A 72,089-nucleotide genomic window follows, 5' to 3' on the forward strand; every position below is an offset into this window, starting at 1 on the left:
AATCTGCCCTGCACATCTTTGGGTTGTGGGGGTTAGACCCTCGCAGAAACAGGGAGAATGTGCAAACTCCACATGGTGGTGGTAAGTTAATGGTGGTTCGGGCAGAGAAAATGGGGCAGGATGAAGGAAAGTAGTCAGGTTCTCATGCCCTTCCTCATCCCTGTCATTATCGTCACCTTCCTCTACTGTATCTGCAGGAAAAGAGGGTAGAAGATGAGTATGGCTGAGCATGATCTCTTCAGGATTGAGTAGACAGAAAAATAGAGATTGAAGATCTGTGTGATGTTTCACTGGGCTGCCACGGCACGTATGTAAATGTTCAGTTACCAACTGGGAACCCATGGCAAGAGCTAGGTGAGTACCCATTATCTCCATACATATGTCACAAAGGGGAGAACAGAACATAGAACATAGAACAGTACAGCACAGAACAGGCCCTTCGGCCCTCAATGTTGTGCCGAGCATTGTCCGAAACCAAGATCAAGCTATCCCACTCCCTGTCATTCTGATGTGCTCCATGTACCTATCCAATAACCGCTTGAAAGTTCCTAAAGTGTCCCAATCCACTATCACAGCAGGCAGTCCATTCCACACCCTAACCACTTTCTGAGTAAAGAACTTACCACGGACACCCCTCTTATATCTCCCACCCTGAACCTTATAGTTATGCCCCCTTGTAACAGCGACATCCACCCGAGGAAATAGTCTCTGAGCGTCCACTCCATCTATCCCCCTCATCATCTTATAAACCTCTATGAAGTCGCCTCTCATCCTCCGCTCCAAAGAGAAAAGCCCTAGCTCCCTCAACCTTTCCTCATAAGACCTATCCTGCAAACCAGGCAGCATCCTGGTAAATCTCCTTTGCACCCTTTCCAATGCTTCCACATCCTTCCTATAGTGAGGTGACCAGAACTGCACACAATACTCCAAATGTGGTCTCACCAGGGTCATGTACAGTTGCAGCATAACCCCGTGGCTCATAAACTCAAGCCCCCTGTTAATAAACACTAATACACTATAGGCCTTCTTCACAGCTCTATCCACTTGAGCGGTAACCTTCAGAGATCTATGGACATGAATCCCATGATCTCTCTGTTTCTCCACATTCCTCAGAACCCTGCCGTTGACCCTGTAATCCGCATTCAATTTTTTCTACCAAAATGAATCACCTCGCACTTATCAGGGTTAAACTCTATCTGCCATTTTTTGGCCCAGCTCTGCATCCTATCAATGTCTCTTTGCAGCCTACAACAGCCCTCCACCTCATCTACTACTCCACCAATCTTGGTGTCAGCAGCAAATTTACTGACCCATCCTTCAGCCCCCTCCTCCAAGTCATTGATAAAAATCACAAATGGCAGAGGACCCAGCACTGATCTCTGTGGTACACCATTGGTAACTGATCTCCAGTCAGAAAATTTTCCATCCACCACCACCCTCTGTCTTCTATGTGATAGCCAGTTACTTATCCAATTGGCCAAATTTCCCTGTATCCCACACCTCCTTACTTTCTTCATGAGCCGACCATGGGGAATCTTATCGAATGCCTTACTAAAATCCATGTATACAACATCAACTGCTTTACCTTCGTCTACACACTTAGTTATCTCCTCAAAGAATTCAATCAAATTTGTGAGGCAAGTCTTACCCTTCACGAATCGGTGTTGACTATCCCAGATTAAGCTGCATCTTTCCAAATGGTCATAAATCCTATCCTTCAGGACCTTTCCCATTAACTTACCGACCACCAAAGTAAGACTAACCGGCCTATAATTACCAGGGTCGTTCCTATTCCCTTTCTTGAACAGAGAAACAACATTCGCCACTCTCCAGTCCTCTGGCACTATCCCTGTGGACAGTGAGGACCCAAAGATCAAAGCCAAAGGCTCTGCATTCTCATCCCTTGCCTCCCAAAGAATTATTGGATATATCCCAGCTGGCCCAGGGGACTTGTCGACCCTAAGGCTTTTCAAAATTGCAAATACATCTTTCCTCAGAACATCTACCTCCTCGAGCCTACCCACCTGTGTCACACTCTCATCCTCAAAAACATGGCCCCTCTCCTTGATGAACACTGAAGAAAAGTATTCATTCAAAACCTCTCCTATCTCTTCTGGCTCCATGCACAAGTTCCCACTACTGTCCTTGACCGGCCCTAACCTCACCCTGGTCATTCTTTTATTTCTCACATAAGAGTAAAAAGCCTTGGGGCTTTCCTTGATCTGACCCGTCAAGGACTTCTCATGCCCCCTCTTAGCTCTCCTAAGCCCTTTCTTTTCAGCTCATTCCTTGCTACCTTGTAACCATCAAGCAACCCAACTGAACCTTGTTTTCTCATCCTTACATACGCTTCCTTTTTCCTCTTGACAAGACATTCAACCTCTTTTGTGAACAATGGTTCCCTCACACGGCCATTTCCTCCCTGCCTGACAGAGACATACCTATCAAGGACACGCAGTATTTGTTCCTTGAACCAGCTCCACTTTTCATTTGTGCCTTTCCCTGACAGTTTCTGTTCCCATCTTATACTCTCTAATTCCTGCCTAATCACATCATAATTACCCCTCACCCAATTATAAACCTTGCCCTGCCGTATGGCCCTATCCCTCTCCATTGAAATAGTGAAAGACACCGAATTGTGGTCACTATCCCCAAAGTGCTCTCCCACAAACAAATCTAACACTTGGCCCGGTTCATTACCCAGTACCAAATCCAATGTGGCTCCCCCTCTTATCGACCTATCCACATATTGTGACAGGAAACCCTCCTGCACACACTGTATAAAAACTGCCCCATCCGAACTGTTCGACCTATAGAGGTTCCAACATTTGGAAAATTAAAGTCACCCATGACAACTACCCTGAGACCTCCACATATCCATAATCCGTTTTGCAATTTCTTCCTCCACATCCCTATTACTATTTGGGGGCCTATAGATAATTCCTAACAACGTGACTACTCCTTTCCTATTTCTAACTTCGGCCCATATTACCTCAGTAGGCAGATCCCCTCCGAACTGTTTTTCTGGAGACGTTAAACTATTCTTGATTAACAATGCTACTCCTCCACATCTTTTACCACCTTCCCTACTCTTACTGAAACATCTATACCCCGGAACTTCCAACAATGATTCCTGTCCCTGTTCTAACCATATCTCCGTAATGGCCACAACATCTTAGTCCCAAGTACCAATCGACGCTCCAAGTTCACCTACCTTATTCCGGATGCTCCTTGCATTGAAGTAGACACACTTCAACCCACCTTTCTGTCTGCCGGTACACTCTGCAACCTTGATACCCTCTTCAGTACCTCAATACTCTCAACACTGGCTTCTGGACTACAGCTCATTTTCCCATCCCCTGACAAATTAGTTTAAACCCTCCCGAAGAGCCGTCGCAAATTTTCCTCCCAGGATATTGGTGCCCCTCTGGTTCAGGTGCAAACCATCCTGTCTGTACAGGTCCCACCTTCCCCAGAATGTGCTCCAATTATCTATGTAACTGAAACCCTCCCTCCTACACCATCCCTGCAGCCAGGTGTTTATCTGCACTCTTTCCCTGTTGCTCACCTCGCTAGCACGTGGCACCGGCAACAAACCAGAGGTAACAACATGGTTTGTCCTGGCTCTCAGCTTCCACCCTCGCTTCCTAAATTCCTGTTTTAAATCCCCGTCCCTTCCCTTACCTATGTCGTTGGTACTGATGTGTACCACGACTTGTGACTGTTGCCCCTCCCACTTAAGGATTCTGAAAACACGGTCCGAGACGTCACGGACCCTGGCACCCGGCAGGCAACATACCATCTGTGAGTCTCTTTTGGTGCCACAGAACCGTCTATCTGTCCCTCTAACTATCGAGTCCCCAATAACTATTGCTCTCCTGCTCTCCCTCCTTCCCTTCTGAGCCACAGGGAAGGACTCAGTGCTGGAGATCCATTCACCATGGCTTACCCCTGGCAGGTCGTCCCCCTCAACAGTAGCCAAAACTGTATACTTGTTACTGAGGGGAATGACCACAGAGGATCCCTGCACTGACTGCTTCCTCCCAGCCCCTCTCACCATCACCCATCTATCTTGATTCTTCGGAGTAACTACATCCCTGAAGCTACTATCTATAACCACCTCTGCCTCCCTAATGATCCGAAGTTCATCCAGCTCCAGCTCCAGTTCCCTGACGCGGTTTCTGAGGAGCTGGAGATGGGTGTACTTCCCATAGGTGAAATCAGCAGGGATACTGATGGCGTCCCTCACCTCAAAAATTCTGCAGGAGGGACATTGCACTGCCTTACCCGCCATCCCCTCTAGATAAAAAAAGGAAAAGAAAGAATGAGATTACCTGTTATTCACTCTACCCCTTAGGTGAGAGGAGGTGGAAGGGTGGGGGATACTACAAGTATAGTGTCTAGGGTTTAGGAATCACCCAACTTAAATACAGGTAAAAATAAAACACTTGACCAGCAACTACAGCGCCTCGCACGAGAACAGCAATTAGCTGTTAAGGGCCCATGCAAGCAATTTAAATCTTTACTACTTACCCAGAAGTCACTCTGTCCTCACTCCGACCAGATTCAGCTGGAAACACCCAACAGAAAGTTTTTTAACAAATTTACTCCGCTTCTCAGCAAGCACTCACTCAGCAACCACTGCGCCCCGCATGATAACACCTCAGGGAAAATAAAAACTACTTACCAGTCACCAGCTAATCGCTTGCCTGCAGGCTGTGATGTCACGGGTCAACTTCTTTCTACTTCACTTCCGGTGGCGGCGATGACGTAGGAAGCCGTGCATTTGGGAGCTCCCGTTTTAAACGGACTTTTCGGCTCTTTTTAGAGCCCAAAACGGAAATTTTTCGATGTCTCCTGGTGGGAGAAGGTGTGCTGATCGACTTTCCCCGCAGTCCATGACTCGAACTCGGAGTGGAAAGGGGGAAAAAACGGCAGCAGCTCCCCAGAAAAAACGGGGGTAGGAATCCAAGATGGCGGCCGGCGGAGCTCCAGAGGAGTGGAAGCAGTGGGCCCTGGAGCAACAAGCTGCTCTCCTGCGCTGTTTTGCAGACTTCAAGGCTGAGGTACTGAGCTCTCTGCAGGAAACGAACAGAAGGCTCTCGGAGATTCAGACGACCCAGGGTGCTGCCATCAAGGAGTTGCAGACGCAGGCCACTGAACGAGAGGAGGAGGCCAGGATCCTCGTGAGTAAGGTGGAGGGACACGAGGCCCTCCACAAGAAGTGGCAGGAACGCTTCGAGGAGCTTGATCACCGCATGAGGCGGAAAAATCTGCGGATCTTCGGCCTTGCGGAGGGGCTGGAGGGGTCAGACCTGACAACCTACATGGCTACGATGCTGAACTCGCTAGTGGGGGCCGGGTCTTTCCATCTGCCCTTGGAGCTGGAGGGAGCACACAGAGTACTGGCCAGGAGGCCTAAGGAGAATGAACCCCCGCGTGCGGTGCTGGTGAGGTTCCACCAGTTCAGTGATCGGGAGTGTGTGCTGCGCTGGGCCAAGAAGGTGAAGAGCAGCAATTGGGAGAATGGGGTAGTACGGATCTACCAGGATTGGAGTGCGGAGGTGGCTAAGCGGCGGTCCGGATTTAATCGGACGAAAGAGGTGCTTTTAAGGAAAGAGATCAAGTTCGGAATGTTGCAGCCCGCACGCCTATGGGTAACTTATTCGGACCGGCATTATTATTTTGATTCCCCGGAGGAGGCGTGGGCCTTCGTGCGGACGGAGAAACTGGACTTGAACTAGGGGTTGGGGGTTGCGGGGTCGGTTGTAATACTTTATTGCTGGATTCTGCTGTTGCTGTGTTCTCTTTTTTCTGTACTTTTGCAATTTTGATATGGTTATTTATGGGGGTGTTGTTCTGTTATGTTTTTTTTGCTGTGGGGCATTGTTTGAGTTTTGTATCTTGCGGAGAGGGTTGGGGGGGTTTGTTGTATTCTATGTCGGGTTGGGGGTATGGAGTGGGGCTGGTATTTGGGAGCTGCGTCAGAAGGGTGTGGTGGGGCAGTGCGAAAGCACGGGCTTTCCTCTGGTTTCCCGCGCTGTGGGGCTGGGGGGTGGAGACGATGACGGGGAAGGCGGGGCCTTAACTGGTTCTTCCCCACGCTGGAGCGGTGTTTGGAGGAGGGATAGATTGGGGGATGATCCCACTTTGGGAGGGGTCGGGTTATTGGCGGGAGTTTCCGGGGTCAGCAGAAGTTAGCTGACCCACGGAAGTACAATGGAGGACGGTTCGCGGCTAGGAGGGTTCCTAGCCTGGGGGGGGGTAGGGAGGGGGGGGGTAGGGGAATACCGGGTTGCTGCTGGTAGGGTCAGGAAGGAGCTGGTGGGGGCTGGGGGGACAGAGGTGAGGTGTTGTCGCTATGGGGACGGGGTCGAGCAGGGGGTGCTGGCCTGGGGCGGGCAGTCGACGGGCTATGGCTAGTCGACGGGGTAGGGGGGCGGGACGCCCTCTGATTCGGTTGGTCACCTGGAATGCGAGAGGATTGAATGGGCCGGTGAAGTAGTCGAGGGTACTTGCTCATCTGAAGGGGCTAAAGGCAGATGTGGCAATGCTTCAGGAGACCCACCTGAGGTGGCGGACCAGGTCCGTCTGAGGAAGGTATGGGTTTGCAGGTTTTCCACTCTGGGTTGGATGTGAAGAACCGGGGAGTGGCGATTCTGGTGGGGAAAAATGTGTCGTTTGAGGCATCGGAGGTGGTGGCGGATAAGGGGGGTAGGTATGTTATGGTTAGGCCGAGGGCACGCGAGTACTCTTTCTTCTCCCACGTACATAGGGTATACTCTCGGATAGACTTCTTCATGGTGAGTAGGGGGCTGATTCGAGAGTGGAGGAGGCTGAGTATTCGGCCATTGCAATCTCCGACCACGCTCCGCATTGGATAGAGTTGGAGATGGGGGAGATGCGGGACCAGCTCCCGTTGTGGCGGTTGGATGTGGGGTTGTTGGCGGAGGAGGAGGTGTGTAGGAGGGTCCGGGCAAGTATTGAGGGATACCTCGAGGTGAATGATACGGGGAAGGTTCAGGTGGGGGTGGTCTGGGAAGCCCTGAAGGCAGTGATCCGTGGGGAGCTGATATCCATCCGGAAACACAGGGAGAGGAGCAAGAGGAGTGAGAGGGATAGACTGGTGGGAAAGATGCTGGAGGTAGACAGGAGGTACGCAGAGGCACCAGAGGAGGGACTGTTGGGGGAGAGGCACAGCCTACAGGCTAAATTTGATTTGCTGACCACAAGAAAGGCGGAGGCACAGTGGAGGAAGGCACAAGGGGCAATGTACGAACATGGTGAAAAGGCGAGTAGGATGCTGGCTCAACAGCTCCGCAAGCGGGATGTGGCTAAGGAAATTGCTGGAGTGAGAGACAAGAGTGGGAATGTGGTGCGGAAGGGGGTAGAGGTGAATGAGGTCTTCAAGGACTTTTACGGGGAACTGTACCGGTCGGAGCCAACGGGGGAGAGGAGGGGAATGGAAAGGTTCCTCGATGGGCTTTCTTTCCCGAAGGTGCAGGAGGAGCAGGTGGAGGGGTTGGGTGCGCCGATTGAGCTGGAGGAGCTAGTTAAGGGGATCGGGCAGATGCAGTCAGGGAAGGCACCGGGGCCGGATGGGTTCCCGGTGGAATTTTATAAAAGGTTTGTGGACCTAGTGGGCCCCTTGCTGGTGCGGACACTTAATAAAGCGTGGGAGGGGGGGACTTTGCCCCCGACGATGTCGCGGGCGCTGATCTCATTAATTTTAAAGAGGGACAAGGACCCCCAGCAGTGTGGTTCATACAGGCCCATATCTCTCCTCAACGTAGATGCCAAGATGCTGGCAAAAATCCTGGCCACCAGGATAGAGGACTGTGTGCCAGGGGTTGTGCACGAGGACCAGACAGGTTTTGTGAAGGGAAGGCAGGTGAACACGAATGTGCGAAGATTGTTGAATGTCATCATGACGCCGGTGATTGAGGGGGAGGCAGAGGTAGTGGTGGCGCTGTATGCGGAGAAGACCTTCGATAGAGTGGAGTGGGGGCACTTATGGGAGGTGTTGGGGAGGTTTGGATTTGGTGAAGGGTTCATTAGATGGGTAAGGCTGCTATATGAGACCCCGATGGCGTGCGTAGCCACGAATAGGAGGAGGTCGGAGTACTTCCGGCTTTACCGAGGGACCAGGCAGGGTTGCCCCTTGTCCCCCTTGTTGTTTGCACTGGCAATCGAGCCGCTGGCGATGGCGTTGAGGGATTCAGAGAGGTGGAGAGGTTTGGTGCGAGGTGGGGAGGAACATAGGGTGTCGTTGTATGCCGATGACCTGTTACTGTATGTGGCGGACCCGGTGGGAGGGATGCCTGGGGTGATGGAGCTGCTTGCTGAGTTTGGGACCTTTTCAGGTTATAAACTAAATTTAGGCAAGAGTGAGGTGTTTGTGGTGCACCCTGGAGACCAGGAGGAAGGAATTGGTAGGCTCCCACTTAGGCGGGCAGGGGAGAGCTTTAGGTACCTGGGGGTGCAGGTGGCCAGGGACTGGGGGACTCTTCACAAACATAATTTCACCAGACTTGTAGATCAGATGGAGGAGGAGTTCAAGAGGTGGGACATGCTGCCATTGTCGTTGGCGGGGAGGGTGCAGTCCCTCAAAATGACGGTGCTTCTGAGGTTCTTGTTCCTCTTTCAGTGCCTGCCCATCTTTATCCCCAGGGCCTTCTTTAGGAGAGTGACTAGCAGTATTTTGAGCTTTGTGTGGGCACATGGGATTCCGAGAGTGAAGAGGGTGTTCCTGGAGCGAGGGTGGGATAGAGGCGGGCTGGCGCTGCCCAACCTTCTGGGGTACTATTGGGCAGCCAATGTGTCAATGGTGCGTAAATGGGTGATGGAGGGGGAGGGGCGGCGTGGAAAAGAATGGAGATGGTGTCATGTAGAGGTACGAGCCTGGGTGCCATGGTAACGGTGCCGTTGCCGCTCTCCCCTAAGAGGTTTACCACGAGCCCGGTGGTGGAGGCGACCCTAAGAATCTGGGGACAGTGGAGATGGCATAGTGGGGAAACAGGGGGCTCGATGGAGGCTCCATTGGGTGGCAACCATCGGTTCATCCAATTTAAGGTGCTGCACCGGGCCCACATGTCCGGGACTAGGATGAGTAGGTTCTTTGGGGGTGAGGACAGGTGCACCAGATGTTCGGGGAGTCCAGCGAACCACGCCCATATGTTCTGGGCATGCCCAGCACTGGAAGAATTCTGGAAGGGGGTGGCGGGTACGGTGTCGAGGGTGATTGGATCCAGGGTCAAACCATGGTGGGGACTCGCGATTTTTGGAGTTGCGGTAGAGCCGGGAGTGCAGGAGGCGAAAGAAGCCGGTGTCCCGGCCTTTGCGTCCCTAGTATCCCGACGAAGGATCTTGCTACAGTGGAAGGATGCGAGGCCCCCAAGTGTGGAGACCTGGATCAGGGGCATGGCGGGATTTATAAAATTGGAAAGGGTCAAATTTGCCCTGAGAGGATCAATACAAGGGTTCTATAAAGGATGGCAGCCTTTTCTGGACTTCCTGGCTCAAAGATAGGTATCTTGGTCAATAGCAGCAGCAACCCGGGGGGGGGGGGGGGGGGGGGGGGAGGGGTGTAAGGGGGGGTGTTCCTTATTTTAGTTTCTATTATGTAACTTAATATTGTGTTAATTTGCGTTGTTGTTAAAATACTGTGTTGTTCATGGAGGTGGGGCGAATGTTTATGATTGCTAATATTATTGTTATTTTTGGTATTTTATTATGGTTCGTTGTTGTTGTATAAATTCAAAATTTTTCAATAAAAATTATTTTTAAAAAAAACAAACTTCTTTCTACTTCTACCTGCTCTCGAGTCTCCCTTTTGATCTTTACTCGGCTGGGATCCTTACAGTGATTGTTTTTTTTTGGTTGGAGGAAGAGGTAGGGAGGGAAAGACTGAAGAAGTGTTTGGGGTTTAACTGTCACTTGACAACAGCTCCTCCACAAACCACCTTCTAGATCCAGTGACCGTAATGCCCTGATGCAAATTTTGCCCGCAACAGCCAATCAGCAGCTCTGCTCTGCTGCCCTCTGCTGCATGCGTGCCTTCACTTGAACACAAAGGGTGTCTTGTTCAGCTACGCGTTCTGGATACAGTGACCACAATGCACTGATGCAAATTTTCTCCGCAACTGCCAATCAGCAGCTCCGCTCTGCTGCCCTCTGCTGGATGCTTGTATTCAGTTGAACATGGAGGGTGTCTTGCTCAGGTACACATTCTGGATACAGTGACCGCAATGCAGTGATGCACATTTTCCCCGCAACAGCCAATCAGCAGCTCCGCTCTGCTGTCCTCTGCTGGATGTTAGGCTTTAAAGATAATGATCTGGATTCTGGTTTAGCTCACTCGGCTAAATCGTTGGCTTTTAAAGCAGACCAAGCAGGCCAGCAGCACGGTTCAATTCCCGTAACAGCCTCCCCGGACAGGAGCCGGAATGTGGCGACTAGGGGCTTTTCACAGTAACTTCATTGAAGTCTACTCGTGACAATAAGCGATTTTCATTTCATTTCATTTCATTTTTCATTTCATTTCATTTCATTTCATTCTCCGTTCGGGAGACTATGGGTGACTATGGACTTATTCGCCGTTTCAGTGGCTAACTGGCGGTTGAAACGGAGAATACGCGGGTGCTTTATGATGCAAAGATCGGTGGCTAACCCACACCGATTCCGAGACCGGTGAGGGGCGAGCAGCAGTGCCGGGTGAAACGCCTGGCTCCCACGGCAAAAACATGCAGCGGTCGCGTCGTACAACATGGCGCCGGCGGTGCACGTACCCGACCTACCATCCGCGACCCCACAGGCCACCCCTGGGCACCCCCTGGCGGCCCCACATCAGTCCCCATTGCCCTTGCGGAAGCTCCCCCAGCCAGCGGCATGGATCCCAGTTGAAAGTGGCGACATTGAACACCGTCTGCAGCCGCCACGCAGCTGACATGTGGTCAGCTGCGTGGTCAGGAACTCGGCCTGTTGGGGGTGGAGCATCGCGGGAGGGCCTGCCGATGACATGCCAATGGCATGTGGCATGCGATGCAATGACACCTTTTCGGAGGGCGCGGTAATTTGCAAACTGGTGTCAACCCAGCCTGATTTGGGCGTCGGAATGGATTCTCCGTCCGATCGCCGATTACGAGATCAGTGTCAGGCAATGGAGAATCCAGCCCTATGTTCTCTTGTTGGAGCTGAGTTGCACCAGTTTTACCAGTAAACTGGGATGCGATTCAGAGTTCCATGCCATGCAAATTCAGGCATGGCGTGGAATACGAGGGATTTCCAGGGAATCTTGTTATCAGGCCACCATCTTGAGTAGGCGGCCCAGTAGCAAGATTCTGCGGGTGACCAACCCCCGCCCCCCCCACCACTGCAAATCAGCCTCGACCCACCCCCCACCCCCACTGCAAATAGGTCCCGACGCGCCCCCCCCCCTCCCCCCCCCACACACACACACAGCAGCCCCCACCCCTGGATTGCCTGGGTGCTCCCCCTATGCCTTAGTGGTGACCTGACCCCTCCCAGGGATCCCTGTAATTTTGTTTGCCCTTTTCTAAATTAGTGAACAGTGATTAAATTAGCCACATGGCACTCTGGGACTTCCTAAGGACATGGAAAGGCCTGCATAAAGACAAATTCAGTTTACTTTTGCATGTGGCGATTAACCACTCGGGTGAAATATTGGTTAACTTGCATGGGAATGTCCATAAGCTCCAATCACCATCTTCAAGAGAGGAGGTACAGGAAGTGTACATTGGATTACCTAATATTACAATTAATATATGCAGTATTGGTCTCCTTATTTAAGGAAGGGTGTAAGTACATTAGAAACCCAGTGTAGAGAATCCCTGGAATGAGTGGGTTGTCTTATGAAGAAAGGTTGCACAGGCTAAACCTGTATTCACCAGGCTTTAGAAGAGTAAGAAGTGTCTTGATTGGAACCTTTAATGATCCTGAGGAGTATTGATAGGGTTAATAAGGAGAGGATGTTTTCTTTTGTGGGAGAATCTAGAACCAGCGTCACTGTTTAAAAATAAGGAGCATGATTATTGGGCCTCGTTCCGCTTTCGCTCGAGCGAAACAAGGCCGATGCATAGCGGGAAATGCAGTAAATGAGAACCGTGCCAGGTGCCAAACAGTTTGCGATGTACCTGGCCCGCTCCCATAGGCTCTGTAGGGATCTCGCTGTAGCACAGCGACCAACCAATCATCACCACTTAAGTCCTGTTTCTATGCAAATAACGGGAGCCCCCCATATCCAACAGCCTCCCGTCAATCAGCGGCCTCCCCAGGAAGTGGTCACGTGGCACTGATTAGTACTCCTTTTGAAAAACGTGAACCTGGCAGAAGGGCATCTGCGGGGAGCCAAGGAACTGAGTAGCCATCTTTGCTCACAGGCAGAGGTGGGCCGCGAAGGGAGGTTGGGGGTAGGCACTGGAGGGGAAACTGGGGGGGGGGGGGGGGGGGGGCAACCGCACGCGGCACCACCATGCCAAGCTCTGAATCTTGTGTACCCGTGAATCGTGAGGCCAGCACGGTAGCACACTGGTTAGCACTGTTGCTTCACAGCGCCAGGGTCCCAGGTTGGATTCCCGGCTTGGATCACTGTCTGGGCGGAGTCTGCACGTTCTCCCTGTGTCTGCGTTGGTTTCCTCCGGGTACTCCAATTTCCTCCCACAAGTTCCTAAAGATGTGCTGTTAGGTAATTTGGACATTCTGAATTTTCCCTCAGTGTACCCAAACAAGTGCCAGAATGTTGCGACTAGAGGCTTTTCACAGTAACCTAATTTAAGTGTTAATTTAAGCCTACTTGTGACAATAAAGGTTATTATTATATTATTATACCCGTTCCGGGATAACCTTTGTCCCTGCCCACCTGCCCCTCTGACCACCCATAACCCCCCACTGCTCCTGAGTCCTCTTGGCCATGCAGCTGAAGGCTAAGGCAATTGGCAATTGTGGTTAAGTGAGGACTTCACACAACTCAAGTAGATTCCCGTGGATAGGCGGGCCATGTAGCATGTGGGAGCCATTACCTCGAATCTCAATCACACATTGATGCCTGGACATGGTGTCTGACCACTGCTGGAGGCAACACCACACACGCAGCAGCTAACATTCAAACACCCAGGCAATGGGACATATACATGGCCGGAGGATGGGTGAGTGCCACGGGGAGAGGGTGGTTGCCTGGAGAGTTGGGCCAAAAGTTCGGAGGTCGGACTACATTGCAGAAGAAAGTGACTTGTTGTGCGCAAGTGTGTTTATTGTGTGTAATAATACCCCACTCTTCTGATGTTGCCACCCCCCACCTTCCCTCACCCCTTACGTACCCCTACCACACTGTCAGCCCCTCCCCTGGTGCCCTCAGTTATCCTCTATGTCTAGGTGTGTCAGAGGTGGAGGCAGCCAGATGAAAACCTCGTCCCGTGGTCTTTGATGCACCTGGCTGGCGTCCTCTGGGGGATCTAGGGCTGGAGGGCCCTGGCCAACCTGTCGGCAACACATGCAGAACTGTGCCACCCTGGCCCATGTGCTGGCTGTGAGACGTGGCCTCAACAGAAGGGTGGAACTCAGGGGAGATGGTGGCCACTGTTGCCAATCCGTGGGATGGGTCCAAGTTGGCACCCGGCGCCGCCTCCTCCCTCTTGGTGCCCATATGGCCATGGGGTTCACCTTGTGACGGAGGGGCATCTGGTTCAAGCCTCGGCTGCTTCTGCATCATCTGGCTCTGCCAGCCCTGGCGGCTCCCCATGGCCTGCACCATGGCGTTGACATCCTCAGCGATGCCCCTCAGTGACTGGGACATGCTCTGCAGCGCCTCAGCAATGGCCACCTGTGACTGGGACAAGCTCCGCAGCACCTCGGCCATTCCCAACTGAGAGAGGGACATGTCTCACAGAACCTCATCAAGGTCGGCCTGGTACTGGGTGACATCCCCCAGCGAGTGGGACATTCTGCCGAGTCCCTCAGCCATGGTCATCACTGACTGCGCAACACCTTGAACACCTTCACTCATGGTGTTGACGTTGTGCACCAGGCTCTCCACTGCAGTGTTGGCCGGTGTTGCGCATTGCCGGCAACATCTCCTGCGCCCGTAGCCTGTGGGACTGCTCTAAGTGGCCACGGACCTGCTGGAGTGCCACTGACATTTCCCGGCTGCACCCTAATGTCTGCATCAGCTCTGGGATGACCTCTTCCACTGGCTCAGCATCAGGCTGGGGCCCAACTGGGTCCTGGGATCCAGCTGACCTCCGACTGCTGTCTCGCCTGGTGGTTCCTGCCTCCACCTGATGTACATCAGGAACTGTGAGGTGCTCACCAGATTGTGCATAAAGCCTGATCACCAAAACGTCCCACTGAGGTGGGCGTATCTATGCTGGTCGAGGGTGGAGATGACAGCTGTGCTGCAATTATTATGGTGGCATCCTCGGCGTTCTTCTCTGAGGTGTTCTTCTGGGAGGCTGGAATGGGGCCACCTGGAATGGGCCATCGCCGTCGGCTGGAGGACCTGCGGGAGAATGGACATGTAGTCGGAGGGACAGATAGGTCAGTCAGTAAGGCAATAACAACTCACGTTTGACAGGTCCTCCAGGTGGAGCCCGGTGGTTCCTCATCTCTGTGGCCTCTGCTAGCCTCCGTGTTGGTGACCACTGGGATGTGTGAAGGAAGGGTTGGGGGGTGTTGAATGGGGAGGGGGGGGTGGAGGGAGTACTGGGGGTCGCAAGGAGAGTTGGGATGGAGGCTAGCGTGGGGGCGGCAAGGTCTTGGGGCAGATGGGGGGGGGAGTTGGGGGGCTTTGGTGTCTGCTCACTCGTGCTGCTCGGTGTACATCGTTGAACTTTTACTGGCCCTGGAGGCCAGTCCTCGTGGTTACATTCCCGGCGCTCACAGCTGCCGCCACCTCATCACAGACAATACCGACTGCCCTTTTGCTGACCCTCCGGGACCCTTGGGGGAACAGGACTTCCCTCCTGGCCTCCACTGCGTCTAGTAGCCTCCCAAGATACCGAACATTGGGGCCAGTATCGTGGTCGCCATTGTTGCGAGCTGGCTGGGGTTGGCTGAGCAACTGCTAATCGACCTTGTGAGGGGGATGTCGGCGAGCTCGATGCCGGTGAATCGGCTGGCGAGTCTTCATTTGCGGCAAGAAGACCGTGGGCCCTCGCTACATGGACCAATTAGCATTGAATAGCGTTACCGGTCTCTCCAGGCAGAGCGCCGGGAAGCTCACGGCAGTTCCCGCTCGCTGACACATTTAGATATATTTCTGGAGAATCACGCTCAAGGGGTCGTCCAGTTAAGACAGAGACAAGGAGAACATTTTCTCTCAGAAGGTGGTGTGCTTTTGGAACTCTCTTCCTCAAAAGGTAGTGAAAGCAGTCTTCAAATATTTAAAATTCAGAGATAGGTAGATTCTTGTTAAACAAGGGAATGAAAAGTTATCGGGGAAAGTGGGAGGTTACAATCAGATCAGCCAATACCCCTTTAAGGAATTCAATTTAAAGATACTACTCCTGGCAGAAAGTGAGCAACAAAGGTTTCTCCTGTGGAACATATGAGGGAAAGGACTACCCCCACAACCCCTTTTCTGCCAACAGATTATAATGCTCAACAAGTCCAACCTCAGTTGTTTTTTGTTTTGTATTGAGCTCGTGACTTATTCATTTAAACATCCAAACGCACTCCAAACTGACTTTCTGTGAAATGCATCAATTCTGAGAAAAAAACCTGAGGTGATTTTATTGAGATCTTTTCGTCATATAGTAGAGCTAACTAGCTAAATAGGATAGAAACAAGTCAACATTCCATTGTTGAGCTAAAAGGCTTCTCACTCGGATCCATCTGCTTTTCAAACTGATTTATGCGATCTCTCAGAATGAGCTCACATGATCAGCTGTTTATTTGTTCTAATTTTATTTATTATTGTCATTTATTGTAATTACTCTTTTAATCGTGCTATCTTTTGCTGTTGGAAAGGAGAATTGAAAGAATATTTACACCAAAGGAGAGTATTTATATCTTGACATTTTGTACCCACGCAAGACAGTGAATTATTTTTTTGGAAGTTGATTAATAGCAACATACCGTTATGGAGGGTTATTGTCGGTGACTCCAGTATTCAAAAATTATTGGTCTCCACGATGGTGCTCACAGTTGTCACATCAGCAAATGAATAAAAAACTGCTGCCTTACACTGCACCATATGGTGCCATTCCCATATTTGTCCAGGCTAAAAGTTACCATGGAGACAGGGAGTAGAGAATTGGTTCTTATTTTTTTTTGCAAGTTTATTATGTCTCCTGGAAATGGAATTCGCTCTCTGGCAATGAATTCCAATCTGTAGTGTTTCATGTGGCTGCTGCCTTCAGGAAAAGCCAACTGCCCAATGAGAAGAATAATTCAATGTGAACTACTCTCTCATTCAACTCTTTCTCTGTTTTGGTCAGTTTCTCTCTCAGTGGTCATTTATTTGTCTCTTCCAGTTGGCAGTTAGGAAGGCAAATGCAATGTTAGCATTCATGTCAAGAGGGCTAGAATACAAGTCCAGGATGTACTTTTAAGGCTGTATAAAGCTCTGGTCAGGCCCCATTTGGAGTATTGTGAGCAGTTTTGGGCCCCGTATCTCAGGAAGGATATTTGGCTTTGGAAAGGGCCCAGAGGAGGTATACAAGAATAACCCCTGGAATGAAGATCTTATTGGAGTTTAGAAGGATGAGGGGGGATCTTATTGAAACTTACAGGATACTGCGAGGCCTGGAAAGAGTGGACATGGAGAGGATGTTTCCACTTGTAGGAAAATCTAGAACCAGAGGGAACAATCTCAGACTATAGGGACGATCCGTTAAAACAGAGTTGAGGAGTAATTTCTTCAACCAGAGAGTGGTGAATCTGGGGAACTCATTACCGCAGAAGGCTGTGGTGGCCAAATCACTGAGTGTCTTTAAGACAGAGACAGATAGGTTCTTGATTAATAAGGGGATCAGGGGTTATGGGGAAAAGGCAGGAGAATCAGGATAAGAAAAATAACAGCCATGATTGAATGGCGGAGCAGACTCGATGTGCCAAGTGGCCTAATTCTGCTCCTATATCTTATGGTCTTATGACCAAAAGAGAGTTCGACCCAAAGTTCTGACCTTGAGATTGTGAAGGAAGTATAGTGATGTTCTGTTAAAATTTGTGAGACAATTGTCTTGGATGTATGTAGTGAACAATGTAACAAACAGGTGTTAGGCAAGATGTTTTGTGAATGAGTTGTTTCAACAGCTTCACAATCATGCCTTGCACTCATTTAAAGCTTGAAGGAGGGGTTATGGGCAAAATCAAAAGTAATCTTGTGAAATAATATTGTTTCAACTTCCATAGAATCAGCAATTAATAATTTATAAATGTTCCTGCAGTTGGCATACCCGTTTAAACACATTATAAATGGTTCCCTGTTGTCTCTTTAAGTGTACTCAATGCATCAGCAGTTGATGAATCGCCAACCCTAAAGAGATTTACACAGTGGCTAAGAGACTCCCAAGATCAATTCTCATCAGCGATGATTTAACTGCTTATAGCCTGCGTGACAGGATTTGACTTGGGTGCCTCTGGGTTAGGAAGGGGATATGCCAACATCAGTTTTGGCGGTGACGCCACACACAGTCAAACAGCTATTAAAATGGGCTGCTAAGATTCGCACATAACTAATGGACAGAGTGCATTTGGCATCCATGGAACTGTATCTTAATGAGGAGTGGTACTCTTGGGAGAGTAAAAGGGGTTGGATAGAGAAAGGAAACAGGAAAAAAGCACATTGGTGAGGATTTTCTGTGTTAGCTAGCTGTACAAATTTACATTATTGTATCCCACAGCAAAGAGAAAATCCTCAGTTTAGAACTAAAATAGCCAAATCGGTTACCTCGCTTTTTTTGCAAGTGCATTTTCACATACACCTTCTTCCTTTTTTGCTAATAGTGGAAAGCTTCCCAGGCTGATTATTGACACATTGAACCACATCAGGAACGTTCCTTCCATTGTCAGTAAGTCCTGGCATAGGGCTTGAACCCAGATTTTCTGGGCCAGAGGGAGGGATGCTACAAGACCTCCTGGATAACTCACCATGTAAAGTTAATTCAAATCGAAAGTAACAAATGTATGTATTCCTCCTGAAAACAGTCACAATTGAGATCCAAAATCACAATGCACAATATTAGTAACAAACAGGACGGCATTCCTCAGTCTGCTCTTTTGGCAGATGTGGCGATGATAGCTGTTGCAGAAAGCAGGTTCTTGTGAAAAAGTAGAGAATAAATTTCACACAACCTTCAGATTGTTCCATCCATCCATCCTTGCATAGTATGGAGACAAGCATGAATATTCTTGTAAAATAGCAGCAGTGGATATATAAAGACCAGACCCAATAATATCACAATGTAGATACAGAGGCCATTTCCATTTGGCCCGTCTTAGTCTATCACCCAAAAGAAAGTCTTACTCACTCCAACTCCCCTAATCTATTAACAATAGTGTCTTAGAAGTGAAAATTGTCATGATATGCAGACACACACATAATGATATACAGACCAGCGGCTAATGAACACAGAGAACAGGACATGACCAATAAGCAGGCAGGACACTCAGGGGTGGGATCTGACTATAAAAGACATGAGGCACTCACACTCCGTCTCTTTCCACTGATTAACTTCTAGAGAGTCAGTCAAGGGTGTTGTTACAATCTCACACCTCCACCACGTGGCTAAGAGCTAGTCTGGTTCAGTCAGACAGAGAAACCATAAGTAAGTTAGCAGAGTCAAACTCACAGGGAACTGCTATTAGTTCAATAAACTAACTTCAAGGTCTGGAATTTCTTTCTGATCTAAGCTGCATTCAGCTGCAGCAGTGTTAGACCAGTGTACCTAACACGACATGATACCAGGAGACAACTAATTTAAGGTGGCTTACCTCAGTCCGTTCCGTGACGACCAGCAAATGTATCCCGGCACCATGGAGAAGATTCAGGCTCCTCAACAGCTGCGGACGTCCGGCAATCTCAGTGCCAACTGGCGGAGATTCAAGCAAAAGTTTCTGCCGTACATCGAAGCCTCAGACCTCGAGGGTGCATCTGATGCCAGGAAGATCACGCTTCTCCTCTCAACAGTGGGTGATCAAGCCATCAAACTCTTCAACTCGTTTAACTTCACCGAAGACCAGCACAAGACAAAGTTTCAGACCATCCTGGACAAGTTCGATAGTCACTGTGAAGTGGACACCAATGAAGTCTTCGAGCGTTACATATTCAATCAACGTCTTCAAGATAAAGATGAATCTTTCAATGCCTTCTTAACTAGCCTCCGCCTGCTAGCGCTGTCCTGCAACTTTGGTGATATTGCCGACTCCATGATCAGAGACCAAATCATGTTTGGAGTTCACTCTGATCCTCTGAGAGAGCAGCCCTTAAAAATCAAGCATATGACCCTGCCATTCGCGATGGAAACATGTACAGTGCATGAGCTTGCAAAAAATCGATATTCCCAATGAAAATCGGCTGAAAATGAGAAACTTGTCTCCCACGAGGCAGTGAGTGTGCAGGCCATCTCCCATATGTAGCGCCTCAGCATTGAAGATAGCGGCCATCCTGCATGTTTTTCCCGGAGCCCCACGCATGCACGATGCAAACAGGATAACGAAGCGGCCGACATCCACACTGTGCAGGTGCAGATGTCTGCCGATCGCACTGCGCATGTGCGATGACATACACCATGTCATGATGCCGGCGTCATGACGTGCCCGAACTGTGGCAACGCCCACTTAAAGGGGAACTGCCCTGCAAGAGGCAGGCGATGTTTAAACTGCAGGAAGTCTGGACACTCTGCAGCCTTGTGCAGGTCTGCACCACCAGTCAGAGGCCAGCGCTCACTATTCCGACAACGGCGTGTCCAGAATGTGCAACGATTACAGGATTCTGATCCTGGCAGTACAACGGCTCCAGAGGACGAGTGCATGGAGTGTGCCTACCGAGTGGGCATCATTACCACATATGAACATGCCACACCTAACTCATCTCGCATTCAGTCCATCCTCGCTGTGGATTCTGCAGACGAATGGTGTGCGGTGATGCAGGTCAACCGCTGTTCCATCCAGTTCAAGCTGGACGCAGTTGCTTCTTCCAAGCTCTCACAGGCAGACTTCAGACGCATTAAGAAGCCCCCCAAGGTCCTTCCAGCAGCCTGCCAGCTCCTGGACTATAACGGTAATGCCATCACGGCACTGAGATCCTGCCATCTACGGTCATGCACGGCTAAGGTTTGAAATTGAAATTTGAGGGCAGCCCGACTGGGTGCGCATGCCTGTAAAAAGCTAAACCTGGTGCAGCGGGTTTATTCAATGACATCCTCCAACGTGGAACTTCAAACTGGCATTGACGACATCTTCGCTCAGTATCCAGATGTGTTTGACGGGATGGGCACTTTGCCATATCGGTACAAGATCCTCCTGCGACCTGATGCCAAGCCAGTGGTCCATGCACCATGCCGGGTCCCGGCTCTGCTGAAGGAGCGCCTGAAGGAACAGCTCAAGTAGCTGCAGCAGCTGGGGATCATTTCCAGGGTAATCAAACCGACTGACTGGGTCAGCTCGATGGTGGTGGTTAAAAAACTCTCTGGAGACCTGCGCATCTGCATTGATCCCAAGGATCTCAACCAGAATATAATGCGTGAACACTAGCCCATCCCAAAGTGGGAGGAACTCACAAGTGAGATGGCACATACATGGTTTTTCATGAAGTTAGATGCGTCACATGGATTCTGGCAAATCCAGCTGGATAAGTCCAGCAGAAGGCTCTGCACCTTCAACACACCATTTGGCAGGTACTGTTATAACCGTATGCCATTCGGCATCATCTCGGCATCGGAGATACTTCATCGCATCATGAAGATGATGGAGGGCACCGAAGGGGTTCATGTGTACGTGGACGACGTCATCATATGGTCCACAACCCCTGAGGAGCATGTTTCCCGTCTCCAGCAGGTATTCTGCCATGTCCACGCCAATGGCCTGAAGCTGAATAGGGCCAAATGTTGCTTTGGCATGATGACACTCAAGTTCCTAGGAGACCAGATCTCTCAGCAGGGCGTGCACCCGGACACAGACAAGGTCAAGGCCATCGCAGACATGAAGGTCCCGGAAGACAAGAAGGCGGTGTTGCACTTCCTGGGCATGGTCAATTCTCTGGGCAAGTTCATCCCAAACATGACCTCACACACCACGGCCCTACGAAACCTAGTGAGGAAGTCCACGGCCTTCGAGTGGAAGGCGGCCCATCAGGCAGAGTGGTTGGAGCTGAAAGCCAAACTCACCACTGCACCCGTATTGGCATTTTTCGACCCAGACAGGGAAAAGAAAATCTGGACAGATGCGAGCCAGGATGGCATCGGTGCAGTCCTGCTGCAACGCGATGACATTTCATCCTGGGCACCGGTTGCCTACACATCAAGGGCAATGTCGTCCACCGAACAAAGGTATGCACAAATCGAGAAGGAATGCCTGGGCCTTCTCACTGGCATTCTCAAGTTTCATGACTATGTCTACGGCCTGCCGACATTCACAATCGAGACGGATCACAGGCCCCTGGTCCACATTATTCACAAGGACATTAATGACATGACGCCTCGGTTGCAGCGGATCCTCCTCAAACTCAGAAGGTACGACTTTGACCTGGTCCTGAGATGCTGCTCATCTGCAAGGCCACACATTCTGTGTCTGCCATTCACCTTGCGCTGCTTGCATACAGGGTGACCCCCTGTGCACTGGCATGTCGCCGGCTCATCTCCTGTTGAACAGGGACCTGCGAACAACACTTCCAGCCATATACGTGCCAAACGTGAATCACCTTCCGGTGCTGCAGAAGGTGCAGCAACTCTGAGACCGCCATTCGGCATCATCTCGGCATCGGAGATACTTCATCGCATCATGAAGATGATGGAGAGCACCGAAGGGGTTCATGTGTACGTGGACGATGTCATCATATGGTCCACAACCCCTGAGGCCTTGACCTTGTCTGTGTCCGGGTGCACGCCCTGCTGAGAGATCTGGTCTCCTAGGAACTTGAGTGTCATCATGCCAAAGCAACATTTGGCCCTATTCAGCTTCAGGCCATTGGCGTGGACATGGCAGAATACCTGCTGGAGATGGGAAACATCGGCAAGGACCTTATCATTGCCGATACACTGTCCCACTCCATCACCATGTCTAGTGAACCACTGAACGTCATCCGGCACATTGAGTCACAGGTTGAGTCACAGGTGTAGCTGTGTGCTAGCACCCTCCCGGCATCTGATGAGAAGGTGATTCGTACCCGTGAGGATACAGCCAAACAACCCCTCTTGCAGCGTGTTATGCAACGCCTAGCCAATGGCTGGCAAAAAGGGCAGTGCCCTCAATTTTTCAATGTAAAGGACGACCTGACGGTGGTTGATGGCATCCTCCTCAAACTGGATCGGATTGTAATTCCACACAGTCTCCAGAGCTTGGTGCTCCGTCAAATCCATGAGGGCCACCTGGGTGTGGAAAAGTGCACTGTGTACTGGCCCGGGATCAACCAGGACATTGTGAACATGGTCCTTAACTGTGTGACCTGTCAACGCTTCCAGCCAGCGCAGAGTATGGAGACACTTCAGCAGCATGAAATCAAAACCTTTCCGTGGTCCAAGGTTGGCATCGACATCTTTCTTGCAAATGGTTGTGATTACATGTTAATCATTGATTACTTTTCCAATTACCCTGAAGTCGTGAAGCTCTCAGACCTCACATCTCGGACTATCATCAAGGCCTGTAAGGAGACGTTCTCCAGGCATATTATCACACTCACTGTCATGAGTGACAGTGACCTGTGTTTCAGCAGCCATGAATGGTCTCTGTTTGCCCAGTTGTATCAGTTCAAACATGTCACTTCCAGCCCACACTATCCGCAGTCAAACGGAAAAGTTGAGAAAAGGGTGAACATAGTGAAGCTGCTCATCTGCAAGGCCACACATTCTGTGTCTGCCATTCACCTTGCGCTGCTTGCATACAGGGCGACCCCCTGTCCACTGGCATGTCGCCGGCTCATCTCCTGATGAACAGGGACCTGTGAACAACACTTCCAGCCATATACGTGCCAAACCTGAATCACGTCCCGGTGCTGCAGAAGGTGCAGCAACTCTGAGACCGGCAGAAACAGGGCTATGATGCTGATGTCACCAATATGCCTGTGTTATCCTCGTTAGACACTATTCGAGTCAAGATCCCTGTGGAGGATGGTCAGCTCCAGCTGTCGTTGTTCGCCAGGCTGCCCCCCGCTCGTATGTTGTGTGTCTGGCTGATGGTTCTGTTGTGCGATGAAACATAACGGGCATTGCGCAAAGTTGCCTGCCGGCAACCGCTTTCTTCTCCGTTTCCTTCTGTTGTTTTGCCACCTCCTGATACCTCAACTCACGAGGCCACCAGTCAGGCTTCAATCCTGCCCATTAAGGTGCTGTCGTCCCCACCACCACCTCTCCCGCGGTCGACCAGGATCAGACGCAAGCCACAGAGACTGGACTTATGAAACTTTGTTCTGTTTGCTATGTTCTGTGTTCTCGCATTAGACAGCTGTTTTTTCACATGTACATATGTTCACATTGACTGGATGTATATATGTTAATATTGGCCTATTCTTGTAAATACGTTCACATATGTCATCCAAACATATACAAAAGGGGAGATACCATGATATGCAGACACACACTTAATGATATACAGACAAGAGGCTAATGGACATAGAGAACAGGACATGACCAATAAGCAGGCAGGCCACTCGGGGGTGGGATCTGACTATAAAAGCCTCGAGGCACCCACACTCCGCCTCTTTCCACTGATGAATATCTAGAGAGTCAGTCAAGGGTGTTGTTACAATCTCACACCTCCACCACGTGGCTAAGAGCTAGTCTGGTTCAGTCAGACAGAGTAACCACACTTAAGTTAGCAGAGAGTCGAACTCACAGAGAACTGTGGTAACTGCTATTAGTTCAATAAACCTGATTGAACTAACTTCAAGGTCTGGAGTATCTTTCTGATCTAAACCGCATCCAGTTGCAGCCAGTGTTAGACCAGTGCACCTAACACAACAAAAATAACAGGCCTAAACACAGGGGTAGAGTTTCCTCTTTGATTGCAATCGGTAATCTGGGAGAGAATTGCACTGGAACCTGCGGCAGTTTTCCAAAGTGAAATGGTTCGAGTTGCCGCCAAATTCATTTGAACAATCAGAAATGTAAAGTGCTCATTGAATTAACACCATTGGGTATCAAAGTAGAATGGAATTGTTTATTTTGTTCTCTGCTCATTTGTTTTGTTGCGCTGAAATTAAATCAACTGAAAATTAGTTAATTTTAAAAAAGTGTTTTTAATAAGTGTGCCAATGCTTCATCCATGAATAACCTGATTTCAAATCACTGAGAAAGCCTTTAATAAAACAATACTAAATCATTACCTCCCATCGTTGGTGTACAGTGTCAGTTTCATAATAAATCCTTCATTAATATTTTAAAAATGAACTTGTGCTGACTAATTTGAAGAGCCTTTCCGAATGGGTGCAATTGGCAGAAACTCGCCATGTTCATTAAAGCAATCTGGGGGCATGGCCGGTTTATGGACGTGGCTGGCTTCAAGTGAGGTTAACAACTGTGGAAAGTCGATTTACGCCCGCCAGAACTTGGGCTGAAAATTTCATGATCTTTTACGTTGGCTCAGCTGATTTCAGGCAGGTTGTGCTGGGGAACAAGTACAATCAAGTGGAAACTGCAGGAGTTTACTTAAGAAATGGCATTCATGGAGAGGGAATGAAAAACCGGAAGCATTTTCCTTGATAATGGCATGTAGTCAGGGTAGTTTGGGGAGTCTAGCTTTCAAATATGCATTACCATCTCTCATGAGTAATACCATAGTCAAACAATGGCCTGCATAGTAACCTACCTCTGAATATGTGATACTTCTATGGAGAACTCAGATCACTGGCAGAGTAGGAATAACTCTCATGTGTGCTTTCAACACTGCTAACAAGGTACTTTTACAAGATGCAGTCAGCCTACTTTCAAGAAGGTGAGAGCACAATTATGGGCAACTATGACGGCTGATCTATGAGATTTTATAGATGACAGCTCTTCTATTCTCCATCAGATCAATGGACATGGCAAGAAGGTGCCCTTCAGCAATGACACACATGCGGCGGAATTCTCCATTCCTGAGACTTTGGGCGGGACTCTCCGCTTGCCAACGCCGAAATCGCAAAACGTGATTGGGCGGAGAATAGACTCCGATGCCAAAATCGGGGTAGATGCCGGTTTGAGGTCAAATTGGGATGCTCCAGCACCCTGAAAATGGCATAAATGCATCGCTCACCGCGCAGCGTTCAGGTACAGTGGGCATATCATTAGCAGGCCTGATACCTTATTCTCTGGGGCCTCCGAGATTCACCAACTCCGATGGGCTGAGATCCCGACGGCGTGGTTCACTTGTGGTTTAAAAAGTCGTGAACCTAGCATTGTGGCTGCTGAATAAGAGAGAGAGGAGGTAAGAAATGGAGTAGAGTGATTGTGGGCTGGCGGCCCGGACACTGGGTATACTGGCTGCGGTGGGGTGGGGCCGGCGGAGGGAGTCGAACAGGCTGAGCAGCCAGGGTGCCCTCCACAGTACTGGGATGGTGCCCAGGCACCAACCACCATTACGGCAGCCATCTTGCTGCACAACTACTGACCACCCACCCTGGCCCCTGGTTCTACACAGTGACACCGGCTGTATGGGTGTACCCACCCCCGCACCCTAATCCCCCGCCACAGCGCACCACAATCTGGCCCCAGACACCCAGCCTAACCGGCCGCCACCACCGGGGGACCACCCAGGGCAACACCCATGGCAGCCCCCAGTGAGGGCAATGCCAGCCAACGGTACCCCTGGCAGCAGGGATGGGCGATAGAACCATGGGCCACCATGGTGCCGGATACCGACAGGGCAGGGGTGTTGGGGTGGGGGAAGGACATGAGTGGGCGAAGCCCGCACTGCCAATCGGGGCCACCGTGTAGACCAGTGTTCTTCAAACTTTTTTTCCGGGGACCCATTTTTACCAACCAGCCAACCTTCGGGACCCAACCCGGCCGACCTTCGCGAACCAACGCCGGCCGACCTTCATGACCCACGCCGGCCGACCTTCGCAACCCACGCCGGCCTACCTGCGTGACCCACCAGTTTCTCATGCCTTTTTTGCTGCTGACAAAAATGGAGTAAATGTTTTTGGGACCCTTTGGCCCTTGTACATGCTCCTCCAATGGAATCTGTTGGATGAAGGTGGAGCCTTCTGGTGTCGGAAAGTATGGAGTCTCCACCTGTCCAAAGTTCTGAATTTTTATCCTGTAAACTTTTATCAAATAAACACCCCACCACGAACTTGTAAAAAAAATAAAAAATAAAATGAGTAAACTAAATGAAAAAAATGAATAAAAACCCCTGAACTTGTAAAAAAAAATGAATGAAAAAATGAATGAAACACCTCAAACTTGTAAAAACAAAAAGAATAAAATGAATAAAATAAATGAAAAAAATAAAAATTAAATGAATAAAATAAATGAATAAATGAATAAAAACCACTACAGAACTTGTAAAACAAAAGCTGGAACTGTTTAAAAAAATAGCGGCCACACTGTGCATGCGTGCCCGATTTGCACATGCGCACCGATCATCGTGCGCTCATGCACAATACGGCCAAATTTTTTTAACATGTTCGCGGAATGCGCATGCGTGCTGATCATCGTGCGCGCATGCGCAATGCCGCCGAATTTTTTTTTTTACATGCTCCCGGCCGCTTGCAGCCAGTGTTATGAAAAGCCGGCTGCTGCGGCGGATTTGCGCCATCGGGACTGCTGCGGACAACGGCTCTGCGACCCTCCCGACACCCGCCGCGAAACACCCGTGGGTCGCGCCCCCGACTTTGAAGAACACTGGTGTAGACCATCTGATGCACGATCAATTACTACAAAGGCGAGAGTAGTGAATAATCGAGGCTTTATTGAGCAAAGATGTGTGGCCTCCTGTAGCTGCTACCAGAATGGTAGCAGCTCCGGTGTGCACACACATTTATACTCCGCCTACTGGGTGGAGCCAGCAGGCAGGGATTTACCCATGTACCTCTAGTACAGGAGCCTTACCGTACTACATAACTAATATAAAGATACTACAGCTAATATACAGCTAGTGGTGACTACCACATTCACCCCGTTAAAAAAGAGTCCAACCGGGGTGGTTGAAAAATTTACAGTTCAGGCAAAATTTACAGGCCCAGTTGGTCAGGTGCCTTGATTCTCCGTTGTAATCGCCTCGGTCCCGTTGGTGATGCGGGCGCCGACTTTGTCACCTGTGACTCCGGGAGCGTGGTTTCCTCGTCTTCATTGCCCCCGAGTGGAACCAGAGGGAGGACGGATCATCCTGGGACAGGGACTGCGGTGAGGTACGCTGGGGGGAGGGTGAGTGGCGCCGGGCAATCGGATGGGGGGGGGGGTTGTCGGGTGGTGGGCCGTGGGTGGGGATCCAGCTGGTGCCGGGTCCTGGAGAGAGGCTGTGTCCTGGCGCCCGTCGAGGTGTGCCACATAGGTGTACTGTGGGTTCGCGTGCAGTAGTTGTACTCTTTCGACCAACGGGTTGGCTTGTGGGTCTGCACATATTTGGGGAGGATGGTTCCAGGGGCTGGCAGCCATGTTGGGAGCTAAACCCCGGAGGTGGATTTCCTGGGGAAGGCAAGGGGACGTTCATGGGAGGTTTCGTTAGTTGCAGTGCAGAGTAGTGAATGGATCGGATGGAGTGAAGCGTGTCGGTGAGGACATCCTGCCAGCGGGAGGCCGGGAGATTTCTGGACCGTAGGGCCGGCAGGACGGCCTTCCAGCCGTCCCATTCTCCCTTTCCACCTGCCCGTTTCCCCAGGGGTTGTAGCTGGTCGTCCTGCTTGAGGCAATGCCCTTGCTGAGCAGGAATTGACGCAGCTCATCGCTCATAAAGGAGGATTCCCGGTCGCTATGGACATAAGCAGGGAAACCGAACAGGGCGAAAATGCTGTTGAGCGCTTTAATGACTGTGGCAGAAGTCATATCAGGGCATGGGATGGCGAAGGGAAATCGGGAGTACTCATCGACAACGTTCAGTGGCCTCCCGTAATGTCCGTTTTTTGGTCAGTGGAGGGAGGGGCCCTTTGAAGCCCACGCTGAGGCATTCAAAGGGGCAGGAGGCCTTCACCAGGTGCGCTCGATCTGGCCGGTAGAAGTGCGGTTTGCACTCCGCGCAGACCTGGCAATCTCTGCTGACAGCCCTGACCTCCGCAATGGAGTAGGGCAGGTTGTGGGCTTTTATGAAGTGGAAGAATCGGGTGACCCCCGGGTGACAGAGACCATTGTGTAGGGCCCGGAGGCGGTCCACTTGTGCGCTGGCACATGTACCTCGGGTTGGGCATCGGGGGACTCGTTGAGCTTCCCGGGGCGATACAAAATCTCATAATTGTAGGTGGAGAGCTCGATCCTCCACCTCAAGATTTTATCATCTTTGATCTTGCCCCGCTGTGTACTATTGAACATGAAGGCAACCGGCCGTTGGTGAGTGAGGAGAGTGAATCTCCTGCCGGCCAGGTAATGCCTCCAATGCCGCACAGCTTCAACGATGGCTTGGGCCTCCTTTTCGACAGAGGAGTGCCGAATTTCGGAGGCATAGAGGGTGCGGGAGAAGAATGCCACGGGCCTGCCTGCCTGGTTGAGGGTGGCGGCCAGAGCTACGTCCGATGCATCATCTTGACCTGGAAATGGAGGGACTCGTCGACTGCGTGCATCGTGGTCTTGGCAATGTCTGCCTTGATGCGGTTGAAGGCCTGACGGGCCTCAGCCGTCAGGGGAAAAACTGTGGAGTGAATGAGTGGGTGGGCCTTGTCCGCATAGTTAGGGACCCACTAGTTAGGGGCATAATAGGAGAAAAACCCCAGGCATCGTTTCAGAGTCTTGGGACAGTGGGGAGGGGGAGTTCAATGAAGGGGCGCATGCGGTCAGTGTCGGGCCTTCGAACTCAGTTTTCCACAACATAGCCAAGGATGGCTAAGCAGTTGGTGCAGAACACGCACTTCTCCTTATTGTCCGTGAGATTAAGGAGTTTGGCGGTGTGGGGAAATTTGCGAAGGTTAGCATCGTGGTCCTGCTGATTGTGGCCGCAGATTGTGACGTTATCTAGGTACAGGAAGGTGACCCACAGTCCGTACCAGTCAACCATTCGGTCCATCTCACGCTGGAAGACCGAGACCCCGTTAGTGACGCCGAAGGGAACCCGAAGGAAGTGATTGAGGTTTGCAAACAAGGAAGGTGGAACGACCTTAAGGGTCGTGAGGCCGCATACAGTGAGGGGAGGGGGGGGGGGGGGGGGGGGGGGGGGGTAGGGGTCCGCCGAATTTTAAAGTTAAGCTTTGGAGATTGCATTTGAAGTCCAGACCGAGTAACAGGGCGGCGCAGAGGTTGGGAGGACGTAGAGCTGAAAGTTGCTAAACTCTACTCCCTAGATGGTGAGGGCCGCGATGCAGTCCCCCCCCGGATTTCCATGGAATGGGATCCGGAGGCCAGGGAGGTTCGCTGGGTAACGGGGTGTACCGCGAGGGAGCAGCGCCTTACCGTAGTGGGGTGGATGAAGCTTTCCGTGCTCCCGGAGTCAAGAAGGCAGGAAGTCTTGTGCCCATCGATTTTCACCGTAGTCGTTGCGGTTGCGAGGTTGTGAGGCCGGGACTGGTCGAGGGTGATCGAGGCGAGCTGCGGCTGATGCTGGGAGGCCCCGGGCTGGTGAGCGATGGTGGCAGGCGATGAGCGGCCAGACGCAGATCCCGACGAGCATGGTTCCTGAGGCTCCGTCCAAATTGGCGCCGAAGATGGCGGCGCCCATGGGGCGCACATGGAGGTGGTGTTAAAGATGGCAGCGCCCACGGGCTGCACGTGGTCTGCGGGGACGTAAATGGCAGTGCCCACGGGTCGCACATGGGGGATGTTGGAATGCTGGACCCAGAAACAGCATCGATCGACCAGGTCTGGCACACAGCAGAAAAATGTCCCTTCTTTCCGCAGGCCTTGCAGGTTTTGCTCCGCACCGGGCAGCGCTGCCGGGGGTGTTTAGTCTGCCCGCAGAAGTCGCATTTGGGCCCCCCGGGGTTGGCTGGCTGCCACGTGGTGCAGGCTGTGGTGGGCTAGGATCGGTAGCTGGTGGGGCCCACAATGTCCTCGAGAGTGCCGTGCGGCCGGGGGCGTACGCCTGGATGTTACAGGAGGCCACTGTTAGCGAATTTGCGAGCTGCCTGGTTCCCGCAAGGTCAAGCGTACCCTCTTCCAATTGGCGCTGGCGGATGTATGCCGACCCCATGCCCATAACAAAAGCATCTCTGATTAAAAGTTCTGTATGCTCGACTGCCAAAACTGCATGGCAATCACAGTTCCTCGCCAGGATGTGTAGGGCACGCCAGAAATCATCTAGGGACTCACTGGGGTGTTGCTGTAGTGCACAGGAGGCGCCTGGCGTAGAGTTTGTTAACCGGCCAAACGTAATGTCCTTTCAGGAGCTCCATTGCTTCAAAGTAAGTAGGCGCATCCCGGATGAGAAGAAAAATGTCAGGGCTCACCCATGAATAAAGGACCTGAAGCTTCTGTGCGTCCGAGGGTTGTTCAGTCGATGTTCGGAGGTAGCTTTCGAAGCAGGCTAGCCAGTGGTCAAAGGCCAACGTGGCATTGGCTGTTTGAGGGTGTAGCTGTAGGCCATCAGGCTTGATGCGAAGCTCCATCATTTCAAAATCTTTGCGCAATAAATTGATGCACTATCAATTACTACAAAGACGAGAGTAGTGAATAATCGAGGCTTTATTGAGCAGAGATGTGTGGCCTCCTGTAGCTGCTACCAGAATGGGAGCAGCTCCGGTGAGCACACACATTTTACGCCGCCGACTGGGCTGAGCCAGCAGACATGGATTTACCCATGTACCTCTAGTGCAGGAGCCTTACCGTACTACATCTAATATACCGGTACTATATCTAATAGACAGTTAGTGGTGACTACAACACCATTGAACTCGGTTGGGTACTGGAGTATGCACCAGGCTAACATGTTGGCCTTTCACTCCATGCAGACAATGGCATTTGGCGTTCAACCAGCAATGGTGGCCGCCGTGGTGATGGTTGCAGCTCTGTGAGATGCCCTGCGGCTGCATGAGGGCGAGCCCCTTGGAGAGAAGTGGGAAGCTGCAGCAGTGGAGCGGGCAGCAGCGGAGCGGGCAGCAACAGAGCAGGCAGCAGCAGAGTGGCCATCAGTAGACCGGGCTGCAGAGGGGAGTCACTGTTGTCATGATATGCAGACATGCAGATAATGATACACCAACAGGGACAGACGGGCAGCTCAATAACACAGAGAACAGGACATGACCAATGAGCAGGCAGGGCACTCAGGGGTGGTATCTCACTATAAAAGGAACGAGGCACTCACACTCTGCCTCTTTCCACTGATCAACATCTACAGAGTGAGCCAGGGTGTGTTTACAGTATCACACCTCCAGCACGTGGCTAAGAGCTAGTCTGGTTCAGTCAGACAGAGTTACCACACTTAGGTTGGCAGAGCGTCGAACTCAAAGAGAACTGTGCTAACATAGAACAGTACAGCACAGAACAGGCCCTTCGGCCCTCAATTGTGCCGAGCCATGATCACCCTACTCAAACCCACGTATCCACCCTATACCCGTAACCCAACAACCCCCCCTTAACCTTACTTTTATTAGGACACTACGGGCAATTTAGCATGGCCAATCCACCTAACCCGCACATCTTTGGACTGTGGGAGGAAACCGGAGCACCCGGAGGAAACCCACGCACACAGGGGGAGGATGTGCAGACTCCACACAAACAGTGACCCAGCCGGGAATCGAGCCTGGGACCCTGGAGCTGTGAAGCATTTATGCTAACCACCATGCTACCTTGCTGCCCCCTATGCTAACTGTGCTACCGGTTCAATAAATCAGATTGAACTAACTTCAAGGTCTGGAGTATCTTTTGGTTAAAGCTGCATCCAGTTGCAGTCTGTGTTATCCCAGATACATATCCCAGAGTACAAACACATTAACCGTTTGCGTGTAGGGTCACAAAGCAGCCAATTTTGCCAATGTGGACAGCTCCCATAAACAGCAATGAGATAATGGCCAAATAATTTGTTTTACGTAATGCTAGTTGACAGATTAGTCAGGACACGGGAAACCACACTTTCTATTCTTCAAAATAGTATGTGAGATGTTTTTTGCATCAGTTGAACTGCTCATGTGTCAGAATGAGCCCCTGACAGCACAGTACTCCCTCAGTCCTGTGCTGAAGCATCACCCTAGATTTCTTTTGCTGAAGTATCTGAAGTGGGGCTTTGAAACCACAATCATATGATTCAAAGGCAGGGATGCCGCAAATGAACCACGGCTTAAAGGTAAAGGAAAAATTCTGAACTTTTCCCTGCAAAATATTAATACAATTCAGAATTTGGAAAAACAGCTGACCAAACATAACTCAGCACTTAAAGTTTATTTCAACAATTACAAAGAAATAATCCAAGGTCTGTTGCTTTATGAGCTTCACTGCCCCTGGAGCTTACATTGTAAATGTTTCCTGAAGGGAACAAGAGCAAACCTGGGGCAAATCCTGCACAATTGTTTGAGTTGTTGGTTTAAATATCTTTGCGTCAAATCTGAGACTAATTAGGTGAAGGTATAAAATTAGCACAAGCGCTTTAGCAGATAAAAATGTAGAAAACTGCAGAATTGCAGCACAGAAGTTAATAGGTGCAAGACCTGCGTCTTACTTCTGAGACCCTCCACTGCACCTACTCCCCCACTCTTGTACCACAGTGACTTTGCACAGCACTACAAAATTGTCCATATGTTTTTATGACAAGTCTGTAGTTTAATGTGTTCATAATAAGACAATTATAATTACAGGTGTAAAATCAATTAGCGACTGACAATCGGTTAATAACTGACTGACAAATCAGTTCAGGAAGGTTCAGTTCAGGAGGTTACAATGATAACCTCATTACAGTCTAATTTTAACGCACCTTAAAAAGGTAATACAGTACTGTATCTTCAGTGGATGTTTTTGTTATTCTTTCACGGGACATGGGCATCAATGGCTCGGCCAACACTTTTATTGCCCATCCCTAATTGCCCATCCCTAATTGCCTTTGAGAAGGTGATGGTGAGCTGCCTTTGTGAATCTGTAAGATATTGTCACCTTCTATAGATTTTAAATACACACAAACATGCAAATTGGGAGCAGGAGCAGGCCACTCGGCCCTTTGGGCCTGCTCCACCATTCATTAAGATCATGCCTGATCTGAGTGCAACATCAACTTTCTTTCCATCTACCCCCGATAACCTTTCACTCCTTTGTTTATCACCAATCTCTCACTCTCAGGGCAGCATGGTGGCACAGTGGTTATCATTGCTACCTATGGCGCTGTGGACCTGGGTTCGAATCCCGGCCCTGGGTCACTGTCCGTGTGGAGTTTGCACATTCTCCCCGTGTCTGCGTGGGTTTTACCCCCACAACCCAAAGATGTGCAGGATAGGTGGATTGGCCACGCTAAATTGCCCCTTAATTGGAAAAAATAATTGGGTACTCTAAATTTATCTAAAAAAAAACAATCTCTCACTCTCTACATTAAAAATATTCAAAGATTTCTTCCATTGCTTTTGAGGAAGACAAGCTCCAAAGTCTCATGACCCTTTGAGCAAAATATTTCTCCTCATCTCTCTCTTAAATGGGTGACACTCTTTTTAAAAAAAATAATGACCCTGGTTCTAGATTCTCCCACAAGAGGAAACATCCTTTCCACATCCACCCTGTCAAGACCACTCAGGTTCTTATATGTTTCAAGCAACATGCCTCTTACTCTCCTGAACTCTGGAGGATATAAGGCGAGCCTGTGAAATCTTTCCTCATAAGCCAACCCACCCATTCCTGGTTATAGTTGAGTAAACCTTCTTTGAACTGCTTCTAATGCATTTACATCCTTCCTTAGATAAGGAGACCAATAAAGAGCACAGTGCTCCAGATGTGGTCTCACCAATACGCTGTATAGCTGAATCATAATCTCTTTACGAATAACTAGCCTTCAAAATACTCATATTCAAAGAATCATAGAATTCTTACAGTGCAAGGGGCTATTCGGCCCATCGAGTCTGCACTGACTCTCTGAAAGAACACCCTACCTAGGCTTGCTCCCCCTATCCTATTCCCGCAACTCCATAACTAACTTGCAAATCTTTGGACCCTAAGGAGCAACTTAGCATGGCCAATCCACCTAACTGCACATCTTTGGACTGTGAGAGGAAACCGGAGCATCCGGAGGAAACCAATGAAGACACGGGGAGAAAATGCAAACTCCACTCAGTTACGCAAAATATTCAAAGATTTCTTCAATTGCTTTTGAGGAAGATTGAGTGGAGTTTGCATTTTCTCCCCGTGTCTTCATTGGTTTCCTCCGGATGCTCCGGTTTCCTCTCACAGTCCAAAGATGTGCAGTCACCCAATGCCAGAGTGAACCCGCCTCGATGACGCTGTGAGGCAGCAGTGCTAGCCACTGTGCCACCATGCTCGCCCTGTTGTACCTCTGCGGTAGGGATAAAAATGATTCTGATAGAATAATGTTATCACAAGATACTGTAATTATCCCATTTTGTAAAGTCTTGGATGGTCCTGCTAATTTGTAGAATTTTAAAATGGGATCTTACTATAAAAAGTCATTGGGCACGATTTAACGGAAACGTTTCCAAGTGTGGTAGCAAGCGGGAACTGCCGCGAACTTCCCGACGCTTGGCTCAGTGAGGCCGTCACCGCTATGAATCATTAATTGGACACAAAATGAGGTCCCATGGGCTTCACGCCGCAAATGACTGTCCTGCCTGCTGATTCACCAGCCCTCCCACTAACAAGTAGGAGCAACACTTAAACCACTCCTGCACAGCCAACCCCACACAGCTCACAGCCATACCACTGAGGATACCAACCCCACGATTCTGGGATGCCAACCTGGCCAAATTGTTGGACATAGTCAAAATCAGACAGGGTGCCCTTTTCCCCCCAGGGTCTTAGAGGGTCAGCCACAGGGCAGCCAGTGCCGTCTGGGAGAAAGTGGCAGCAGCTATCAGCTCGGGGAGTGCCACCATGAGGAATGGAACCCAGTGCCGTAAGAAGGTCACCAACATCCACCGGGCCGCATGTGTGGTGTTCTTGAAAATACAGAAAAATGTGTCATTTGAAACATGGAAGTCTGGCAATATCTGGTTTGAGAGAAATCTGAGAGGATACAGGGAAAGATCCCATAAAGGGTTAATAGCAGCTGCAAAGAGCAGGATTATAAAATGCAGATTCTTTCTCACAAGCAGGTTTAGCAAACACACAGGATTCATGTGGTAAGCTAAAACAATGGCTCACACCTTCATTGAATGTAACTATCTTAGGAAGCATCTGGAAAAGCATGGATTTGAGTTTCAATTGAATTAAGTGACGAATGTTTAAAACAGGCAGGTCTTTCAAGTCATAACCAAGTGAAATTTTAGCATACAGCTAAAAGCAAAGGTTTCACACCTTCATTGAAATTAACTCTCTTAGTTAACAGCTGGAAAGGATGGATGATGCTCAGTCGAATTTGGTGCCAATTCTAAGTGTGAAATTCTACTAACATCAAGTCAATTAAACAAAATTGGAGACAACCTGTCTATGAGAAAAATAATTTAAAGTCAAAATCAAAGGCAAAGTTATGAGCTGGGGACAATTGGAAAATGAAATGTCTCGGATCGTGTTTTCCGGGTCCTTAAGGGGGAGGGGGAGCAGCCCCAAGTCGTAGTCCACATTGGCACTAACGACATAGGTAGGAAAGGGGACAAAGATGTCAGGCAGGCCTTTAGGGAGCTAGGATGGAAGCTCAGAGCGAGAACAAACAGAGTTGTTATCTCTGGGTTGTTGCCCGTGCCACGTGATAGTGAGATGAGGAATAGGGAGAGAGAGCAATTAAATACATGGCTACAGGGATGGTACAGGCAGGAGGGATTCAGATTTCTGGATAACTGGGGCTCTTTCTGGGGAAGGTGGGACCTCTATAGACAGGATGGTCTACATCTGAACCTGAGGGGCACCAATATCCTGGGGGGGAGATTTATTAGTGTTCTTTGGGGGGGTTTAAACTAATTCAGCAGGGGCATGGGAACCTGGATTGTAGTTTTGGGGTACGGGAGATTGAGAGTATAGAGGTCAGGAGCACAGATTTGACTTCGCAGGAGGGTGCCAGTGTTCAGGTAGGTGGTTTGAAGTGTGTCTACTTCAATGCCAGGAGTATACGAAATAAGGTAGGGGAACTGGCAGTATGGGTTGGTACCTGGGACTTCGATGTTGTGGCCATTTCAGAGACATGGATAGAGCAGGGACAGGAATGGTTGTTGCAGGTTCCGGGGTTTAGGTGTTTTAGTAAGCTCAGAAAAGGGGGCAAAAGAGGGGGAGGTGTGGCGCTGCTAGTCAAGGACAGTATTACGGTGGCGGAAAGGATGCTAGATGGGGACTCTTCTTCCGAGGTAGTATGGGCTGAGGTTAGAAACAGGAAAGGAGAGGTCACCCTGTTGGGAGTTTTCTATAGGCCACCTAATAGTTCTAGGGATGTAGAGGAAAGGATGGCGAAGATGATTCTGGAAAAGAGCGAAAGTAACAGGGTAGTTGTTATGGGAGACTTTAACTTTCCAAATATTGACTGGAAAATATATAGTTCAAGTACATTAGATGGGTCGTTCTTTGTACAATGTGTGCAGGAGGGTTTCCTGAAACAATATGTTGACAGACCAACAAGAGGCGAGGCCACATTGGATTTGGTTTTGGGTAATGAACCAGGCCAGGTGTTAGATCTGGAGGTAGGTGAGCACTTTGGAAACAGTGACCACAATTCGGTGACCCTTACGTTAGTGATGGAAAGGGATAAGTATACCCCGCAGGGCAAGAGTTATAGCTGGGGGAAGGGCAATTATGATGCCATTAGACATGACTTAGGATGTGTAGGTTGGAGAAGTAGGCTGCAAGGGTTGGGCACACTGAATATGTGGAGCTTGTTCAAGGAACAGCTATTGCATGTTCTTGATAAGTGCGTACCAGTCAGGCAGGGAGGAAGGGGTCGAGCGAGGGAACCGTGGTTTACCAAAGAAGTGGAATCTCTTGTTAAGAGGAAGAAGGAGGCCTATGTGAAGATGAGGCGTGAAGTTTCAGTTGGGGCGCTTGATAGTTACAAGGAAGCGAGGAAGGATCTAAAGAGAGAGCTAAGACGAGCAAGGAGGGGACATGAGAAGTCTTTGGCAGGTAGGATCAAGGAAACCCCAAAAGCTTTCTATAGGTATGTCAGGAATAAAAGAATGACTAGGGTAAGAGTAGGGCCAGTCAAGGACAGTGGTGGGAAGTTGTGTGTGGAGGCTGAGGAGATAAGCGAGATACTAAATGAATACTTTTCGTCAGTATTCACTCAGGAAAAAGATAATATTGTGGAGGAGAATGCTGAGACCCAGGCTATTAGAATAGATGGCATTGAGGTGCGTAGGGAAGAAGCGTTGGCAATTCTGGACAAGGTGAAAATAGATAAGTCCCCGGGGCCTGATGGGATTTATCCTAGGATTCTCTGGGAAGCCAGGGAAGAGATTGCTGAGCCTTTGGCTTTGATTTTTAGGTCATCATTGGCTACAGGAATAGTGCCAGAGGACTGGAGGATAGCAAATGTGGTCCCTTTGTTCAAGAAGGGGAGTAGAGATAACCCCGGTAACTATAGGCCGGTGAGCCTAACGTCTGTGGTGGGTAAAGTCTTGGAGAGGATTATAAAAGATACGATTTATAATCATCTAGATAGGAATAATATGATTAGGGATAGTCAGCATGGTTTTTGAAGGGTAGGTCATGCCTCACAAACCTTATCGAGTTCTTTGAGAAGGTGACTGAACAGGTAGACGAGGGTAGAGCGGTTGATGTGGTGTATATGGATTTCAGTAAAGCGTTTGATAAGGTTCCCCACGGTCGGCTATTGCAGAAAATACGGAGGCTGGGGATTGAGGGTGATTTAGAGATGTGGATCAGAAATTGGCTAGTTGAAAGAAGACAGAGAGTGGTAGTTGATGGGAAATGTTCAGAATGGAGTTCAGTTACGAGTGGCATACCACAAGGATCTGTTCTGGGGCCGTTGATGTTTGTCATTTTTATAAATGACCTAGAGGAGGGCGCAGAAGGATGGGTGAGTAAATTTGCAGACGATACTAAAGTCGGTGGAGTTGTAGACAGTGCGGAAGGATGTTGCAGGTTACAGAGGGACATAGATAAGCTGCAGAGCTGGGCTGAGAGGTGGCAAATGGAGTTTAATATGGAGAAGTGTGAGGTGATTCACTTTGGAAAGAATAACAGGAATGCGGAATATTTGGCTAATGGTAAAATTCTTGGTAGTGTGGATGAGCAGAGGGATCTCGGTGTCCATGTACATAGATCCCTGAAAGTTGCCACCCAGGTTGATAGGGTTGTGAAGAAGACCTATGGTGTGTTGGCCTTTATTGGTAGAGGGATTGAGTTCCGGAGCCATGAGGTCATGTTGCAGTTGTACAAAACTCTAGTACGGCCGCATTTGGAGTATTGCGTACAGTTCTGGTCGCCTCATTATAGGAAGGACGTGGAAGCTTTGGAACGGGTGCAGAGGAGATTTACCAGGATGTTGCCTGGTATGGAGGGAAAATCTTATGAGGAAAGGCTGATGGACTTGAGGTTGTTTTCGTTAGAGAGAAGAAGGTTAAGAGGTGACTTAATAGAGGCATACAAAGTGATCAGAGGGTTAGATAGGGTGGACAGCGAGAGCCTTCTCCCGCGGATGGAGGTGGCTAGCACGAGGGGACATAGCCTTAAATTGAGGGGTAATAGATATAGGACAGAGGTCAGAGGTGGTTTTTTTATGCAAAGAGTGGTGAGGCCGTGGAATGCCCTACCTGCAACAGTAGTGAACTCGCCAACATTGAGGGCATTTAAAAGTTTATTGGATAAGCATATGGATGATAAGGGCATAGTGTAGGTTAGATGGCCTTTAGTTTTTTTCCATGTCGGTGCAACATCGAGGGCCGAAGGGCCTGTACTGCGCTGTATCGTTCTATGTTATATGTTCTATGAAACTATCCAACTGACAGAAATTAAAAGTAACACCTCTATTGAAAACAAAGGAACTTTGAACATCACAAAGGACAATGTAATCAGATCATGCCCAAAATGAATACTTAGTTGTATTAGACTGTTTACGTCAAAGATACTTTTTAACAATCATAAAGTGAAATAAGTTAATTTACAATAAGGCTCTAAAAACGTAATAATTGGTAGAAAGAGAATATAAACCCAGGGAGCAGAAGCAGACCAGCAACAGGAGGGAAGGGGAGGAGAACTCAGAGAGAGGAGAGAAGCATATTTAGCTCTCACAGCTCGGTCATGGGAAAGACAAGACAAGCAGCCGAGCTTAAACAGCTATACATCTAAGGAAGGCTAGAATTTAAACAGGAATCAGAGTCAGCTGAGAGATAGCTGGCAGAGCCAGCTCTTATAGCTCAGTACATGGATCGACAAGACACAGCAACAGAGCTAATCAGCGAATACATCACAAGAAGACCAGATTGATTGTCAAGGTGGGCCTGAAGGTCCCTTCAACCAACCAGCAGGATCCAGAAGCAAGATCTTTTTACCTTTCTGTAAAGAAAGTGTTTGCAGCTTTTAAAATAAAAAATATAATAATAAAATAACTTAACTTAACCTGAAGAAGTGTTTTTTTTTCCTAAAGTCTACGTTATTTACTTAGCAATACATGACCCAGGACATCGATGCTACTAAGTGGTAAGTAGATAAAATCTTCGGTGAAGGTATGGGTTATACCGGGGGATAACTTGAAAATATAGTTTGACCTGAATAGCACCCACCGAAGCCTGCATCGGAGTCAGGGTGTGAGAATCCCTGTTCACCATTTAGAATATCGACCCTTTTTGGTATAGGGGGAATTCTAAGAATAGTGGTGAGTTTTTAAAAACAATGGGTTAACAATGTCCTTTGGCACCATCCCCACCACCCCGAACCCTGCTTTCCACATCACCACCCACCTGGCACCAGCACCATTCCATGCCCCAGCTCACCCATATCCGGCAGTGGCTCCATGCTGCCCACCCAATACTCCCCAGCCCCTGCCCATACTCCCCATGCCTTCCCCATGTTCTCTATCCCCCTCCGCCAACACTATCCTCCAACTCGCCCCATCTCCCCCCACCTCCAAAAAACTCCCCACCCCGCGATGAACGACGCGTGAAGCTCAAGATGCCCTCTCTGTGCCCCCAGAGGAGACGTTGGCCCACAACAGACAGGAGAGGGCCCAGACGGGCGGCAGGGTACCAGACATCAGAGTCCCTACCCCTTACGAGGAACAGGCCCTGAAGGTCACAAGGGTGGCCGAGGATAGAGGTTGCCGTATGGCGCAGAGGTGGGGTCCTACCCAGGTGACCTGTCATACGTCAGTTGTTAATGCCATACCGATTGACCCATCCCTCCCACTGACCACATGTCCATTCTCCTGCAGGATCCTTATCCGACGGTGCTGGCCCATCTGGGGTGGTCCCCCCTTGCCTCCATGAGAGTGGAGCTCTGAGGAGACTACTGTATTCACAGCACAGCTGTCTATATCAGCCTCCACCAGCACAGAGACACACAGCTCAACAGTAGTGGACAGGCCTCTGAGTCACATTCTCATGAGCAACACACAGTTGCCAGTGCACATCAGGTGGAGGCAGGTCTGCCCAGGCAAGACGGCAGTCGGAGATCTGCTGAATTCCAGGCCCCAACTGGGTCCCCGTCAGATGCTGAGCCTCTGGAGATGATTCAGACACTAGAATGTAGCTGTGAGATTCAGAGCGGGTTATCAACACCACTTCAGCAAGTCCACGGCTGATTGAAGAAGTCCCAAAGGCTATGGGCACAGGAGATAGTGTCGGCACTGCGACCTAGGTTCCCTTTGGCGGGCATCTTCTGAGGCGGCAGGACCTGGATGGGCCCGGCTGTTGCTCAGGAGTCCACATTGCGAGTTGCTGCCCTGTTCTGCCTGCTGTCCACTAAATGCACTGGGACAGGAGGAGGGAGTCTACGGTGCTGCGGTGTTCCGGCACCTCCCCTGCAGGCGTCATCGACAGTGTCCCACCACCTCCTCCTCCTCCCTCGGGTTGCCCGATGGTCTCCAGGCTACTCCATGGGAAGAGGGTGCGTGTGGAGCAAACCCCTGAGGCTCCCCTGCCACCAGGCACTGCCAGTCCTGGAGGCCCGCTGCTGCCTCGGCAAGATTCTATATGCTAGTGGCCATGAAACACAGGGAGTTGACCACCTCCATCTGAGACTGTGCCACTTCACGCATCGACTGTGCCACCTCCTTCTGGGTGCGTGCCACTTCCGCCAGTGACTGCGCCACCTCCCTCTGGGACTGGGACTGGGCCACCTCCCTTTGTGTCAGTGCCACATCAGCCAGTGCCTGGGAAATGCCGCCGCCGCTCTTAGCCATCTTCGGCTATGACTGGGCCACGCTCAGGAGTGCCGTGGCCATGTCCAAGTGGCTCTGGCACATGGCTGCCTGTGACCTTGGCCTCCGCCTGCACAGATTTCCCCAGGCCTTGGACATGTTGATCCATGACTACAACCATTGCCCACAGACGGCAGACGTGCGATATTGGCCTGGGTGGAATGCATGGTCACCACCACCTCCTGCTCCTGCACGCTCGCTGACAATCCCTCATGCAGTCCCTGGCTCTATGACTGCAACTCCATGATTGATGGGACTGTCCGTTCCAGCAGCTCGAAACCATCTGCCCCCTTGAATGATCCTACCTCCACCTGCTGCACCAGAGCATGTGTGTGGTGCGCACCAGATAGTATCCCTGGAGCCTCATCACTAAAGTGGCCAACCAAGGTGAGTGTCTCTGGGATGGTGGAGGGTATTTGAGACAGCTGTGATGGGAAATCTGTCTTACCCTCAGGCTCGAGCCCCAGGGTATCCATTGTCTCGGGTCTATGGCTCGTGTGCGTGTCAGTGTCGTTATCGCTGCTCGGCACCTGGGGCTCTGGCTGTGGCTGGGCCGGGGACACCAGAAGGGCCTGGACTATCAGCAACAGGTCCTGCAAGACACAAGACAAGATGCATTATTTGACCGCAGGCCAGGGGCGGGCGGGAGGTGGTGGTGGGGAGGGAGGAGGGGATTGTATTGAGGAGGAGTTGTGTTTTGGAGATGGGGGTAGGGGTGGTGGTGCAGTGGAGGTGTGTGGGTGGTGTGTGGGTGAGGGGGTGTTATGGGGGTGCAGGTGGTGTGGGGGTGAGGGTGGTGGCAGGGGGGTTGATGCACATGTGTCGTGGGGAACTGCCACTCAGCGGCGTTTCACTTCCACGCCCAACGTCTACCTCCACCCCGGGACTGCCCTTTCCTCGGGCCTGCCAACCACATTCATGGTCCTCTGCTCTGCCACGGTGAGAGACAACAGGTCTGGCGGTCCCCTCTGTTCTTTTTAGTCTTTTTCCGGTTCCGGCGGTTTTGGGCGGCCTTCTCCCATGGGTGGGGTGGATGGGGGGGGGGAACAGAAAACACAAGTGTTGGACAGTCCAACGCATGAAGCCCAGGGGATGAGTAGCTGGTGGCTTCAGTGGCCAGGGCACCCAGCCATGGTGGCTGGTATTGATGCCGGCATGTGGTGCAGGGTGGGGTTCAGCCACCCTCCAGTTGAAGAGGGGGTGGTGGAGTAACAGGTGTTTGGGACAGGGATTTGTGCCAGGGCAAAGTGCTGCCTACTCACCCTGACTGCCCTGAGGAGGTTGTGCAGTTTCTTTCGGCACTGCTAGCTGGCCTGGACGCTGTTGCTCACCACGCTCACCGCCTCCGCCACCTGTACCCTGCTACGGCGAATGGCAGCGGCAGGCAGCCTCCCTCCCGGGTGGGGTACAGGGTGGTCTGCCTCTCCTCCATGGCGTCATGCAGGGTCTCAAGCCCGGCATCAGTAATAAGGGGTGCCGCTCTTCTCGCTGCCATCTTATCATAGAATTTACAGTGCAGAAGGAGGCCATTCGGCCCATCGAGTCTGCACCGGCTCTTGGAAAGAGCACTCTACGCAAGGTCAACACCTCCACCCTATCCCCATAACCCAGTAACCCCACCCAACACGAAGGGCAATTTTGGACACTAAGGGCAATTTAGCATGGCCAATCCACCTAACCTGCACATCTTTGGACTGTGGGAGGAAACCGGAGCACCCGGAGGAAACCCACGCACACACGGGGAGGATGTGCAGACTCCGCACAGACAGTGACCCAAGCCGGAATCAAACCTGGGACCCTGGAGCTGTGAAGCAGTTGTGTTATCCACAATGTTACCGTGCTGGGTGTGGGTGGGGAGTGTACTGTGTATATGCAGTTGCAGCCTGTCAGCCTCCTGAATATCAATCACGAATCTGGTGAATCCCGCACCGTTCCTCATTGGAACAATTGTGTTTCACATAGCGCCGGTGCTAGCCCCATAACGGTCATTGAATTGGTCCAGATGCACACCAGTTTTGCTATCGTAGAACTGCATGTCATTTCATGTTCTGAACTCTATTTTGTGTTGGAGTCTGTTGAAACTGCTGAAGCGCTTGGCAATATTGGAACCATTTTCATCACCTGATAATTTGCATTTTCTTTGTGTAATTATTGGTGGAGGATGCCTTTACTGTGCAAGTAAGGAGCCAGGAGAAATTATATTGTGTCCCATGGTAGAATTTTCACCCACTGACATCCTACGGGGACATGACAGCTCTAGGGAATGGTGAGCTAATGGTGGTTGATACAACCAAGGGTAAACGTCAAAAGAGGCATCAGCGAATAACCTTTCAAATGGATAATTGTGTACCACTGTCACCGAATGTTTTGAAGATCAAGATTTGATTATTTTTCTACTGAAACCAACAACTGCACTGTGTGGCTTCCTGCAACCTTGACATTGCTGTATGTGGCCTGTCCATGTTATTTCTTTTAATAAATCAGTAAGCACAAACCTATGTTTAGAGCTTTGATTCCTTGCATAGAGGCAATTACTCTAAGCATCTCCCTGTAATATAATCATCAATGCTCATGGCCTGAAAAGAAAATGCTTACATACTTAAGCTAATTCAAGTTAAGAAAGTGTGGGACCAGGCCTCAATGATGCTGTAGATTCAGAGATAAGTGAATGGCAGTGTGGGTATGTCAACGTTTCAAATTCCGTGAAATAATATACAGCTGAGCCTGGATAGCAATATATTCAGATTCACACAATGGAGAGATCTGTATTCAGATCCATGCAATGAATGGACATGTGTTCAGAAACTAACAATGGAGAGAGCTGTGTTCAGACACACATAATGGAGAGTTTTGTGTTCACATAAAAAATAATCAGAAGCTGCATTCAGGTGCTCACAATCAACAGAAAATATAATCAGGCATTTATAACTATCAAGATCTTTGTCTTGTGTCCTAGCTTCTTATATCATTTGCACGTATGCCTGGATTATTCTTGTTTTCTCTCCAAGCATTCAAAGAAAGTAAAAAAAGGTGTTTGTATTTGCCTCTTGCTTTCTCAGGATATCCCAGGACATTGTAACCATTCCATTGTTTTCAAAGTGTAGTCACTGTTCTTATGTAGGGAGACAGTTTTCATCCAGTCAGATCCCACAGATAACCAATGAAATATTTTAAAAAAGTTTATCCATCAGCACACTGTAGGGAAACATGCAGTCACTCCGTGGATAGCAAGATACAAGTTTCCCTCCAAGCCACACACCATCCTGACTTGAAAATATATCAACATATCTTGGTCAACACCCTGGAACTCCATCCCTAACAGCACTGTGGGTGTACCTACACCACATGGACTGCAATGGATGAAGAAGGCGGCCTCTCAAGGGCAATTCGAGATAAGCAATAAATGTTGGTTTAGCCAACGACGTTCACAAACCATGAGAGAATAGAGAATTTTAAAAAATAAGACCCTATAGCGATGTCAAAGGGAGTCCGTCGATTCACAGTGAGACATTTATTCAGCTTCACAATGGTAAAAAACAAAGGGTCCGTTACACTTTCCCGGGTCCTTACTCCTTTGTGTCGGCTAACACAGAGGCTGACCTATTATATAATTGGTGGGTAACTCCCGGTCCAATCAGGACATGGGAACAGTCATCCCCAGCTGGATGAACCTCATGCATGTCACATGCAGGTTATTACACCCCTCCCTCTCCCCTAAAGTCTGAAAACCCAATGAAAAGCGACCCCAGAGAAGGAGAGAACCATAAAAAATAGAGGACAAAACCGGTGTGACAACAGCAATGGCCAAGCGACAACAAAAAGACACAAAGTGTTTCGGACCCCAGGAGGCACCACTGAACACCAGGAGGGGAAGCACCACACACCAGCGTGAGCCTTGCCAAACATTATGTCTGGCCCCACAGCAGCACTGGGCACACACACAGGGCGAAGTCGCTAACAGCCAAGTCTGGGGACAATCCGCATCTTGGCATCTGACCCATCAACCTAACGTCTTACCTGACCAGCGTAACTTCCAGCCATAGAGGAACCAAGTGGGAGGAAGGAAGACGGCACCCTGCTTCGCACCCCTACACCCCTAATGCCTGCCACAGCGTCAGCTTACAAAAGGGGGGCGATTTACGCGGCCACTAAAAATGCTCGGGGAGCTGTCACCCCAGAGGTTTGCACTGTATTAATGTAGTTTAAGCACAATTTAAATAAAACTGGGCCTTGCGCAGAACATCACAAGACCAGGTTTCACACTCAGAATGCCCAGTCAACTCAACATAAACGGAGTAGGTCACACACACGTTAACTCAACAGAGTCTCTTGGCTAGTCATACAGCAATGTCAGCACCTATGTAGAACATCGCTGTTGTAGAGCTCGCTTTCCCAGCGGTTGCGGAAAAGACTCACAAAACCAATGTTGCACTCACAACCCGGATGACAGTCCAAGAGGGCGGCGGCAAACTAACGTTTGACTCCCCGGAGGACCCACTGTTGCAGCAAGCCAGCAGCGCAATAGGACGGCAGGTGGACACAAACAAAAACTTTGTGCGACCTCGATCAGAAGTCACCGCCGACGATGACACTTTCGGTACTGCCGGATACATTGGGCACCGGAACATACACAGCACGCATGCTCCACAAGCCATCATCAGAAAGCCCCGGCCCGGTCCTCACCTTCCACCTTAATACAGTGTCTAGAAAAGGCATCACAGCAACAAAATCAGTCCTTACCTCAGTCCACACAGTCGCCAAAAAAAAATTTTTCAGCGAGGTGACCGACAGCTCCAATCTCATCCTCGTCGCCAATATAGTAATGACAAGGGGAGTCCAGTGAGTTCACAGGGAGACACTTATTCAGCTTTAAATACATGCTGCCCGGTTACACATTACCGGGTCCTTACTCCTTTCTGTCGTGTATTACAGAGGCTATTATACAAATGCTGGTTAATTCCCGGCCCAATCAGGACAAGGGAACAATCATCCACAGCTGGATGAACCTCATGCATGTCACATGTCGGTTATTACAGAACCCATGTTAGGTATCAGAGTAACTCCATTGGCTGGTGTAATGTCGCATGTTACGCAATGACGTCCTCGGAGCATTTCACGGGCTTTTATGAAGTTCACCATTGTGCCTTGTTTGAGCAGCATTTTGTTAATAATAAACCCCTTGCACGATGTTATGAACTGGACGTGTGCCACGTTTGATTGTTTCTCTTTGGGGCTACGACAAAGAACATAACGAAAGAGAACAAGTTCTGGGCCATATAAAGAAGAGAAGAAAACAACTTTCGGTCACAATTTTGTGAGCCAGAAAAAGGAATCCTTGATGGAGTTCCGGGCTCATACTCCATCGGGAGTGAGGTCGGGAGAAATAATGCCGACTTCCAAGGCAGAATCTTCATTGTGGAAAGTAAAAATAACTCTCAAGTTAATATTTGGACAGCGTACAGTTTGTTGCGGGACATCAGCGAATCATCGAATCAATTGCAACAGCCACTAGTGCAAGTAAAAGACTTTATAAAAAGAGCTGTGGGAGACTACGAATTACTGGGGGCTTCAGTACAGACTTCAAACAGAGGATCGGAATTTTCAGTACACTTACCGGTGTAATGGGTACAGCTGCTGAGACCACGCATGAGACCCTGAAATGGGCCACGGTGACGCGAACCTACGGGGTCGCTGGCTGTGCCACTGCCCGGGAATCGATAGCAAGGCACAGCAACAACTAGTCGCTTGTGCACTGCACGCTTGACTGCTTTAAATAGAGTGAAAATAAATGACAGTGAAGACAGACTGGAGGCTGAGTAACACAGATCAGGGAGCTGCAACCCACAAATGGCCGTAAGAAAAAGCACCATGAACACGTTTGATGGAGAGGAGGAGACATGGAACTCTAATAGGGAAAGGTTCAAGTCGTTCTTTAAAACCAATCAGACGCCAGGAGACCTGTATGCTGCGATGTTTCTCAGCTCAGTTTGGAGGAACATATTCATGTTGCTACAGAATTTAATACACCCAGCTAAACCTGGAGACAAGTCAAATGATAAGTTACTGACAGATTTGCAAGAACATTTCTCTCCTTATCCATTATTAATAGCTGAAAGATTCCTCTTTCACCATCGTGCACAGGAGGAAGGGGAAAACATTTCACAATTTCTTGCATCACTGCGAAAGCTAGAAATGTACTGCAAATTTGGATGATACACTGCGGAACCGATTACTTTGTGGGCTCAAGAATTAAGCTATCCAAAGTAAATTATTGACTGAAGGTGTATTAACACTAAACTCTGCTGCAGAAATCGCAACGTCTATGGAACTTGCTGCAATAGAAGCTTCGCTGATTGGAATTCAATCTAAAGTTTATAAGAAGGTGTCTGTGAAAAGCAAGAACCTACCATGGCATCACAGCAACCAATTGGGACACATGCCTGGAGATTGTTGGAGCAAGTTGAACATGCAAAACTTATGGTAAAGTTGGTCAAATTGCCAAGGCATGTTGGTCATGCAAACCTTTATCAGCACAAAAGAAGTAATAATATCAATAATAATCTTTATTAGTGTCACAAGTAGGCTTATATTAATACTGCTATGAAGTTACTGTGAAAATCCCCCAGTCGCCACATTCCAGCGCCTGTTTGGGTACACTGAGGGAGTATTCAGAATGTCCAATTCACCTAACAAGCACATCGTTCGGGACTTGTGGGAGGAAGCCAGAGCACCCGGAGGAAACCCACGCAGACATGGGGAGAACGTGCAGACTCCTCACAGACAGTTACCCAATGCGGGAATTGAACCCGGGTCCCTGGTGCTGTGAAGCAACAGTGCTAACCACGGTGCTACCATACCACCCCATGTATCAAGCAAAATTCTGCAAGGTATTCAGGATAAATTAACCAGTTAAATGATTCAACTGAAGACTCACTGAATACTAAAGTGTCAAGTCAGCTTAAGGAATTTGAGATTGGCATTCTAGCTGTACAAGGAGACTGATGTGTTCCGTGATCTTGTCTGGCAACAATTCTACAGAACCGCTGGTAACCAGAACAATGATTTATTAACGATGATATACGTGTGGTGACGTAACAATTGGAATCTTATACACAGATCAAGTTATTACAGAGTTACATTAGACTCTCCTGGAACTACCCTTATGTGCAACTGTCCTTGTGTATGCCTTACAACCTTCAGCCGGTAGCTGGATATCACCTGACTGTTGCCTTATGCCACCTGCTGGTGGGAGGTCACACTGCTAAGTGCTTGTAACATTATCTGCAGGAATATCATCATATTCCCCTTTTTTAGGAGATATTTATGTTTATGTACAAACATGATTACTATCTTTACTTTGTACATTGGTCATATGCATAAACAATATAAACAAATGTAACTGGTGTGTCCATAAACATGATATGCCTGGTCAGTGTCTGTCCCTTTGGCACAGTTCATTATTGCTCCCTCACAGGATCGCCCCTGTGATCATTTGGGCTGTTGTCAGCCTTTACGAAGACTCGTTTGCATGCCGGTCCCTTGCGTCATATCCTTTTAATACTGTGCCCTTTAATGATCAACTGGCGAATGTTTTTCTTTTTACGCTTAGGTTTGGCAACCCCTGTTTTAGTGCTGGTCTGCACCCTGTGCATAGAATCGTGCGGATCCTCAGTTGGGACCTGTGGTGCCAGCATGCTTCCAAGGGATTGTGTAGCCGTGCCCAATTCTGTGTTCTTATCTGGAGGTTGGAGAGCCTCGCTCTCTGGTGCCTGGGTGGAAATCACATCTACGACAGCAGGTGCTGTCCCTTCTTGGCTTGTTGGAGCAACGATTGATGGCTCCTCATCACTGGAAATGACGACACAAATGTTCTCCGGCCCTGACGATGCAGGCGATGGGTCATCCTGGTCTTGCTCACGTGTGTGATCCGCCAAGCTGCATAGTAAGATAGTCATCAGCTCCTCTAACTCATCTTCTGGTAGAGTATCCTCGAGGATCAGGGAGTCAACTACCGGAACCATTTCAGAGGCCTGAGATGATTCACCATGTACCTCTGGAGTAAGATTGGTACGATGTCTTCTGTTACCAGCTTATTCAAAAGCTGTACCTCCGAGGTGCAGGCCATTGCAATCTCACTTTTCATTTTGGACTGCATGATCTCTTATCTCTTGCACTGCTCGCATTCTCGGTGTCCTGCGCAGTCTGGGCGTCCCTTGTGACCACCTCTGCATTATCGCCAAACCACCGGAGCAGCACTTCTCGGGCCCCCTCACCGAGCTCGCCATTACTCAAGTCACATAGATTTACAAACATTTCATAGTTGTCTTCATCTGCCTCGCCTTCCATGTCTTTACTTTCCGCATCATCTTCGCAGTCATTATGTATATCTCCATAGTACTCATCACCAGAGTCAGAGGGCTGGATTCTCCGCCATCGGGATTCTCCATTTTGCCGGCAGCCGGTGTTTCCCGATGGTGTGGGGCTGCCCCACAATAGGAAACTCCATTGACCAGCCGGCGAAACAGAGAGACCCGGAGGCGGGGTGAAACAAAAATCTGGTGCGGTGGGATGGAGAATCCCGCTCAGTATCTTCTGCAATAATTTCTTTTGTAAAATATGATATTGCACAGGGAATCATGAGTTCACGCAGAAGGCAGCCAATTTCAAAGTCAGCATCGTGTTTTGCTGCCGAACCTTTACTTCACATTCCATTCTGTGGAACTTCAGGAGGACTGAAAAAATTAAACAATAAATCAGTTGGTACAGTTTTCATAACTGGTTTGTGAGTACTCCGATCCTTGTGCTTCGGCTTGATTTTAATTGTTTTCAATGTGACATTTTTTCCTTTCTTCCAGTTGATCTTGCAGCCTGTGCATCCCGGGATTTCTAGTTCGTCAAAGAATGAAGATCCATGCTTGTCAGTCCACAATTCCATCCGGTATACTTTCGTAATCACCTCATTTGTAAAGTACTCAGGCTCGAACTTAAACTCTAGAGTGAAGCTCATTGGCAGTTCAAGCTCTGAAAATTTAACATTCACATCTTGTAGATGCTTTAACATGGGCTCATCAGGCTCCTGTATCATGCCACTGAGTACATACACCTTCTTGAAGGCTGTTAACCAGAATTCCGGAATGCTTTTTGGTTGATCCTTCTCTTCATCTGATTTGTCATCCTCCGCCTGGATTCTGCTGGATCCTTATTAAATTACAGCATGTCATATCTCGCTGGGATCTGTCATGCTTGGCTGGACACCCACTTTCTGGAATGTACAGCGGCTTAACTAGGTTCAAGGATTCACATAGAACATAGAACAGTACATAGAACAGTACAGCACAGAACAGGCCCTTCGGCCCTCAATGTTGTGCCGAGCCATGATCACCCTACTCAAACCCACGTATCCACCCTATACCCGTAACCCAACAACCCCCCCCTAACCTTACTTTTATTAGGACACTACGGGCAATTTAGCATGGCCAATCCACCTAACCCGCACATCTTTGGACTGTGGGAGGAAACCGGAGCACCCGGACGAAACTCACGCACACAGGGGGAGGACGTGCAGACTCCACACAGACAGTGACCCAGCCGGGAATCGAACCTGGGACCCTGGAGCTGTGAAGCATTTATGCTAACCACCATGCTACCCTGCTGCCCTGTATCCTTTTCTATGATGGACTCGATTTTCATATCCATAATATTAAACGGTAACATGTACACTGCGTCGTGCACACTAAACTCAAGTTCACATTCACCGAACATCTCTATCTATTCCGTACCGTAGTGTGCCGGCAGTCCCTGCCGATCAATGAGTTTCGGCTGCGCATTCAGCCTGTGCAAAGCGGAATAACTGTGGAGGTTGGCTCTCATTTGGATGTCGAGGTCACATCGTACTAATGAGTCATTCATTCATAATAAGGTTTTCCTTCTGGTTTCAATGACCACAGATTTGTTCTCAATAGTTTTGTTCTGTTTTGAAATTATATCTTCATTTTTATAGGTCAGACTCTTCTAGCGCTAGTCCTCTTCTGGTCCTTGGTTGCAATGGGATCGATGAACAACTGTTCTTCCGCATACATCTCATCCACCATGTTAACGGATCTGATTTGGTCCACTGTGGGACGCGAAAAACACAGTTTCGTAAAATGACCAACACGGACGCCCCTGGAACAAAGGCTGGAAATTTTCGTGGGCCATGTCGATTGCCACATTTCTAGCACAGGATGGTGGCTCCTGTCAGCCGCTTAAAATGGCTGCCCGTACTGAGTTTCTTTATGATGTGCATCACAGAACTAATGGCACTGGCGTCTTCCTCAATGTTGGCGCCAAAGTGTTTCGAGCTGAGTGTGCTGATTTACTATGCAGTTAACTCACTCACATGGCAAATATTTATCTCTTGTTTCAATATCAAATTTTCTTCCCGCAGCAACCTCTCACGGAGCTTATCATTTGATACACCAAACACAATTTGGTTGCAGATCATTGAAGATTTCAGAGTACTGAAATTGCTGGACTGGGCCTTCAGCCTCAAGTCAGAGGTCAGTGCCAAAACTAGTGAAAGATTCACCTGGTTTCTGGGCACACATACAAAAAATGTAACTCTCAAAGGTTTCATTCTTTTTGGGGGAGAAATGTTGATCAAAGAACCCAATTACTTAATCGTATCTCTTGGTCTCCTCTTCAATGTCAAAAGTATTGTATAGTTCAATTGCTTATGGACCCGCCACCATGAGCAGCAACACAATTCGCTTTTCGTCAGGCTGTGCCTGCAGGCTAAGGGCCGATCGATAGAACCTAAACTGCTGCTTGAAGACACACCAGTTTTTATCTACGTTACCCGATACTTGAAGCTGGTGAGGTGTCTTTAAATCTTCCATCTCAAACTTCAGTGCCTTTTACTGCATTGCACTTCCAATGGTTGCAGTTCATTAGATTAGTTCTTCAGCTGATTTAACTTTGCCTTTTCCGATGTTACCCTCAAATATTCAGCACTTCTGGTACCATATTGTGTTCTTGTCTTGCAATGCTTCTCCAGAACAGCTGGTGACTAAGCCAGAATGATGATTTATTAATGTACACATGGTGAGGTAACGATTGGAATCTTATATACAGACCAAATTATTACAGAGTTACATTAGACTCTACTGGAATTACCCTTATGTCCGACTGTTCTCGTATACGCCTTACAACCTTCTGCCGGTCGCCGGATGTCACCTGACTGATGTCTCATGCCACCTGCTGGTGGGAGGTAGACGGATGTCACCTGACTGATGTCTTACACCACCTGCTGGTGGGAGGTCACACTGCTGACTGCTTGTAACATTATCTCCAGGCATATACCACAGAGACCAGAAACGATATGGGGTCTATCCAAAATTAAATGGGAATACTATTAAGATGGAAGTGGATACAGGTGCTGCAGTTTCACTTTGACCTCAATTGATATACAGTCAAAAACTGAAGTATCCGCCATTGCAACCATCGGATGTGTTCCTGAGGACATATACCAAGGAGGTCATGCAGCTGAATGGCTTCATCAAGGCGACAGTGGAGGTTAACAAGCAGAAAGTGGAGTTGCCTCATCACATTGTTCAAGGAAATTTTCCAGCATTGTTTGGGTTAAGGGTTCCAGATCTTGGTTAAGGAAGATTAGGTTAGACTAGGCCATCGTGAACCAACTTGTTGATTCTATGAATAATTTTCAACCACTTCTGAGAAAGTATGCAAAGGTATTCAAGGAGTCACTTGGATCCATGACTGGAGTCAAAGTGAAACTCAAGATAAAGGCAGACAGCGTGCCTCAGTATCTGAAAGCACAGTCCGTACTCTATGCCATTTGGCCTAATGTGGAAGAAGAAATTGAGAGATTACTGAAGACAGGGGTCATTGAACCTAGCGATTGGGAAACTCCTATCGCCCCTGTCTTAAAGAAGGGTGGTTCAATACGAATATGTGGGAATTTCAAAATGACTTTCAACTCTCTCTCCCAAGCCTATCAGCAAATGAATGTAGCTAGTGAGTCTCAACCGTTACTGACCATAGTAACACACAAGGATCTGATCCAATATCGTAGCTTTCGTTCGGGATAATGGCAGCACTGGCTCTTTTTCAAATCTATGGAGCAGATCTTGAATGGGCTATCAGGTGTGCAATGCTACCTGGACGACATTTTTATCACAGGTTTGAACAAGGTAGAGCAGGTAACGAACCTGGAAGCTACTCTTGCAAGGCTGCAGCTAAATAATCACAGCATCAAGAAAGAGAAGTGCAAATATCTTAAATCTCCTATTCACTATCCTGGACACATCATTGACCAAGACAGTCTGCACAAAGAACCTAAGAAGATGTAGGAAATCCTGGATGCTCTGCAACTGCACAACATAACTCAATTAAAGTTGTTTCTGGCATTATTAAATCATTATGCAAAGTTTGTAACGGACTTAGCAACAAAGCCTTGACACACATTGTTTCGTAACAAACAAGCTTGGCTCTGGACGAAAGATTCTGAGGATGTTTACCAAAACGTTAAACAAATTTTACAGGAATCAGAGTGATCCAAAATTGAAGCTACAGCTTGCAATGCATTACCATATGGGGTTGGAGCAGTTTTCTTGCATATAATACCATCAGGCAAAGGTTAACCAATCATTTTCACTTCCAGGATATTGACTGGTGCTGAATCCAACAATGTGCAACTTGAAAACAAACTCTCAACATTATCTTTGGTATTCAAAGGTTCCACCATTATTTGTTTAGCCATCAATTTACTCTATCAACTGACCATCGTCCCTTCTCAACAGTCTTTGGGCTGCATTAGGGGCTACCTTCGCTTGCTGCTAGTTTATTACAATGTTAGGTGTTAATCTGGTCGGCAAACAATTATGTCATCAAATATTCTGGGCAGGATTCTCCATTGACTGACGCCGAAATTGGGAAACGCAATTGGGCAGAGAATAGGTTCCAGCACCTAAATCGCGGCGGGCGCAATTTGACACCAAATGCAATTCTCTGTCACCTCAACAGAAGTGTCACTGCGGTCACGTACACACATACAGTAAACACCGTTTGCATATCATTAGCCAGCCTGACCCGGTATTCTCCGGGTCCTCCGTGATTCTCTGCCTGCAAAGGGACGAGCTCCCGGCGGTGCGCTTCACCTGTGCTTTAAAAATCGTGAAGCCGGCATCATGGCTGCTGAGGTAGAGAGAGGAGAGACCCAAAGTGTCCGGCATTGCCTTAGTTTTCTGACAGTTGTGACACTGGCTGGCGGGCTTCTGCCAGGACTGGGGGGGGGGGGGGGGGGGGGGGGGGGGGGAGAGAGTAGCGGGGGGAACCAGGAGGTGGGCTGTGGGTTGAGGTGGACGGGCATGGAACACTATTGCCGCAGCCGGAAAGGCAGCCATGCAGCTGCACATGGCCATGCAGCCATGCTGCTGATAGCCCACTATGAACTTAGGGCCATGGTTCGTATACGTGTCTCCTCCCCCCCCCCCCCAACCAGGCCAAACCCCTAGGTGCCCTCTGGCCCCAGCCTGTCCATCAGCTGTATGGGCCTGCCCCAGCACAACCAGTGCCATCTTGTTGGCTGGGATGTGTGTGTGTTGGGATTGTAATGTGTATATGGAGCTGCAGCTCATCAGCCTCCTGATTATCATTCACAAACCCAGCGAATCCCGCACTGTTTTTCATTGGAATCGATTGTGTTCCAGGTGGCGCTGCTGCTAGCCCCTCCACAGTCGCTGAATCAGTCCAGGTTCGGCACCAAATTTGCTGTTGTGAAAGTCCATGAATCCTGCCCTGGTGTCTACGAAGTAGAATCCTGGAACAGGTGAACGAGGGCCATCCCAGTCTTAGGAACAGAGAATCCAGCCTTGTAAGTCTGAACGGCATGCAAGTGCAAATGCTTTGTCCAGACTTCTGCTGCAAGGTCAACGAAATCAAAAAGATAAGCACGAATCTGATGAACACTTCAACAACATATCCTATCTGTCTCATGGAAAATGTTCCGGTAACGTCTTCCCAGGTGCGGAAATTTACCTGAACAGATCCGGTGATGGGGAAGGTGTTGGACATGATTCAAAAAGCCACTCAAGGTCACAGAAAGAATTCAGACCGCAAACCCTGGGCGGTAGTCTCCGGTCCGCCAGCCGTGTTTACCTGCGCGGCACGCCCCCTGCTGGCAGCAGGATTCTCCGTTCCCGCAGCCAGCCAATGGGGTTTCCCGTTGTGGTCACCCCATGCTATTGGGAACCCACGGGCGTGGATGCATTTCTGGCAGACTGGAGAATCCCGCTGATGGAGAATTCTGCACCCCATCTCACCAGACAACTCGAGTTGGCAGTACAAAATGAAGTATTCCTGTAGGGTATTAGCATAATCATTCCGCTGAAATAGAATCCTGGAACAGCTGCATGAGGGCCACCCCGTTGTAGTTAAAATTAAAGAGCTAGCGAAAAACTATTGCTGGTGGCCTGGGTTGGATGCCAAAATAGAGGAAAGGGTGGGGTTATGCCAATGCTGCGCTGCACTGAGAACTGTACCTCGACTACAACCTTTGCATCTAGAGGAATGGCCTACCAGGCAACAGCAAAGAATCCACATTGGATTATGCGAGACAAGTCAAAGGACACATGGGTCGCACGGTAGCACAGTGGTTGGTATTGTTGCTTCACAGCGCCAGGGACTTGGATTCAATTCTCGGCTTGGGTCGCTGTCTGCGGAGTCTGCCCGTGTCTGCATGGGTTTCCACTGGGTGCTCCGGTTTCCTCCCACAAGTCCAGAAAGACGTGCTTGTTCGGTGAATTGGACATTCTGAATTCTCTCGCAGTGTACCTGAACAGGCGCCGGAGTGTGGCGACTTGGGGATTTTCACAGTAACTTCATTGCAGTGTTAATGTAAGCCTACTTGTGACACTAATAAAGATTGTTATTATCCATGTTTTATGTTATGGTTATTGTGCAGTCGAAGTGTTTGCAGGTTGCCATCATGAAATCACGAACTACAGAACAGACCATGTCATAATATACACCAGTATATCATGGTGCAGACACACACTGATGGACACACACAGGGACCAATCAACATGTACAAACACCGCAGCCAATCACCAGTTAGAATACACACACTATAAAGGCAGGGGGCACCACGGTTCCCGCTCATTCCGGGTGCTGCCTCTCAGTGTAACAAGAACTCATCCAGCCCAGCACAGACTTACAACACGTGCTGAGAGAATCAACTGGTTCGGGCAAGGCTTAGGTCTCCAGTTTAATTTACCATCATTTAGACCCACAGTCACCGTGTGTTAGTCAGTTAGAAGTTGTTAAAATTGAGTTGAACTTCATCAGTGTTGGAAGTGTCTGTTCATCTCTCAAGTCTACACTAGCCAACACTTCAGACCATAGAAAGGCTTCACGTGGTATTTGTAAGGTTCAGGCAACCTGAATAACTTGTGAATGATAACGGTATGTAGTTCATATCTGTTGAATTCGAGGACTACCTGAAGGGGTGTGGCAGCTGCCATATCAAATATACTCCCTGCCATCCAGTTCCCAACAACTTAACTGAGTGGGCGTGATATTCCGGCCTGGTTACACTCTTGCTCAAGCGAAACTAGGCCGGTTAATAGCGGGAGAGGCAAAAAATAAGAACCGCGCCAGGCGCCAAACAATTTGCGATGCCAGCAACACGCTCCCGTGGGTGAAATCAGGATCTCGCCGGAGAATGGCGAGAAAATAATTAGCACCACTTAAGCCCCATTTCCATACAATTAATGTGAGCAACCCCTGATCCAATGGCCTCCTGTCAGTCAGCAGCCTCCCCAGTAACTGGTCACGCTGGTGCCGATTATTGCTCCTTTTGGAACACATGAACCTGGTGGAAGGGCTTCCGTGGGGAGCAGAGGAGGTGAGTAGCCATCTTTTCTCACAGGCAAAGAGCCCAAGGGCGCTGGGGCCTGCCACCCCAGTGCTCGGTGGGGGGATGGGAGACACTCGGCTGGGAGTGGGGGACCCTCGGCTGGGGGTGGGGGACCGACATGGGGTGGTGCAACCGGGAGACAACAAATTGTGGCACCACCATGAGAACGCCAGAATCGTGTACCCATTCCGGGGCAACCCTTGTCCCTGCCCATCATCCCCACCGACTACCCATAACCCCCGCCGACTGCCGAGGCTTTTGGCCGTGCAGCTGAAGGCTATTGCTGATAGGGAATTGCAATCATGGTTAAGTGAGCACTTCATACTACCCAAGTGGATTCCAGTGGGTGGGCAGGCCATGTAGAATGTGTGAGTCATTGCCTAACATTCCAATCACACCTTGATGCCTCAACACTGTGCCTAAAAACTGTGGGAAGCAACATCACACACGCAGCAGCAAACATCTGAACACCCAGGGGATGGGACATACATCCGGATATATGTCCACGGCCAGACGGTGAGTGGGCGGCACCGGAGTGGGATATACCTGGAGTGATGGACCAAGGGATGGGAGGTCAGTCCGCTTTGCGGAACAAATTGACAGACACGTCATAATGGTTGTGTACAAATGTGTTTAATGTGTTTTACAATCCCCCACTCTCCCGATGGTGCCACCCCCCCTCCACCCTCAACCCCCTAACCCCCCACTCTCCGCCAGTCCTAGCGGCTCCCCATGGTCCGCACCATTGTGTCGAAGTCCTCCGCATTGCTCCTCAGTGACTGTGACATGCACTGCAGTGTGTTGGCAATGCCCACCTGTGACTGGAATAAGCTCCACAGCGCCTGGGTCATTCCCATCTGAGAGCGGGATATATCCCGCAGAACCTCACCAAGGATGGCCTGGTACAAAGTGACATCCCCCAGCGAGTCGGACATTCTGCCGAGACCCTCAGCCAGGGCCGTCAACGACTGTGACACGCCTTGGACACCCTCACTAATGGTGCCGAAGTCGTGCACCAGGATCTCCAGTGCGATTGCCACCATTGCAGTGTTGGCCTCAGTGCGATGCATTGTCAGAGACATCTCCTGAGCCCGTAGCCTCTGGGACTCCTCCAAGTGGCTATCTCCCTCTTAATGTCCTTGTCACTACCTAATGTCTCCATCAGCTCTGGATCCTGCTACTACAGTGGTATCCTTGGAGCTCTCCTCCGAGGTGTTCAGTGGGAGGGATGGGTCAGTCAATATGGCATTAACAACTCACATTTGACAGGTCCTCCGGGTGGAGCACGGTGGTTCATCACCTCTGTGGCATCCGCCAGCCTCCGCGTTGGTGACCGATCTATCCGCGGTCACCCAGTCACCTCCAGGGCCCACTCCTCGAAGGAGGTGAAGATTCTTAAGTCCGGCACCCCTCCGCCAGTCTGGGCCCGCTCCATAGATTATGGGACAGCATTTCGTGAGGAGACACAGAGAGGGCATCGTTAGCCACTTGTGTGGTTCACAGTGGTGGGGTTGGGGTGTGAAGGGAGGATTTGCGGGGGGGGGGGGGTTGAAGGGGGGTTGAAGGTGGAGGATGGTGGAGGGAGGGTTAGGGCTCACCAGGGGAGTTCGGGACGGATGCTCCCTTAGGAGGGAGGAATTGAGGGGGAGGCATTGGTGTCTATTCATTCATGATGGCAGGTGTAGATTGTTTACATTTTTTCGGCACTGAAGTCCTCCTGGTCACACCCCCCGTGCTCACAGCTATTATGGTAGTCAGTGGGGCAGCAAGGCAGCACTGGCTGCCCTATGGCTCACCCTCAGGGAATCTCGGGGGACCAGGACATCCCTCCTGGCCTCCATGGCGTCTAGTAGCTTCCCCAGATCTGCAACCCTGAATATTGGGGTTGGTCTCCTCGGTGCCATTGTTGCGAGCTGGCTGAGGTCGGCTGAGCAAGTACTGCTTAAGTGTTGCTTGACCTTGTTAGCAGGCGAGCGTGGTCCCGGTGAATCAGGTGGTGAACTTTCAGTTTTGGCGAAAAGCCCGAGAAGCCTCGTGAAATGAACCAATTAACGTTGAATAGCATTGTCAGCCTCGCTGGGCTGAGTGCCGGGAAGCTCGCAGCAATTCCAGCTCGCTACCACACTTAGACATTTTTCTGGAGAATTGTGCTCAACATTTCAAACAATTGCTCAAGCATGCTGTGATGGTTTCAAGAGATAAATGCTCTCTACCTAAACATGTCGATATCTTTCGGATGACATACAGAAATACTGCGCATTCAACAACACAAAGCTCACCGGCTACACTGATGTTAAAAAGGAAACTATGCCCACGGTTTGACCTTTCGACTCCCCTTCAACCTCAGATTGTCAGGCAACAACATTGGATGCAGGTGGCGAGAAGGGAACAACATTCCAAAAGCAGAGTCGCTGACTGTGGAGAACGTGTTCTTGTGTGAAATTACACTTCCGTCAACAAATGGACTCACCAATTGTACAAGCCAAAACGGGTCCGATTGCATATACAATGCACACTGATGATGAATAAATTTAATAATAATAATCTTTATTGTCACAAGAAGGCTTACATTAACACTGCAATGAAGTTACTGTGAAAAGCCCCTCATCGCACATTCCTGTACCTGTTCGGGTACACAGAAGAAGAATTCAGAATGTTCAAATTATCTACCAGCATGTCTTTCGGGACTTAGCGTTGGCACACTGACCAATTATTGTCTGCATGTAGAATCTGAGCCAGATATTTACACCACAGAGACTATGGACAGTGACCTGCCCGTCTTGAGGACTACAACTGCCGAAATTATGGAATCTGTTACAACAGAATTATCCACACAACCAGAGACCGTTCCTAGGTTGGTTCCGGCAGATGTAACACTGACCAGTGTACAGGAAAACACTCCCCTAAGAACCAAGCTCCTGAACATCATGTTTTGCCAAAGTGAGACAGACTGTCTTGCTGATCTACATATGTATCCATAGCATAAAAATGTTAGTAAAGCACAATGTGTTAAATCTGTGTTAAAGTGTTTGATTAAGTAAAAGTTCCGGGACACTATAGGACGAAAAAGGGAGTGGTGTTATGTATCAGAATAACACCATTGGTTGGTGTTACATATTGATGTATGTCATGTGTTACATATTGATGTCACTGGAGCGTTTTCGTGGGCTTTTGTGGAGTTCACCACTGCACCCTGTTTGAGCAGCATCTTGTAAATAAACCCCTTGCACACACTATGTTGTACAAACTCGACATGTGCCATCTCCGATTTTTTTCTCTTTACGACTACAACACAGACCATAACATCCCACAAACAGTAATTAAACAAATGAGCAGTCATGTGGATGGTGTTGGATTAAATGTTAAAGTTGGCTGGAACACTGTGCTACAATGGGAGTTGAGACATCAGCCATCGGATCATGTTGAAAACCCCAATTAGATACAACAACTTGTATGTATATAGCACCTTCAACATAACAATGCCCCAAGGTGCTTCACAGGAACATTGAAAAACAAACAATCACACTGAGCAAGATAGCCCTTAATCATCTCTATTCCAGGGAACACACACCTATCCTATACAACCTTTCCTTATAATTTAGCCTTTATAGTCCTGGTACTACTGCCTTCAGTGAATCTGGACTGTATCCAGTCCGAGATCAATATATCATTCCTGATGTACAAGGTCCAGAACTGAATACAACTACTCCATAGAATAAGTACAGTGCAGAAGAAGGCCATTCTGCATCTTTGGGTCTGCACCGACCCTCTGAGAGAGCACCCTTCCTCAGACCCCTCCCCCCCCCCACCCATGTAACTCCACCTAACCTGCGCATCTTTGGACTGTGGGAGGAAACCGAAGCTGACACAGGGAGCATATGTAGACTCCACACAGACAGTCACTCAAGGCTGGAATCAAACCCAGGACCCTGGCGCTGTGAGGCAGCAGTGCTAACCACTGTGCCACCATGGTGTCAGAGGCAGTCCAACCAAAACTTTGTACAGCTGCATGCTGCCTGTTTGCAGACCTATTTGTATGTATTTTTAACACAATGCGAACATGTTTGTACAGGCATCAATATCTGTGACTTTGTCTAATATGTATATTAGTTTGAATGTGAGCTTGTATGATAAGGTGTGTGACTTTGTTTATGTGTCAGTATCTGCGTGTATCTTTGTAAGTGCGATTTATAGAACAGTACAGCACAGAACAGGCCCTTCGGCCCTCGATGTTGTGCCGAGCAATGATCACCCTACTCAAACCCACGTATCCACCCTATACCCGTAACCCAAACAACCCCCCCTTAACCTTACTTTTTAGGACACTACGGGCAATTTAGCATGGCCAATCCACCTAACCCGCACATCTTTGGACTGTGGGAGGAAACCGGAGCACCCGGAGGAAACCCACGCACACACGGGGAGGACGTGCAGACTCCGCACAGACAGTGACCCAGCCGGGAACCGAACCTGGGACCCTGGAGCTGTGAAGCATTTATGCTAACCACCATGCTACCGTGCTGCCCCATGTGTCCATGTACATTTCTACTGATTAGTCACATGATGAGTTGTTCTGTTTACGTATTTGTCGATGTTTAATTTAGTGACTTAAGATATATTTTCCACTTTTACTTTCTTGATGTTCTGTGGCCACCAGTCGCGTTGGTGATCATGATTATAGTTCTGCCAGTTTCATCTTATACAGATTGGACAAAAGGAACAGGAACTGACCAATCATAATGCAAATGTGCCCCAATTTGCACCTCGCGTATAGTGACTTTGACATGTACATGTCGAAAAATGCTAATATGTCCTCCATCCAGCTGTGGAATACACTGCACTTAGTCAAACTGACTGACAAAGATTCTAAGACACAAATAGAATATGCTGGAAATACTCAGCAGGTCAGGCAGAATCTGGGGAGGGAGAAGCAGTTCATGGGCAGAGTTTTATGGTCTCCCATGGGTCGGTTCACGGGTGGGGGGAGGGGCTCGTAAAATTCTGTGGGTAACTTTTCTGCTACCTATCCACTTACCCCCAACCTCACTGTAATTGTATTGATAGCGGGTGTAGTAACTTGACTTCTCAAGTTATGTTTATTCACACAACAATTATTTACAGGGTGATGCAGATGCAGTGCTTCCAGTCATGCCTCTGTGATCTAACCGGGAAAGAACCCACACTCTGCTTGTGTGATTCTGGGTGCTGGTTACCGATCAGATGAATGGGTCACATGACCAGGCAGAAGACCACCCCTTAAAGGGGCAGCTACTACATCCCCTCCCCTCCCCAAAGTTCCTTACTGTACAGAATGATTGTTCCCCTGACTTCCAGTGACAGGGATGTGCTGAACAGTATGGTAGCACAGTGGTTAGCATAGTTGTTTCACAGCTCCAGGGCCCAGGTTCGAATCCCAGCTTGAGTCACTCTCTGTGCGGAGTCTGCACGTTCTCCCCATGTCTGCGTGGGTGATAGAAACCTACTTTTCTTCAAGGTAATAAAAGTTTAAGGGGAGAAATGATTTAGTGACATACTATTCTGCAGGAGTGGGGGTGGGGGACAGAAATACCCCACCACGATTATCACCTGGAATGTTAGGAGACTTAACGGCCCAGTGAACAGATCCAGAGTCTTCACCCATCTGAGAAGGTTGAAAGCCGACATAGTCTTCTTCCAAGAGACATACCTGAGGGGGAAGGACCGACCGCTGCGGGTAAGGAAGGGCTGAGTGGGACAGACCTATCATTCTTGATATGGGACGAGGGCCAGGGGGGTACCCATACTTCAATAATCTTTATTATAATCTTTATTATTGTCATAAGTAGGCTTATATTAACACTGCAATGAAGTTACTGCGAAAAGCCCTCAATCGCCACAGTTCGGCGCATGTTTAGATACACAGAGAGAGAATTTGTTTTTAGAATGTTCAATTTACCTAACATCACGTCTCTCGGGACTTGTGGGAGGAAACCGGAGCACCCGGAGGAAACCCACCCAGACATGGGGAGAACGTGCAGACTCTGCACAGACAGTGATTCAAGCCAGGAATCGAACCTGGGACTCTGGTGCCATGAAGCAACAGTGCTAACCACTGTGTTACTATGCTACCCAATAAGAGGACATGATCAGCGGTGTCCTAGACGGTGCACCAGTGGTCCTGGTAAAACAATTTGTGTATGTATTGTGACCGATGATGACAACAGAGCAGAGGTATGCTCAAATCAAAAAGGAATGCCTGGGTTTAGTTGTAGGCTTGGAGAAATTCCATGGCCATGTTTATGGGCTTCCAACGTTCACAGTTGAGACAGATCATCGTCCTTTGGTTAACATAATCAAAATGAAATCTCAACCAGATGTCTCCGTGCATTCAGAGGTTGATGATGAAGTTACACCCTATGACTTCAATCTCATCCATACGCCAGGCAGATATTTGTTCTCAGCAGATACATTGTCGAGAGAGCTGATACAAATTATTAGTAGTGAAATTGCTGAAGATATAGAGCTGCATGTCAATCCTATTCCCACACCACTACCAATATCAGATATGAAACTACGTGAGGTCCAAGAAGAGACCAGGAAGGATCAAACTCGTCAAGAAGTGATGAGGAATATCAACTCACATTGGCCCAGAGGTCAATGTATGGAGTTCTACAGTATAAGATCTGAACTCAGTATCATTAATGGAGTGGCACTTTGTTTGAACACTATAGTAATACCTCAATCTCTTTGCAAGGATGTACTAGAAAGGATACATGAAGGACATCTCAGGATTGAAAAATGTAAACGGGGAGCTCGTGACTCTGATTACTGGCCAGGTATAAACCAGGATATTGATAGGATGATCAGTTGTTGTGACACATTCTGATCTCTTAATGTTCCACAGTCAACACCCTTCTTATTCATGATCAAAATGCCAAAATGTACCAGTAGGCACGATAAATGCAATAGTTGCTTGATCTTCTTAAATCCTTCTCTCTGTGGTGCTTTCCGGAACCAGCTTGGGTGTTTCTTCAGTAACAGAAGCTAATAGTGTTGAAGGATTTGGAAGGAAACGTCCATAATAATTAACCATTCCCGGAATAATTTAAGCTCCGAGGTGACACTTTGGGCTGGTGCCACATTGATTGCACTTACTTTGTCCTCCATAGGATGCAGTCCCTGAGCATCCCCATGGTAACCGAGGTAAGCTACTTCGCTGATCTGGAAAGTGCATATTTCCCTTTTTAGACAAACTCCCGTATTCTGAAATCTACAAGATTATCCAAATGTTCTTCTTTGGTTGCACCAGTAATCAATGCGTCATTAAAATATACAACAATACCCGGCAAGCCCTGTACTAAACTTTCCAATGTTCTTCGAAATATGGCGTAAACTGATGAAACGCTAAAAGGCAAGTGTGTATACTGATGAATGTTAATAGTCGTATAGCCTCTGGAAGAATCATCCAACTCCAGCTATTTATATGCATGGCACATATCCAATCTTGTATATGACTGTCCTCCAGCCAATCTTGCATATAAATCCTCTGTCTTTGGGATTGGGTATCTGTCCAGTTTAGTTGCTTGGCTTACAGTTAATTTATAGTCTCCGCAGATGTTTGATCTGGTTTTAATCTGATTTTCCCACTGGCAGTATCGGGGCTGCCCATTCTGCAAACTGGATTGGCTGAATGATGCTCAGTTCATTCAATCTTTTGAGCTTGGACCTGGCTTTCTCCAAGAAAGCATAGGGCACAGGTCTAGTCCTGAAACATTTTGGTGTGGTTTCTGCGTCTACGTGAAGTTTTGCCTTTAAGCCTTTAATTTTTCCAGGTTCATCTTGGAATATGTCCTGATACTTCCAGATTACTTCATGCCGGCCCCTTTCCTTAATTCTGAAAATTTACAGCCAGTTGAGTCTAATTTCTTTGAGCCAGTTCCAGCCCATTAGACTTGGCCTTTGGCTAGACACCACCACTAATGGAAATTAGGCAGATTGTTGCCCATTGCTCACAGGTGGTTTGGTCGTCCCAACAATCTGAATGGCCTCCCCTGTGTAGGTAGCCAATCTAGTTGATGTCTTCTGCAAACTCAGAGGCTGAACCCCTTCTCGGAGATATCTGTAGGTCTGCTCCCTACTGTGGTATCTAGTGTCTACCTCCATTCTTAATGGTCTGCCATTGACCAATAATTAATTTTTTCCAATTAAGGGGCAATTTAGCGTGGCCAATCCACCTACCCTACACATCTTTGGGTTGTGGGGGTGAAACTTCCGTGTAACCATGTAAACATATATTTTCCCCGGATATAAAGTGAAACTAAAGCTAGACAAATAAAGAATGAATAAAAGCAGCATTGAACAGCAACAAAACAATCCATTTCCAACACTGCAATACTCTTTACCACAGCTAAATGACCAAAAACACTTTGATAACAAGGCCAAAAGAGGTTCATAAGAACTGTGACGGCCTTGTTGAAGGCCATCTGATGAAATTGTGCAATCTCACATCAACAGAATAAGAACAAAGCTTGGGTTCAGGGCTTCCTCTCAGCATGAGCGTTGTTAAGTGAAAGAAGCTTAATGGATAGAACTTATTGTGGAAAGATATTCAGTGGTGATTTTGGGAAGAAGTGGGAAATGCATTCCATGTGTTCATGGGCATTGAAAGAAAAGCTGCAAAATGTTTCTGGCTCAAGCTGCAAGTTAACAGAACGGGAGGTGAGTGACTTTAAACTTGATCCTGCAGGATCTGTGGGAATGGGAAAGTTGTTCCGACAAAAGCAAAGACACCAGTCTAAACCGAGAAACAAAACGCAGAAGCTAATAGAGTTAGAAGATTCAAGAGAAGTAGGAAAATTGATTCACCTGAAGAAGGAGCCGTGCTCCGAAAGCTAGTGATTCAAAACAAACCTGTTGGACTTTAACCTGGTGTTGTAAGACTTCTAACATTGACCAATAACACCACTGTAATGGGAGTTACCTTGCCCGATTTCACATTATTCATTTGAAGAACGTTCCGATCATTCGCTGCAAAATAATCAACGTTATGTCCTGATGCTGAACAGTTCACACTATTGCTATTGGGCAGGTTCTGCTTACTCTTGTATCTGTGCCTCAAATGGTCCTGCTGGTGGCACACAAAGTCCTCCACTTCCTTGAGTCAGTGAGTCTCTGGGGAATGATTTCCCCAACACCTCTAACACTCTGTATCAATCGGAGGCTGTTGATTAATTGTCTTGAATCTTTCCAGTGCCAAAGAAGAACCAGGAAACGTGCCTCAATGACGACCGTCTGATGGCTCTGACTTCAGTCGTAACGAAGTACTGTACACACCTCTGTCAGCATCAACGGGGCCGAGGTGGAGATGGTTAACAGCTTCAAATTCCTAGTGGTACACATCTCCAAAAATCTGTCCTGGTTCACCCACTTCGAAGCTACCACCAAGAAAGCACAACTGAGCCTGTATTTCCTCAGGAAACTAAGGAAATTCGGCCTGTCCACATTAACTGTTACCAACTTTTACAGATGTACCATGGAAAGCATCCTATCTGGCTGCATCACAGTCTGGTATGGCAACTGCTTGGCCCAAGAACGCAAGAAAATTCAGAGTCATGAACACCTCCCAGTCCATCACATAAACCTGCCTCCCATCCATTGACTTCATCTACAACCCCTGGTGCCTGGGGAAAGCGGGCAGCGTAATCAAGGATCCCTCCCACCTGGCTTACTCACTCTTCTAACTTCTTCCATCAGGCAGGAGATACAAAAGTCTGAGAACACGCACAGACTCAAAAACAGCTTCTTCCCTGCTGTTACCAGACTCCTAAATGACCCTATTATGGACTGACCTGATAAACACTATATCTCTCTGTATGCTTCACCCAATGCCGGTGTTCTGTAGTTACATTGTGTACCTTGTGTTGCCCTATTATGTATTTTCTTTTCTTTTCTTTTATTTTCATGTACTTAATGATCTGTTAAGCTGCTCTCAGAAAAATACTTTTCACTGTACCTCAGTACACGTGACAATAAACAAAATCCAATTATAGGCTGCCCTGAAACTAGGGTACGCCAGAAGTCACATTTTCCACTTCAGATCTAATTTAAATGATGTTTTCCTATCTGGCCTCCATTTCTATTGATAGCGTTTACCCCGATCCTTTGACACTTAGCCTTCACATAAAAATGAGAGATTAGAATAAGGACAGAAATTGAAAAGAATTAATTGTGGAACCATATGGCATAGAAGGAGGCATTTGGCCCATCATAATCGGTGTTGGCTCTCTAAAGAGCTGCAAATTAGAACCATTGGGCGGCCTTTTCCGACCACGTCCGTGGCAGGATCTGTTGCGAGCAGGAATGGAAAATTTGGCATTCCGGCCAAAACTCCATTCAGTCAGATGCACCAGAATATCCCAGTCGCGAGTGACATTTCAGCCATAGTGTGGTACAGCACAGAAACTAGCTATCACATCTGTTTCAGTTTTTTTGAACCTCTCAGTCCCCTGATCACTCCCCCATACCCCTACAATTCTTTCCTTTTTAAGTATTTAATGCCTTATGAAAGTTACTGCTGAAACTGCTGGCATAGTTCTTCAGGCAATGCATTCCCAATTCATAGAAATGTACAGCATAAAAGGAGGCCATTCAGCCCATCACATACACACCGGCTCCCAAAAGAGACCTAGCTAGCCCCAGCCTATTCTCCACAGCCCTATCAATTCATCAGTTCGTAACAACTCGCTGAATGAAAGAAAATCTCCTCATCTCCACCGGCCCCCACCCCATTCCCTCCTTGACTGTGAATAAACTGAGAGCAATCCACAAGAAACAATAAGAAGTGAAATTTGGTAGCCCACTATACAGGGTAATAGAAAAATCTACGCATGAGCAGACATTGAAATCAAATATTCTTAATCACCAGCCATAATAAAACTTTAAATGCAAATATTCTTTTCCCTGGTAGCACCTTTTGCTTAATCAGAAGAATGTTAAATGACAGACAGCATTGTGCTTGAATTCAACTTCAACAGGAATCATATAAAACACTCGTGTAAGAATTAGTGTGATAACTCTAATCCGTTATTTTATCCTGTTAAATTTATGCTCGCAAACGATTCTTCTGACTCAAATATTCTGAAGACGTTTTGTTGCTGCCTTGGTAAAAAAGATACCACAGCAAAACTAAGAGAGACTATCCATCAGCAGCAGCCTTACCGGCAATAAGCTGATCATCGGCCTGCTGCCAAACACTGATACAGGCGCTTAGAAATATCAAGTTCTGCATGAATAGGGGCGCAGATGACACTGCTGAAAACACTGGATGTTTCTCACAAAAGCTTTGAGAAGGTGAAGATCGTGGAGCCAGAAATTTGACCCCGGAGGACACTAAAGGAGGAAATTCAGAGAGTCTCTCTTCCCAACATGGGAGTTCTCTTGATGAGGCCCAAATCAAAGAGTCATGCCTGATTTATGGAGTTCTGATTTTTAGGTCATGAAAGCGAACCCCAGAAAATGGTGACTGGGATGTTGCATGCCACGTCTGACAGTTTAAAAAAAAACAAAAATAATTTAACTGGAGGCATTTTTCAAAAATACACATAACAAAGAAGAAAAAATATAAAAATCAACCGCAGCGACAAACAAACAAACAATCAAAACATCCTTTCAAACCCCCCCGACCCTCCTCCCCCCCGACTCCGCCTGCCACCACACCACCCCGGCGCCCCCCCCCCCCCCCCACTTTTCCAATCCTCAATCCAATCTGAACCGAGAAAAAGAAACCCCCACCTGCCCCTCCCGCTGACAACACAGTACTCCTTAAAGAAGTCGATGAACAGCTTCCACCTGGAGGTGGACCCCTCCTCTACCCCCCCTAATTCCCAAGCGCAGGAACTCTGCAAAATCATTCACCCACGCCCCTACGCTTGGCAGTTCCGAGTCCTGACAGCCCAATAAAACCTGTCTCCCTCCGTACACCCTCCCCCGCATTTCTGATATGGTCAATCAGATTGCACAGTACCGGGTCTTCTCTACTATTGACCTGAAATCCACTTACCACCAGCTCCCCATCCGTAAATCGGACCATCCCTACACTGCCTTCGAGGCAGACGATCGTCTGTACCAATTTCTTAGGGTTCCCTTCGGCGTCACGAATGGAGTCTCGGTAATTCAACGAGAAATGAACCGAATGGTTGACCGGTACAGACTGCAGGCCACCTTCCCGTACCTCAACAATGACACCATCTGCGGCCATGACCAGCAGGACCATGCGCCAACCTTTCTAAATTCCTCCACACCGCATCGCTCCTTAATCTCATGTACAACAAGGAGAAGTGCGTGTTCCGCACAGACCACTTAGCCATCCTCGGCTACGTAGTCCAAAACGGACTACTGGGGCCCGACCCTGACCGCATGTGCCCCCTCATGGAGCTTCCACTCCCCCACTGCCCCAAGGCCCTCAAACGCTGCCTTGGGTTCTTTTCTTATTCCGCCCAGTGGGTCCCACAATACGCGGACAAGGCCCGCCCACTTATCCAGTCCACACATTTTTCCCTTACGGCACCACAAGGCGGAACCCCTGGTGGACAAAGTACGCCTTCTCCACGCCAACCCTCAGTATGCCTACGTGGAGTTCCCCGACGGCCGCCAGGACACAGTCTCGCTCCGGGACCTGGCTCCCTCAGGTACCGATCCCATGCCCACGCCCCTTTTCCCCCCCGCACCAGCCTTCTTTTCCCCGGCGCCCCCCTATACGTCCCCACCAGGTCCATCCCTCATCCCCCTGCCCACACTGGAGGACTTCGACTCGCTCTCGGAGTCATCCCGCCAGCAGCCAGCACCAACACCGCCAGCACCTGCACCGACGTCACCACCACAGCTACGCCGATCACAGCGGAACATTCGACCGCCGGTTTGTCTCAACCTGTAACCTGCTGACCGGATGGACTCTTGGTTTTCTTTGTTTGGACCCTTTTGTAAATATATCATCCTTTGTATCATAGTTACACGTCACCCCTGCCGGACTCATTTTTACAGGGGGTGAATGTGGTGATAACTACTGTAGATATGCATACTTGCAGTAGGGGGATGTATGGCTGTACCTGTAATACAGGTTCCTCCAGTAAGCCCCTGCCGGCTAGCTCCGCCCACAGGGAGCTTGTGTATAAATATGCGTGTGAGTCACTCAGACTCTAGTCTTCAGTTGCAGCCGGAGGAATAGCATCACACAGCAATAAAGCCTCGATTGAACTTGTCTCTCGTCGTTGAGTGCAATTGTTAGCGCCACACACCACACGCCTGCGCAGACCCGTGCTGGCAGTGCAGGGTCACATGTCGGCACCGGAGATGCGTGCAGCACTCCGGCGCCGTGCTGGCCCCCTGTGGCCCAATTAATCGCTGGGCCAAGAGGCCCGTTGACGCCAGCGTGAAACACTCCGGTGTTTATGCCGGCGTCAACACTTGGAGAATCCCGGCCCTGGTGTCCCAATCTTATTGTTTTGGTTGGGGATCCAGAGTAGCCTCCCATACCGGCAATCCCTTCCCCCCGCATCCACCCCACCCAATTTATTCAATTCTTAACTTCAATAAAAGGGAGAGACTCTTAATGGCATGTTTTATAGAATTCACTGACCTGATCAGGAAACAAGCTGACTGCAGCATTCTGACAGTTGTATGTGGCTAGGCCGTTCTATAATTAGCTCAGTTTGAAATGTATCTTGCGGTTTACCTTCAGGGAGCTCTGATTAACGAACATTAGTGTCGTTGGTGGTTTTCAGATCTTTGGTATAACTTGGCTATACCTGTTTGGGGATGAATGAATTTAAAAGTTCGGTTTATTGCTGACGTCTTTGATTATCCTTCCCATTATAATGCAGTCTAACAGCGAGGAGCAGAACATATTTTTAATTTTCAAGATTTAAACTTTTTCAGTTGATACCACGTGTAGGCTGTCATGGCAATGCAAAACATGAATAAGGCCACCTTTAATGTTTATTTCGAAAGGTGAAGAGTTAAAATCTGACTCCAGGCCACTGGTATTATCTGAGACAGGACAAATTAAGTGAAGGAAACTGGGAACGCGAATGTCCATTTTTAAAAGAACTCTCTGAACATTCTTCAAAGAACCCGATAACCAGAGGGAACAAATTTAAGGTTTCTGGCAAAAGAGTCAGAGGCAACACAAGGATAGGCTTTTGGATGCAATGGACGGTTAGCATTTGGAATGCAATGCCTGTTAGGGTAATGGAAACAGATTCAATTATAGCCGTCCGAAAGAAATTGGATAAATACTTGATGCAGAAAATTGCAGGGATATGGGGAATAGGATTATCTGGATTGCTGTTCAAATTAGCTGGCAGACATGAGGGGCAAAAAGTTCTCCCTTTATGCTGTACTACTTATAGGCACAGATTTTCCAGGCCTGACACTGGCGGGCATTGTCGCAGAAGGAATGGGAAAATTTGGGGAGGTGCTGTTTCTTAACGGTTCTCCAAATTCTCCTGTTCCGCCTTTTGGGATCGGA

Source organism: Scyliorhinus canicula, chromosome 7 (assembly GCF_902713615.1).
Source record: "Scyliorhinus canicula chromosome 7, sScyCan1.1, whole genome shotgun sequence".
NCBI classification, from domain to species: domain Eukaryota; kingdom Metazoa; phylum Chordata; class Chondrichthyes; order Carcharhiniformes; family Scyliorhinidae; genus Scyliorhinus; species Scyliorhinus canicula.